The sequence below is a fragment of the Schistocerca piceifrons genome, chromosome 9, assembly GCF_021461385.2.
Source record: "Schistocerca piceifrons isolate TAMUIC-IGC-003096 chromosome 9, iqSchPice1.1, whole genome shotgun sequence".
Taxonomy (NCBI): domain Eukaryota; kingdom Metazoa; phylum Arthropoda; class Insecta; order Orthoptera; family Acrididae; genus Schistocerca; species Schistocerca piceifrons.
This window is the reverse complement of record NC_060146.1, coordinates 182246715-182318803: the sequence shown is the minus strand read 5'-3', so window position 1 is coordinate 182318803 and position 72089 is coordinate 182246715. Positions and strand designations below refer to the sequence as shown.

At 41.6% G+C, this 72089-nt stretch overlaps 1 protein-coding gene across 2 annotated transcripts; it reads right to left on the bottom strand.

Annotated features, from left to right (window-relative positions):
• Window positions 1-40331: 40331 nt before the first annotated feature.
• Window positions 40332-69990, bottom strand: LOC124717340. 2 transcript variants are annotated; one of them, XM_047244170.1, is made up of 7 exons: window positions 69877-69990; window positions 69583-69788; window positions 59387-59500; window positions 57715-57802; window positions 51473-51558; window positions 48705-48867; window positions 40332-40735 (listed from the first exon to the last, which is right to left on the bottom strand). In XM_047244170.1, the coding sequence occupies exons 1-7, from the start codon at window positions 69905-69907 to the stop codon at window positions 40635-40637; spliced, it is 789 nt and encodes a 262-aa protein (XP_047100126.1). In that variant the 5' UTR covers window positions 69908-69990; the 3' UTR covers window positions 40332-40634. The 2 variants fall into 2 exon arrangements, with proteins under 2 accessions (XP_047100126.1, XP_047100127.1); XM_047244171.1 differs by having other exon boundaries at window positions 69583-69773; window positions 69877-69989.
• Between the last annotated feature and the right edge of the window lie 2099 nt (window positions 69991-72089).

Here is a 72089-nt window from a genome sequence, read left to right as displayed (position 1 = left end):
GACGGACTGTCACCCCTGACAGTGTACGACTTTCTACACTGTTCCACAGTTAGGCGAAAGCCGAGGGGAACCCATACTGGTCCTGCGGTCCTTCAATGCCATTCGGTTGAGGTGTCGATCTTCTCTACGGAGGGGGAGGGGGGGGGGGGGTAGATATGGTGGGTGTTGTGACCTGATCCGTCTCGTTGTCTAATACGGCATTCTGTCAATCATCGTGCACACACCCTTTGCACTGCCAAAACACTTCATCTCGTAAGAGCAGCAATTTATCCTGATGGATGCATCATATTCCCTCGTGCCACTAATACTCCCTCTTTAAAACTGACTGATTTGACGTTGCAGTCCGCGTATTTGCCAGCGAGGCATCCTGCACTTCTGTTCAACTCACACTGATCCATTACGTTCGGATTATAGTGACAAAACGAGCGGCAGGCACATTTTGCAACTAGGTGGTGTTGCTCCGCAATATCGATGTTGACCTTGGACCCGTTGGCCGACATGCCTGAAATGCTAATCGTGTCTGCAGAACGTACTAGGGTACATGTCCTGTGAATATGGACATCCTGTCTCTAGTCGTTCCAGGTGTTGCGTTTCTTTTCTGAACACGAATATATGTTGTTTTTCTTGTGGTCTTCAGTCCAGAGACTGGTTTGATGCAGCTCTCCATGCTACTCTGTCCTGTGCAAGCTTTTTCATCCCCCAGTACCTACTGCAACCTGCATCCTTCTGAATCTGTTTATTCATCTCTTGGTCTCCCTCTACGAGTTTTACCCTCCACGCTGCCCTCCAATGCTAAATTTGTGATCCCTTGATGTCTCAGAACATGCCCTACCAACCGGTCCCTCCTTCATGTCAAGTTGTGCCACAAACTCCTCTTCTCCCCAATTCTCTTCAATACCTCCTCATTAGTTATGTGATCTACCCATCTAATCTTCAGCATTCTTCTGTGCCACCACATTTCGAAAGCTTCTATTCTCTTCTTGTCCAAACTATTTATCGTCCACGTTTCACTTCCATACATGGCTACGCTCCATACAAATACTTTCAGAAACTACTTCCTGACACTTAAATTTATACTTGATGCTAACGAATTTCTCTTCTTCAGAAACGCTTTCCTTGCCATTACCAGTCTACATTTTATATCCTCTCTACTTCGACCATCATCAGTTATTTTGCTCCCCAAATAGCAAAACTCATTTTATACTTTAAGCGTCTCATTTCCTAATCTAATTCCCTCAGCATCACCCAATTTAATTCGACTACCTTCCATTATCCTCGTTTCACTTTTGTTGATGTCCATCTTATATCGTCCTTTCAAGACATTGTCCATTCCGTTCTGCTGCTCTTCCAGGTCCTTTGCTGTGTCTGACAGAATTACAATGTCATCGGCGAACCTTAAAGTTTTTATTTCTTCTCCACCGATTTTAATACCTACTCCGAATTTTTTGTTTTGTTTTGTTTCAGTTACAGCTTAACATCGGGGAGAGGCTACAACCCTGTCTCACTCCCTTCGCAACCACTGCTTCCATTTCAAGCTCCTCGACTCTTATAACTGTATGACATTGTAATATAGCAAGCATAACCAGGAACCAGTTGAATGGAGATGTATCTTTTTTTTTTTTTTTTTTTTTGCAGGTTTGGTGCCTTTTTCAATTAGCAATAACAGCGTACAGTTTGCACAACTTCCTTCAGTACTTCAGCGATGATGTAAACAGGGAAACATCAGGTAAGAATGAATGCTTAGCACATTTTTTGCTGTGAAAAAAACAATTTTTCCTAAAGACCATGGAAACTAGTCAATGTTTACTTCATCTAGCAGTTTAAATTTATCTAGGTTTTGAAAACATAAATCTAACTAAAATTACTGGTTATTACAATATTTTTAAAAGCTTACATTCGCGCAGTGTTAGTCACGAAAGGAAGGAAGAAAGAAGATTGGGTTTAACTTCCCGCCAACATCGAGGTCGTTAGGGACGGAGCACAAGCAGAGATTATGTCGAGGATGGGACGTGCCGTGCAGTTTCAGGGAAACCATCCTGGAGTTTGCCTGAAGCGATTTAGGGAAATCACGGAAAACCTAAATCTGGATGGCCACACACGGGTTTCAACGCCGTTCTCCCGAATGCGAATACAATGTGCTAACCACTGCACCACCTCGACCGCTGCACTCAGTCTTACTCACCTTGTGGGGTAAGGCTGAGTAGGATGGCGGTTAAGACTGCACAACTTCCAATCTTTAGCAGTGATCACTATTAGAAGACACAGAGCCGGCACAATGACAACGCGTCACCTGCCATTGTCCAAACTGCACCCAACAATGCTCAAAGCTCTCACAGCAACCAGCGCGATAGCGTTCTTTTTCTCTTTGTTTATACATCTCGTTGTTGGTGTACCGATTTCACCTGATACCTTTTGAGCTCTTCTTGTCTTTTTCTACTTTGAGCTTTCTTTTCACAGATTTTCTCTTAATCGCCTTATGGTATCTTTTTCTCCTGAACAAACAACTGTATTGTAACACCAGAAGCTGAAAGTGTGTATGTGCAGTGAATGTCAGCTACAGGGTCTTACAGCAATATTCTAATACCTGACACTGATACAGTGACAAGAAAATTAGAAAAGGTTTGAAGTTGTGTTTAAAGTTTCTCCAAAGTCGCTAAGTGCTATCAGTACCAAACAGTGGATGCTCCGCTCCGTTTTAAGCAAAAGCTAGTTTTTGCCGCATCTGAATGTTTGTAATGTCATAGCGTCTGAAGCATGTGTCATACAATGACATAATTTTGCGAGCTCTTTCAGTGGTGTAGGAGGTGCGACAATAAAGTAAAGAGACTGATTTTCTTTGCAAGATGTGGCAACCCTGCAGGCTTGTGTAAGCACAACATCTTTGACCTTGGTCTATAAGCTGCTTCTAGTCCGAGCGGCACATCGATGCAACTGCTCAGTCGTGAGTTGTGTTGTAATAAGTTAACACGTGTTTGTGTCTTTCGTCACAGAAATGGAACCGCGTAAACTTGTGCAACGATATGCCATTTCTTTTTGCGTTAAATTGGGTTAAAACTTGGCAAGTTACGGTAAGCTTCAGAAGGCTTTTGGAGAGGAAGTTATATCAAGAGCTCAAGTTATTCGTTGGCATAAAATGTTTAATGGATACGGAACGAATGTTGAAGATGAAGACCGCAGTGGACGACCATCAACCTGCTTGTGTGCTTCTTTGATTCCAAGGGAATTGTTCATAAAGAGCGTGTGCCTCCTGGGCAAACAGTTAACCAATATTACTACAAAGACATTTTAGAAAGACTTCATAAAAGAGTTCTTCATGTCTGTGCCAACATTGCTGATAATTGGATTCTGCATCACAATAATGCACTGTCCCATACTGCTCTGTCAGTACTGCAATTTTTAACCTCAAAACAAATTTCAGTACTACCACAGCCACCTTATTCATCAGATATCGCTCCATGCGACTTTTTTCTATTTCCAAGAGTAAAAATGGCGGTCAAGGGACATCATTTTCAAACAACACAAGATATCCAAAAAAGCTGTGACAAGGGTCTTGGAGGATATTACAGAAGATGAATTCCGGAAATGTTACCGTCAATGGCAGAAGCGCTGAAAAAATGTGTACAATCAGAAGGGAACTACTTTGAAGGAGACTACACTAAACTTGAATAAAACGGTAAGCAACATTTTTTTTTCAGATCAGTCTCATTATTTTCGCACCTCGTAAGTGCATACTGTCTGCAAAATGTGTTGCGAATAGAGTTAGAAGCGAAGGAATAATAAATTAAGCATAATGCCTGATCCACCAGTTTTACTGCCTGAACAGCGGAAATATAGTAAGCGGCAAAGCTTTATTCTATCATTTTGTGATGGTTGTCAGAAGCTCGGTAAAAGTCGGATATTATGTATGAGGTTTGTGGAAAGTGGATAAATGCTCTCATTTTCAAATAATGGACGAATATTATGGTGGGTATTTGCGCACGACTAGTTACGCTGTCTTAAGATATACACACTGTTTCTAACTGTAATACTTTGTCTTAGTGTGTTAAGCGTTTGACGTAAGAGCAAGCCTTTAGATAGACAATCTGCAACGTGGAACCACGAACCGGTTTAATCACTTAATAATATAGATTTGTCACAGCAATTGTGTGTCTACCGAGATACTCCGTATGATAGTATCTTGTTTAGTGGTTCATGGTACGGTACAGTGTCCACTGCCTTGAGGAAATATAGCAAGACAGAATCTACCTTATCACCTTCGCGCACCATGAAGAAGCTCTTTCAGGCAATTACTAAACGAGATACCATCATATGGAGTACCTTCGCTGATATGCGATTGACTAATATATCACAGTAAACGAAAACACCGTCGATAGTCCTTAGCGGGTCCTACAGTACCGACCGACCGCCGTGTCATCCTCTGCCAATAGCGTCATTGGCTGTGGTATGGACGCTGTTGTGAGTTTTCGTGACGCGGAGCCGCAATCGGCATCATGAGGCAGAGTGTGCACCGATCCAGTTCTTCCAAGAAAAAAATCCCTGGAAGTAACGGAATCGAGCACAGGTCTTCCACATGACAGTCAGACGTGCTGACAGCTACAGAAATGGATAATAGATCGCAATATTTGCTTTTATTTAATATACAGTCACATTCTTTGACATTGTCATAAACTGTTTAGACCCACAGGGACTACCTTCAGGCTATTGCAGACCGAAAGCGGTTATTATTGTGTCATAAAATGACTGTGTCTGAATTAAAATGAAGTTCGAAATATGTCAGTCACAGATCTCCTTCGACAGCATATCTTTTTTCACATCTCAGTACGTTATGGAAGAGCCTCATGGGCTACTGAATGTGCTGTACTGCAGCTCTGTAGATATTTGCAACCTTACACAGTGGCTAGCACGCTTTACTACTGTAAGCACCCTCCTCCCTAGAAGGAAGTTGCAAGCAGTCAAATTCACGAAGCGTGTTGACTGATTCACGTTACCGGTTTCCCTGGGAACAAGCTACGCAACATTCTCTCCCTCTTTTTTTTTTTTTTTTTTGCGAATTAACCACTTACGATCTTGCTACAACTTCATTTCGTCCTCCTTTTGTGGCGTTTTCTCTGTTTAGAATACTTCGTCATATAGTTGATATGCTGTTGCTTTTCTTTTTCCATGGTCATCTGGCCTTTCTAGTTCCCCTTTCGTCTTGAATCCCTCCCTAACTCTGTATTCCTTTCCGAAATATCGCGATCTAACACCTGGTCTTCCGTTGTGCCCGATCTCTCAAGGTTTTTCCGACAGTGTTTAGTAAAAATCATGGTAGTCTTGTATTTCCAGATCAAATATTTATCTGGACAGTCTATTTATCTTCATTCTGTACAGGTGTCTAAGAAATATCAACCTCTTTTTTTCATTATTTTGCAGATGCTTTCCACACACTGCTAAATTTCTTTGTGGTTCCAAAGTTTCCAGCCGCCCTTGGTCAGGACTGTACCTGTGACTTTACGTAGCATTCTACTTTCCAGGATCTCCAATTTCTCTAGCCTACAGTTCATTATCAGGAAAAAGAAAACTGGCGTTCTACGGATCGGAGCTTTGACTGTCAGATCCCTTAATCGGGCAGGTAGGTTACAAAATTAAAAAAGGGATAGGTTAAAGTTAGATATAGTGGGACTTAGTGAAGTTCGGTGGCAGGAGGAACAAGACTTTGGTCAGGTGAATACAGGGTTATAAATACAAAATCAAATAGGGATAATGCAGAAGTAGGTTTAATAATGAATAAGAAAATGAGAATGCGGGTAAGCTACTAGGAACAGCATAGTGAACGCATTATTGTGGCCAAGGTAGACACGAAGCCCACGCCTGCTACAGTAATACGAGTTTATATTCCAACTAGCTCTGCAGATGATGAAGAAATTGATGAAATGTATGATAAGATAAAAGAAATTACTCAGGTAGTGAAGGGAGACGAAAATTTAATAGTCATGGGTGACTGGAATTCGACAGTAGGAAAAGGGAGAGAAGGAAACATACTAGGTGAATATGGATAGGGGCTAAGAAATGAAAGAGGAAGCCGCCTGCTATAGTTTTGCACAGAGCATAACTGAATCATAGCTAAGACTTGGTTCAAGAATCATGAAAGAAGGTTGTATACATGCAAGAATCCTGGAGATACTAGAAGGTATCAGATAGATTATATAATGGTAAGACAGAGATTTAGGAACCAGGTTTTAAATTGTAAGACGTTTCCAGGGGCAGACGTGGACTCTGACCACAATCTATTGGTTATGAACTGTAGATTAAGACTGAAGAAACAGCAAAAAGGTGGGAATTTAAGAAGATGGGACCTGGATAAACTGACTAAACCAGAGGTTGTATAGAGTTTCAGGGAGAGCATAAGGAAACGATTCACAAGAACTGGGGAAAGGAATACAGTAGAAGAAGAATGGGTAGCTTTGAGGGATGAAGTAGTGAAGGCAGCAGAGGATCAAGTAGGTAAAAATACAAGGGATAGTAGAAATCGTTGGGTAACAGAAGAAATATTGAATTTAATTGATGAAAGGAGAAAATGTAAAAATGCAGAAAATGAAGCAGGCAAAAAGGAATACAAATGTCTCAAAAAATGAGATAGACAGGAAGTGCAAAATAGCTAAGTAGGGATGGCTAGAGGACAAATGTAAGGATGTAGAGGCTTATCTCACTAGGGATAAGATAGATACTGCCTACAGGAAAACTAAAGAGACCTTTGGAGAAAAGAGAACCACTTGTGTGAATATCAAGACCTCAGATGGAAACCCAGTTCAAAGCAAAGAAGGGAAAGCAGAAAGGTGGAAGGAGTATATAGAGGGTCTTCACAATGGCGATGTACTTGAGGACAATATTATGGAAATGGAAGAGGATGTAGATGAAGATGAAATGGGAGTGAAGAGTTTGACAGAGCACTGAAAGACCTAAGTCGAAACAAGGCCCCGGGAGTAGACAACATTCCATTAGAGCTACTGACGGCCTTGGGAGAGCCAGTCCTGACAAAAATCTACAATCTGGTGAGCAAGATTTATGAGACAGGCGAAATACCCTCAGACGTCAAGAAGAATATAATAATTCCAATCCCAAAGAAAGCAGGTGTTGACAGATGTGAAAATTAACGAATGGAAAAAATGGTAGAAGCCGACCTCGAGGAAGATCAGTTTGGATTCTGTAGAAATATTGGAACACGTGAGGCAATACTGACCTTACGACTTATCTTAGAAGAAAGATTAAGGAAAGTCAAACCTACGTTTCTAGCATTTGTAGACTTAGAGAAAGCTTTTGACAATGTTGACTGGAATACTCTCTTTCAAATTCTAAAGGTGGCAGGAGTAAAATACAGGGAGCGAAAGGCTATTTACAGTTTGTACAGAAACCAGATGGCAGTTATAAGAGTCGAGGGGCATGAAAGGGAAGCAGTGGTTGGGAAAGGAGTGAGACAGGGTTGTAGCCTCTCCCCGGTGTTATTCAATCTGTATATTGAGCAAGAAGTAAAGGAAACTAAAGAAAAATCAGGAGTGGGTATTAAAATCCATGGAGAAGGAATAAAAACTTTGAGGTTCGCCGATGACATTGTAATTCTGTCAGAGACAACAAATGACTTGAAAGAGCAGTTGAACGGAATGGACATTGTCTTGAAACGAGGATATAAGATGAACATCAACAAAAGCAAAACGAGGATCATGGAATGTAGACGAATTAAGTCGGGTGATGCTGAGAGAATTAGATTAGAAAATAAGACACTTAAAGTAATAAAGGAGTTTTGCTATTTGGGGAGCAAAATAACTGATGATGGTCGAAGTGGAGAGGATATAAAATGTAGACTGGCAATGTCAAGGAAAGCGTTTCTGAAGGAAAGTAATTTGTTAACATCGAGTATAGATTTAAGTGTCAGGAAGTCGTTTCTGAAAGTATTTGTATGGAGTGTAGCCACGTATGGAAGTGAAATGTGGACGATAAATATTTTGGACAAGAAGAGAATAGAAGCTTTCGAAATGTGGTGGTACAGAAGAATGCTGAAGATTAGATGTGTAGATCACATAACTAATGAGGAGGTATTGAATAGAATTGTGGAGAAGAGGAGTTTGTAGCACAACTGGACTACAAGAAGGGACCGGTTAGTAGGATATGTTCTGGGGCATCAAGGAATCACAAATTTTGCATTAGAGGGCAGCGTGGAGGGTAAAAATCGTAGAGGGAGACCAAGAGATGAATACACTAAGCAAATTCAGAAGGTTGCAGTAAGTACTGGGAGATGAAGAAGCTTGCACAGGATAGGGTAGCATGGAGAGCTGCATCAAACCAGTCTCTGGACTGAAGACCACAACAACAACAACATAGTTCATGGAGATGCATTCACTGACGTACAGGCAGCCTGTTGAGACCACACTATTATAGTGTCTTAGTGTGGCATTCTATCATACGCACTTTTGTTGTGAAAGTCTTTACATCCATACGCTTTCTCCATTTTTGTGAGACAGTACTTGATGACAGGTTTTTCTACTCTATTTCCTTGTGCGTTGTCACTGAGGCACTTGTACTTCTTAACCCTCATATCCTGGTCTGTATCAGTTTTAAGGAATTTCTGTCCATTCTGTCATTCAACATGAATTTTATCTTTTCTATTGGGATTATCAGCTCTGATCTGCTGGTGGTTCCTACTAAGTTGTTGACCTGAATGATCGCTTCCTTTGAGCATTCTGAGAGGGCCACAAACCCATCAGCAAAGAAACAGACGGTTGACTTTCAATTCGTTCCGATCTTTTCCATAAGCACATCGGGTTAAGTGAGGGTGACGCCAAGTTAGGGAATAGAATGGGGAGGAAAAAATGTGACAGCCCCTAAAACGCGTCCGCAGACAGTACACTTAACTTTGTGATCGCCTCTGGTCTTGTGTGTGCGCGGCTTAACTCAATATTCTCGCTGCAGAAATGATGAGACACTTAGGTTTTCCATACTTGTCTTCAAACTACGATTCAGTTTTTGTTCAGTTAATGAATTTAGTGGTAAAATAAACAAAACGTAGCTCAGTTTCTTACAAGATCATAATTTTATGAATCCATTAACATACGATGTGTAATTGCGTAAAATTAATTACAATAAAACACTATAAAAATACTGTTCTTTTGTGAATATTTTAGCCGTTTAGTAAATTCTCAGCGGTAAAATTATATTTCTGAAACTCATATGTATGTATACAGAGCTGAAAGTCGTTCACTGAGGATAGTTGCAATATGCGATATAGGTACCATAAACTGTGGTTCAGAGGTATTGACAGATTTGTTTCGTCCACTCTCATTCTGCCATAACTTCAGTCCCCTCCCCCCCCCCTTCCCTGAGTATTGGACATATAATTTATGAACAAGGCTCTCTCAGGCATGTAAAAGCAGAAATAAGCAGAGTCTTACATCTTCTAAAGCTTGAGATAAAGGCGTCTTTGAGGTATTGCTCTGCAAATCTGTCTCCTGACTTTTTTAATAAGGCTACTAACTATACATTAAATGAAGCGCTACTAGTTGTAGTGCAACTTCACAAGAAATGTTGTTTCTATACACCAGCAACTTAATGAATCGGTGACACTGAGGTAAAAGTTTCAATCATTAAAATGTTTCGTTAATATGTGTTACGGAGTTCTCTTGTATTAACTGTTAAGTTTTCCATGGTGCCTCTTACAAGTCTTTCTATTTTCCAAGCTGTCACCTGATCATGTCCATAGCTGAAAAACGGCCAAACCTCACTATGAAGGGCCCCATTTGTCTTTAATGTGATTAGGCGCACCTCGTCTCAGTTTTCATTGTGTATCTTCTGAAATTTACGCATCATTGGTATTACCAAACTGTCCAACAGAACAGAAAGCAAATTTTATAAACAAATTATTTTCAACAGTTGAGGCTCAGGATAAAATGCAGCAATTACTTGTGGAGCCAAGTTAAATACAGTGTCCGTCAAATCTTTTGGACAGAGCTACAATTTGTAAGTAAAGTAGTCACACTACTATAAGGTCAGTTGACTCTTTATTTATTCCCGTAGTGGAGATGAGTGATTCACCAAAGTGTGTGTGTCAAACTTTCTCGTAGTTTGTTACACATATTTACAACTAATCAAAATGTCAAAAGGATTCAACACAAGATTATATGCATACACAAATGAAATATTTATAGATGCAGAACTTCATGTCTCTTATAGCGTGTAACAAAAAGAAACACAGGTGTGGACTATGTACAGTTTTTCTGTCAGTGTTGGTTAAATAATTGTCTAACTACTACGACTAATAATAGTATAGGAACATAACTATTTACTGGATTAGACTTGTGAAAAGATCAGCCTGCCAAGAAGTGACCAATGGTTTCTTACAGGGAAATGACAAAATATATGCTCTTCTGTTCACGTAACTGTCTCTTCACAGTTATGCTGACAAAGCATACAAGTAATCACATTTCTTTTTTCATATTTCTGTTTTATAGTGCTTATAGTGTATTACAGTTGCCTTTGCAAGTACAACATGCCGTCAGTAAGTATCCTCACTGAAGGGGGTGGACAGAGTAGAAATTTTTTTAACCTGGTTTTATTGGCTTAAAATGTTACTTAGTGTCCATTTTTAAGATTCATCTATACAGTGTGCCATGAATATTAAAATATCTTAAAACCGCCCTTTACTGTATTGAGTACATCCGAGCACTCGAATGCAATCGATGTAATACGTAATAGTTACCGACGGAATAGCGGTTCTGTTATTTTAGGATAGTGTCACGGAGGACATTAGTATCTATATTCTCAAAAATATTTCTCTTCTCCATGATTCAGTCATGGTACATATTATGAAAGCACGTGCTTCTCTCTCGTCTGCTTAATTTGTCATTTTACTTGCTTTTTATGCGAAGTAAAATGTGTTTACAAATGACAAACATTGGTATTTATACGGACAGAAAAGTTTCGAAAAGTTTTTGTATGTCCACATTCTGATTGAAGGTTTGAGGGACTTCGGCCGTTCACTTATATAATAAAATGGACCTTAAATGACTCTGACGGAGTTAACTTCAATCTTATACACGATTTCATCAGTGGCCAACCTCTATGAACTGGTTTTCGTAGACTGCATATAACCACCGACTACCAATTTGGTGCTGGCATTGACAGTTAGAGGTTTATTCAATTTCAGTATAAAAAAACACAAGTAGAACATTTAAACACTTTTCCTCTTTTTCAAAACAAAGGTGCTGAGAGCCGTAACTCATGAAATGTACATACAATTACATTATATCTTTTTGTAAGTTGTGAGAATGCATTTTCTCTACTGTAGTACTTACGATACTTTAATTTCTACTTTTGGTGCTCGTTTCTCTTAGAATTTTGCTGAAAACATTGACTTTTATTTCAGAGTTCCGCCATTTTTTAATAACCACTTTTAAAAATATCCCTAGATAGTACATTAGACAGTATCATCTGTTTCAAACCAGTTTTTGAAATTTTTTCCTAGGATGAAAATTGTGGCGTTGAGCACTCTCACCATTCACGCTCGCATTCCGCGAATGGCCTTTTGTCGATGTCATGTAGTTTCATGTGAGTGCAAATTTTTTGCTTAAAAATACATTATACGATTTTAAGGGTGTACAATAAAGGTCTAAAATCGCTTTTGTAATTTGTTTGTTATTTTATTGAAAAAATCAATGCCGGTTTCAAAATCGAGAGTCACCCTCGTCTACCTCCTGAAGTTCAATAGTACATAAAGTATCTCTTTTACACAGTAGTGCACAACATCTCACTTCAAGTACTTTCTTAGTAATCACATTCAGTGTATTGTTGTGTGTTGATCATAATGCAACGTCCCTCTTTTCTATGTGAGTTAGGAAATTTAGTTAAGAAGATAAAATGTTGCCGAAGGAAGGTTGCGTTACGTTTCCGACAAGAAGAGACTTAAACATTTATCCAGAAGTAAAAGAAGCTGTGAATTCCTTTTCTGTTTTATTGTTACATCAGCAGTTCTGCCAAGTACCTTTACTTTTATCCAGGCTCAGATGTCGTGGTTGCAGAGCAGTGATCTCGGTGACATAATACCATGTTATTGTTGAGTTTCAATGCAAAGAAGTGATTTTTGCATTATAAAAATGGTAATGACATAACGTATGTTGCGCGACCGCTGCGTCTTCAGACCGACTACTTTTAAGTATTTAAAAGGCTGTAAAATGTGCAGAAGTATTTATCATTAGTGGAGAATCGGAGTGTGCATAATGTTGCCAAATGAGTTCTTGAAATTCGTTAAAAATGTAATTATTTCACAACATCGAATAGATGACATAGTACAACCCTTTACTAGCTAGGTTCGAAGAAGAAGTAGGCAAAATACGACTAAAGTGTGTCGTATTTTTTAACGGAACAACATCGAAATCAGTGCTGATAATAATTATGACTTTGGAACAAAAAGTTCATATTCTTAGATATATCCTTCACTCTGATATCGCTAGAACATGAATATTTGCTTCATCATGAATATGAATTGACTAGATATACTTTTCTATATCAATAATATTTGTCAAGTAGCGGTTTGAAGTATTTCTGTAAGTATAGCTTTGGCGACGGAATTAAGCCTGAATAACATAGAAACTACACTCCAAACAGTAACAGGTCTAAGACAAAGTCTATCATGATCATCACCTTACGCAAGGGTGCATCTGTCACTAATGAGACACAAATCCAGATGATAAGAAAAGGTAAGAGGAAGGGCAATTCAGTATTTGACAAAGAACGAACATCTTTCCATATCAGCACTGAGATGTGAGAGCAATAGATTACAAATCTCACTCTCTAAAAATACAAGGGTTCGTGTCCATGACATCCACGCTACATAAATAGCTGTTAATATGTTGTTGATTAAAATTATGTTTTATATATATCAGTAACGTAAAGTGCAACTCCTAGTTGGAAAAGTCAGTGATACTGGCGACAACATGTGAAGGTCTCCCATCAGAGAGGCATATCTGTGTGTAGCATAATATGTGTAAATTGCATAATGAAGTGAATTTGACTTCAAATAATCATGTTCAAGTACTGTATATATAATATTATATAACGCATCACACACACACACACACAGATGGTGCGCACTTGGGCTAATATTGGTGTATAATAAATACCTTCACTCATACATATATATCCATAATTTTAAAGTCACTTTCTACTTAAGTGTAAGGAGTGTAGGTAGTATAACAGTCACACTTCATCAGATTTAAGTGCCTTAATTCATACTGTAATGTCATTGTGTAATTAACATTTGAAGAGCAATACTCAATTCATAGATGCTTACACTTCAATAAACTACAGACTCCTACTAGGTTTTTTAAACTCACACTGCTGATACGTAAATGCAGCAGCAAGATGTGATAATATACTGGTAAGTCACTGAGCTGGTCCCCAATGTGAATAAAATATTAGTCCATAATTCAATAACATTATAACATATTTGATATTTGTTTCAATCTGTAACCCCTAATATTGGAGCATAGAAAGAAAATAACATGATTATAATTGTCTTAACTCATTTGATGTCTGACATCATGAAAATTCGTATTGTAGAATAGTTCTGTTCTAGATGTGATGTTGTGATTGCAGAACAGTGTACAATGTGGTAACACATGACTTCTATAGTTCACAGTTACTGAACAAGTGCCCATGTTTTCAAATATATTGCTTAGGTTGAGGTAAAATCAGAAATAGAGCTGCCAGGTTGCTCTTTATTTCAGATATGCAGTATACTCTAATTAATCAATAGCTCCTATCACTCTGCAACGTAGGACTGAAATACTATTCATTCTATTAAATACTATATGACATTAATACCTAAATATAGCTCCACAAATAATATCTTACACAGATGTAGTTCAACATGTTTCCGTTTCAGTGACTAAATACATTGAACTAAATTGCTTTGACTCAAAGTGAAACAATGATAATAAGGAAATCATTTACTTAAAATCAATTTAATAAAAATATTTACCAGATGCTGAGCAATGTGATGCTAATAGATTGTATTTAGTATCTCACTGGTTGAACAAAGTGCACTATGCTGCTTTTGAATGACATCTCATGTGCTGCCATGAGTTTACACAGGAAATATTAAGTTGAAATTTTTGATAAGTATAAATGTAGACAATATAAGAGTATTAGGTGTGCTTTCATACCGGTACATATTAGACTGTAAATGTATTTTACATACAATATATTACATTTCGAAATACAAATATTGGCACCCTGTTTTTACATGAACAATAAAGTATGGTGATAGATTTTATACACTGAAAAACCAATGAAACAGGTACACCTGCCTGATATCTTGTAGAGCTCCCGCGAGCACGCAGAAGTGCCGTAACACGACGTGGCATGGACTCGACTAATGTCTGAAGTGGTGCTGGAGGAAACTGACACCATGAATCCTGCAGTGCTGACCGTAAATCCGTAAGAGCACGAGGGGTGGAGATCTCTTGCGAACAGCATGTTGCAAAGCATCCCAAATATACTTGATAATGTTCATGTCTGGGGTGTTTGGTGGCCAGCGGAAGTGTTTAAACTCAAGAGTTCCTGGAGCCACTCTGCAGCAATTCTGGACGTGTGGGGCGTCGCATTGTTCTGTTTGAGTTGGCCAAGTGGGTCGGAATGCACAATGGACATGAATGGATGCAGGTGATCAGACAGGATGCTTACGTACGTGTCACCTGTCAATCATACCCCCTGTCAGGGGTCCCATATTACTCCAACTGCACACGCCCCACACCAGTACAGAGCCTACAACAGCTTGAACGGACTTCTTCTGACGTACAGGATCCACACATTCATGTGGTTGTGTCCATACCGGTACACGTCCATCCCCTAGATACAATCTGAAAAGAGACTCATTCGACCAGGCAACATGTTTCCACTCATCAATTCGTCCACTGATGGTGTCTACGGGCCCAGGCGAGACGCAAAGCTTTGTGTCGTGCAGTCATCAAGGGTACACAAGTGGACCTTCGGTTCCGAAAGTCCATATGGATGATGTTTCGTTGAATAGATACTTGTTGATGGCCCAGCACTGAAAAATGCAGAAATTTTTGGAAGGGTTGCAGTTCTGCCACGCGGAACGGTTCTCTTCAGTCTTCGTTGGTCCTATTGTTACAGGATCTTTTTCCGGCCGCAGCGATGTCGGAGATTTGATGTTTCATCGGATTCCTGATATTCACGGTACACTCGTGAAATGGTCGTACGGGAAAATCCCACTTCATCGCTATCTCGGAGATGCTGTATCCCATAGCTCGTGCGCCGACTATAACACTACGTCCAAACTCACTTAAATCTTGATAATCTGCCGTTGTAGCAGCAGTAACCCATCTAACAACTGCGCCAGCCACTTGCCTTATATAGGCGTTGGCGACAGCTATGCTGTCTTCTGCCTGAATACGCATGCCTGTACCAGTTTCTTTTGAACTTCAGTGTATAATGCTTCCTATTTAGAAACCTGAAAATGGCCTAAGGCCGAAATTGTACAATCGTACATGAAATAAAGGGAATGGCAGCTGAAGGCGTCACGAAATCATTAAAAAAATAAAGAAGAGTCACTAAATTCTCTGGCTCCGGATCTTGCAATAGAATCGTCTGCCATTCCTCCACAAACAAGCAGACATCTCACTAAAAATGTTCCCATCTGAGCTAAAGTCATTATAAAGGGGAAGAGTGGACACAGCCCTTATTAATATCCATTAATAAGTGTGTGGATACTTTTAGTCAAGTAGCGTATGGGATCGACGTGCAAGAAGTGAACGATGTGCTCAGTTTCCCACTTCATATTTAACTTTTCTTACACTCTGCCAACATTCCTAACCTCAAACCACTCACAACTACTAGCTATTTGTCATCAAAGTACGGACAAGTTTAGTTTGGCAGCGGATCGCGTAACCACGCGCTGCGCGTGCACAGTGGTAGGTAGAGCAGCTTTGAAATTTGGTTTCGCAACCTAGTGTCGTCGTGTGAACTAGCCTTTAGTGGTGGGCACCTGAACCCCGCTCTTTTTGGCACGTGTTCATCCTTCACTAGGCTAAGTACGATCCATTACTGAACTTACGCTATTGCTAGCATGACCTGTTTCAAAAGTTGAGAGTAAGGAGTTGGGAATAGAAGCTGCCAGACCCAGGTATAATTTATTCCAAAGAAATTGTTTCATTATTTTGAATACAGTGCTGCAACAAAACAACGTAAACTGCACAGTTTTATTGCCCCGACACCTAACAATAAATACAACGAATTAATCAGGTGCTAAGATGACACTTATGGAATTTATAGCAATACACATTACTGTAGTAAATTTACAGTGAAACTTCCCCTTTGTATGTAAAGAATGACAGTGCTGGAAAAACTCTTACGTTATTCGATTTTCAAACAGGTGAGCAAAATTGACCGTACTCAGACAGTTCTCTCTTGGCTTATTCTGATCATCACTAAACTGACACAATATTTTTAGCGCAATACAATCTGACTTTCAATAATCCCCACAAAAGAATGGCTCTGACTAACAATAACCTACACCCTTCATGAATCACTTACCTTAAAAAAATCTTCGTTACTCGGACTACTGCAATACAGCGAGCGCCAATACTGCCGATTCTAACTACTGAAGGCACTAACTACTGATAAACATAGTTAGCAAATGAAAGATTTTGATAGAGAACAAACAATGTATTTACCTTAATATATATCAGTTCACGACATCCAGTCTTACAAATTTCATTTTTCTGACGGACACACGTCCAGGTCGTCCGCTCATAGTAACCTCTCAAAACTCTGGCATCTCTCTCCCCACTTCCACCTCTGCTGGCGGCTCACCTGCAATTGCCCAACGCTACGCGCTGTTCCCATCCAACTGCCCAACACTACACAAGCGAATATTCCGACAATGAGTCCAACCAGCCACAGACTGGACACAGCGCAGTCACCGATTCTAATACAGAGCGCTACGTGGCGTTACCAACATAAAAATCTAAACAGCCTACTTACAACAGTCAAGAGCCAGTCGCTACCATCAGGACTGGTTGTGCACTCCGGCTGGAAAACTTGATAATTTCATGAAGTAAACAGGTCATAAATGGTAACAAAAATTTTCGAACGGCAATTGCCATTGAACTTAGGAATGAATAAGGGATATGCAATAATGAACTCACACAACTTCATATTACCCACTGCACATGCACATGCGCTCTGAAAAATTCTTTACGAAAATCTGAAAGTATTAACTGAAATAATTCTTAACATTTCAGAGCCATAGGACAGGCAATAATAAAGGCAGATAACAAGGCATGCTTAAAATAACTCATCAGCTATTGTGGACATATATATATATATATATATATATATATATATATATATATATATATATATATACACTCCTGGAAATTGAAATAAGAACACCGTGAATTCATTGTCCCAGGAAGGGGAAACTTTATTGACACATTCCTGGGGTCAGATACATCACATGATCACATTGACAGAACCACAGGCACATAGACACAGGCAACAGAGCATGCACAATGTCGGCACTAGTACAGTGTATATCCACCTTTCGCAGCAATGCAGGCTGCTATTCTCCCATGGAGACGATCGTAGAGATGCTGGATGTAGTCCTGTGGAACGGCTTGCCATGCCATTTCCACCTGGCGCCTCAGTTGGACCAGCGTTCGTGCTGGACGTGCAGACCGCATGAGGCGACGCTTCATCCAGTCCCAAACATGCTCAATGGGGGACAGATCCGGAGATCTTGCTGGCCAGGGTAGTTGACTTACACCTTCTAGAGCACGTTGGGTGGCACGGGATACATGCGGACGTGCATTGTCCTGTTGGAACAGCAAGTTCCCTTGCCGGTCTAGGAATGGTGGAACGATGGGTTCGATGACGGTTTGGATGTACCGTGCACTATTCAGTGTCCCCTCGACGATCACCAGTGGTGTACGGCCAGTGTAGGAGATCGCTCCCCACACCAAGATGCCAGGTGTTGGCCCTGTGTGCCTCGGTCGTATGCAGTCCTGATTGTGGCGCTCACCTGCACGGCGCCAAACACGCATACGACCATCATTGGCACCAAGGCAGAAGCGACTCTCATCGCTGAAGACGACACGTCTCCATTCGTCCCTCCATTCACGCCTGTCGCGACACCACTGGAGGCGGGCTGCACGATGTTGGGGCGTGAGCGGAAGACGGCCTAACGGTGTGCGGGACCGTAGCCCAGCTTCGTGAAGACGGTTGCGAATGGTCCTCGCCGATACCCCAGGAGCAACAGTGTCCCTAATTTGCTGGGAAGTGGCGGTGCGGTCCCCTACGGCACTGCGTAGGATCCTACGGTCTTGGCGTGCATCCGTGCGTCGCTGCGGTCCGGTCCCAGGTCGACGGGCACGTGCACCTTCCGCCGACCACTGGCGACAACATCGATGTACTGTGGAGACCTCACGCCCCACGTGTTGAGCAATTCGGCGGTACGTCCACCCGGCCTCCCGCATGCCCACTATACGCCCTCGCTCAAAGTCCGTCAACTGCACATACGGTTCACGTCCACGCTGTCGCGGCATGCTACCAGTGTTAAAGACTGCGATGGAGCTCCGTATGCCACGGCAAACTGGCTGACACTGACGGCGGCGGTGCACAAATGCTGCGCAGCTAGCGGCGTTCGACGGCCAACACCGCGGTTCCTGGTGTGTCCGCTGTGCCGTGCGTGTGATCATTGCTTGTACAGCCCTCTCGCAGTGTCCGGAGCAAGTATGGTGGGTCTGACACACCGGTGTCAATGTGTTCTTTTTCCCATTTCCAGGAGTGTATATATATATATATATATATATATATATATATATATATATATATATATATATATATCGAAGCAAATGTTAGTGGTCTGGAAGTCTACAGATTACAGTGAAAACACAGCTAGGGCTGTAGTTGAATCAGCATAATAAGCTGTAGTGGACACAGCGAGGTAGCTTCGTGGGCCTACCTCAGTCAATAATGTAAACTGATGTTGTGAACGTCTATATGGCAACGCCTCCGTGTTATCAGACCTCTTTCGCTGGCTACTGATTCTGCCTGCAATCATCGACGCTTCGCAGTTGAAAGCTGGCAACAGCGCTAGCAGCTGTCACGGATCTATAGGCTACACAGCCAGCATCTTGAAGAAACCAATGAAGCTTGGGAATTTACATAATTTTAGCAAAGGTTCGTTTCATGCACACACAGTCAAGCCACTCACTGTGGAACATCCATCAGCACAGACATGTGTTTTAGGAAGCTCCTCAAAGTAATTGTCTTGGATGGTCCACTGAGAATGCAGAGGACAAAGTCGCCAAGAGGTAGATCCTTCAAGCACTGCTGACATCCCACGTTGGTCAGGATCCCGAAAAAGTTTCCATAAATTAAAAAAAATGGTCAGAGTTATGAAGTTTCATCTAGTACGTTGGCTACAGTAATGTTTGAGACTACAGAATCCCAGGCTGAGAAATAGCTAGTGTTTTTCCGAAGGTATATTTCATTTGGAAGAAATATTTTTGTTTATCAAAATCAGAGCGAATTTTTTTTTAAATCGGGTCTATTCTGTGAGGTATGTTCTTAAACACGAACACTTATTTTATTATTTAATCATTAATTAATAATTAGTTTTTGTTGATTAACTTCTTACCAGAATGGAAGAAAAAAATTGTAAAACACGAGCGAGAAAGATGTGTTTTACATTACACGACATTCCGGCTTCTTTTTCATTCAGTCCTAAAGTACAGACTGCTATCTTCACGAATCAAGCTTAAAAACCAGCTACTAGCAGCAACTCCAGCTTCGAGCCGTATTTAAGCGACATTTTCAAAATGTCGTTATTTACTATGAGAAAATAGAATTTAAAATTTGACTTAAAGACGAATACGACACATAAACACATATAATCATACAACTGTTATTTTTATAACATTGCTAATAGGCTATTACAAAATAATAATATATTTACTAAATATGAAAATATATTTTAAACATATTTAAATATAAAAAGTATTCTTTATGAAATAAGTATTTTTTATATCCATAAGATTTGCTTGATAAATTTTGTTTTGTTAAGTTATATTTCATTATTACATATTTCTATCGTTTGAAAACCAGTTTCGAAGGAAATGGAAACTTTGTTGACTGAAGAGGATCCTTACTTCGAACCTGCTATAGTCGATTACAAGGAATTATATGCTGAGGATGATGAAGAGGATGTCTTTGAGGATGAAGATGAAGAAGGAAATTAAGTTGACAAAAAGGAACACAAGAAGATGAAGATGAAGAAGACTTAATAAAACTTCCATTCTCTGTTATTAATACATATTTTCTGTGATAAAGACAGTAATAGAGGCAGTTCTGTGTTAAAATTTAAGATTGAAATAATAAATATTCATGGAAAACATTTTTTCTCCATTTCATTAATTTTATCCGAATTCTTTTCGGCTTATTGGATGCGCCATTTAGAATCTTTTAGCTGGTGTAAAAATCGTTATCAGAAGTGTCAGAAATACCATTAGACCCAATTTTGGCCATATTGGAGCAGATTTTGGAATTTTGGCCATGTTTTCAGGATTATGGCCCAGTACGTTTCGGTCTGCCGTGGTGGCAGCACAAAAATTCCAAGGCAGTCGAGAAGGAACAAGGCTCGTGGGCCACGCTCTTAAACTGCGCAGGTGGAGGCATCGTGCTTGCTGTAGCGACACAGTATAGTTAGTATTCGTTGCTAAGTAACAACGTCAACGATATATTAAGACCGCAGTCGATATGAACCGATGCATGATACATTGTTAACTTCTGTATGGGCATCTCTACAACTTTTTCCGTCTTGTCGACAATACTCGTGAAGTTAACAACGTTAACAGCATGCTGATGTGTCTGCCCCTGAAGACAGCGTGCTCTATTTCGAACTGCAACATGGCTGTACCCGCCCAAGTGACCAGTTTAGTTCCCACTGTGGCTCGGTCTATAGTTAGCCTTATACATATGCCCTGGATCGTAGTGTTGCAGAGTACTAGACCATCAGGATTAAATGGGAGGGGCGATTAAGTGAAGTTGGGTCACAAATTTTACACTAACCAACCCACTTCTACATGTCAAAGCCAACTTGCATGAACTGACAGCTCAAAGAAATATGAATTTAAGAACGAGCCAAAATTACTTGAAAGACTTAAGCCTTCACTTATATGAATTACTTAAGAAAACTGTTCAGCAAATAACCTGTCTTCAAGAAAACTTTAACCAAAATGTGTTTCAGTTTTTTATACAGTATTACTAGTAACAGTGAATTCAGAAAACGATTACAATATTTTCAAAAAAGGGGGAAAAAGAGCGAGAAGAAAGAATTAATGTCCTTCAGTAAAATATACTTTAGATCAGACATACCCGTAAGAGCAGCTTAATTGTAAAAGATTAAACCAGGTAACACACACATAAAACAATAACTCTCTTCAGCACAGTATTAGGCAAACACAGGGAATGAAATTGCTTAGAGACTGTTACAGCAATCAGAAGGAAAACTATCGTTCAACAGGTCCATAAACTTTAGAAAATACTGTTACATAGAATAAGCTTTCTTTACTTTACGTCTATGGTCACAAACTTTTTGTTAACATATTACCGGTTTCGGTCCATAATGACCATCATTAGATCTGTTTTATAAAAACGAAGTCCTAATGTACTGCAGCCATAGTGGCATCGTCAGATGTTAAATGCAAAATCAGCACCAGCTTCGTCAAATATATATAAATAACACGCTACTGACAACATGACTCGTGCATATGATGATGGTCATTATAGACTGAAACTGGTAATCTGTTAACAAAAAGTTTGTGACCATAGACGTAAATTAAAGGAAACTGCTTGTATACACGGATCACTGTTTTATTCGCGACAATATCGCAGCTTGTGAAACTGTTATATAGGTACAGTACACTAATGATAATGTAAAGCATAAACAATATCAGCTTCCCTTGTCCACTGCATGCTGCGATGGCGCCACTCTCCTTCCCACGTCTGGCAGGCATTTAGCGTATCGATTCTTTCAAGGGAATCGAACCTCAGACATACCATAATAAATAGCCAGCAATCATTGTTCATAACATCAAGGCAGTTCAACACTTCTTCCTTTCACTACAATTCCTGTCCAGCGTAAATATAATCGCAGGAAAGGAACTTGGATTCGGAAAATAGCAAGCAAAAATGTCAGTGCCCAAATAAACACATTGTGTACTTTAATACAGAAACGGAGTGTGACGTAGGACTCAAATATAGCTCACTGCCATCCAAGACGAAACTCAGCAAGTACGAGGTGCATTCAAGTTCTAAGGCCTCCAATTTTTTTTTCTCCGGACTGGAAAGAGATAGAAATATGCGCATTGTTTTAAAATGAGGCCACGTTCATTGTCAATACGTCCCAGAGATGGCAGCACCGTACGGCAGATGGCATTTTACCGCCAGCGGCGAGAATGAGAACTGTTTTAAATACTTAAAATGGCGACGTTTTCCTTACTTGAACAGCCTGCAATCATTCGTTTTCTGAATTTGCGTTGTGTGAAACGAAATGAAATTCATGGACAGTTGAAGGAGACATGTGGTGATGAAGTTATGGATGTGTCAAAAGTGCAACAGTTTAGTGAAGGCAGAACATCGTGCGACAACAAACCGAAACAACCTCGGGCTCGCACAAGCCGGTCTGACGACATGATTGAGAAAGCGGAGAGAACTGTTTTGGGGGATCGCCAAATGACTGTTGAACAGATCGCCTCCAGAGTTGGCATTTCTGTGGGTTCTGTGCACACAATCCTGCATGACGACCTGAAAATGCGAAAAGTGTCATACAGGTGGGTGCCACCAATGCTGACGGACGACCACATGGCTGCCCATGTGGCATGTTGCCAAGCAATGTTGACGCACAACGACAGCATGAATGGGACTTTCTTTTCATCGATTGTGACAATGGATGAGACGTGAATGCCATTTTTCAATCCAGGAACAAAGCGCCAGTCAGCTCAATGGAAGCACACAGATTCACCGCCACCAAAAAAATTTCGGGTAACCGCCAGCGCTGAAAAAATTATGGTGTCCATGTTCTGGGACAGCGAGGGCGTAATCCTTACCCATTGCGTTCCAAAGGGCACTACGGTAACAGGTGCATCCTACGAAAATGTTTTGAAGAACAAATTCCTTCCTGCACTGCAACAAAAACGTAGGGGAAGGGCTGCGCGTGAGCTGTTTCACCAAGACAACGCACCCGCACATCGAGCTAAGGTTACGCAACAGTTTCTTCGTGATAACAACTTTAAAGTGATTCCTCATGCTCCCTACTCATCTGACCTGGCTCATAGTGACTTTTCGCTTTTTCCAACAACGAAAGACACTCTCCGTGGCCGCACATTCACCAGCCGTGCTGCTATAGCCTCAGCGATTTTCCAATGGTCAAAACAGACTCCTAAAGAAGCCTTCGCCGCTGCCATGGAATCATGTGTACGTCTGCAGGGCGATTACGTCGAGAAGTAACGCCAGTTTCATCGATTTCGGGTGAGTAGTTAATTAGAAAAAAAATTGGAGGCCTTAGAACTTGAATGCACCTCGAAAGACAGTGCCTTTTAGAACGAAGAGCAAACACAGCCCAGCCTATCTACTGAAAGTCAACTAAACTCCGCCATGAAGGCCCAACGGCACCGACCGGCAACCGTGTCATCCTCAGCCAACTGGCGTCACTGGATGCGGATATCAACAGGCATGTGGTCAGCACACCGCTCTCCCGGCCGTATATCAGTTTTCGAAACCGGAGCCGCTACTTCTCAATCAAGTAGCTCCTCAGTTTGCGTCACGAGTTCTGAGTCCACCCCACTTGAAAACAACGCTCGGCAGACCAGATGATCACCCATCCAAATCCTAGTCCAGCTCTACAGCGTTTTACTTTGGTGATATGACGGGAACCGCTATTACCACTGCGACAAGGCCGTTGGTCCAGGCTGACTACACATACCACAAATGCACACTCTTCCATCGTACAGGCTGTGGTGTATATGGTTTAAAAAGTTGTGTTAAGATGTTTGATAACACAAATGCAAAGTTGGTGCTGTATGCGTTGTTCATATTAACGTCACCTGCAAGTGGTGAACATTTACACTAATGTCAGCTAAAACTTTCGCAGAATTTGATAGCATCTAATTTAAAAAACAATTACATAAACTGTACTGTTGCACTTGATATACGTGGGTTATGGGTTATAAATATACATATATGTAGATATATATGTACACACACACACACACACACACACATATATATATATATATATATATATATATATATATATATATAATTTTCGATTATTCCCTTTTGAGAAAGCGATAAAACTTGAGTAGTCATGATTTCTTCTTCTTTCTTCGTTCTTCCCTAATTCTCTTCATACGTTCACTGTGTTCTCTCTTGCGTTCTTCCGACCATCTTTTTCCCGTCCTGTTCTCCATGTGTTCTTGTTTAAGTGTGTGTTGCTGTATGATGTTTCTAAACTCTTCTCTATTGTTTATGTTGTCTTGCGTGATCCCCAGTTCTTTAATGTCTTCTTCTGCTCCAGTGATGCACTTTGTCTAGTTTTGCTCTTGTTTACTATCCCAAAGATTTGTCTTGTGAGCCTGCTTTTATTCACCCTGCTGAAATGTCCATAAGACTTCATGACTTCTCTTTCTAATGGTGTCTGTTATTGTTTCTATGTCTTTGTAAATCTCTCTCGTTGGCCTCTTCATCCAAATACCTTCCCGAAACACTGGTCCAGATATTTTCCTCAGAATTTTTCTTTCCTGCTTTTCAATCTCTCTGGTCTTAGTATGACCATGAATCACTGTAGTTTCTGCAGCATAAAGTGCTATTGAGTTCAGTCCTCATGGTTGATTATCTCTCCCAGATATATGAAGTGGGCAACTTGTGCCACTTTCCCGTATTGAGTAGTAATGGGGAGATTACCTAGAGGTTTGTTTCCCATATACTGTGTTTTCTCGTTGGAGATTTGTAGCCCAGTTTTCTGTGAGATTTCGTGTGGTTCTTCCAATGCAAGTTTGGCTTCCTCTCTGTTGTTGGTTAGAATGGCAATATATATATATATATATATATATATATATATATATATATATATATATACTCCTGGAAATTGAAATAAGAACACCGTGAATTCATTGTCCCAGGAAGGGGAAACTTTATTGACACATTCCTGGGGTCAGATACATCACATGATCACACTGACAGAACCACAGGCACATAGACACAGGCAACAGAGCATGCACAATGTTGGCACTAGTACAGTGTATATCCACCTTTCGCAGCAATGCAGGCTGCTATTCTCCCATGGAGACGATCGTAGAGAGGCTGGATGTAGTCCTGTGGAACGGCTTGCCATGCCATTTCCACCTGGCGCCTCAGTTGGACCAGCGTTCGTGCTGGACGTGCAGACCGCGTGAGACGACGCTTCATCCAGTCCCAAACATGCTCAATGGGGGACAGATCCGGAGATCTTCCTGGCCAGGGTAGTTGACTTACACCTTCTAGAGCACGTTGGGTGGCACGCGATACATGCGGACGTGCATTGTCCTGTTGGAACAGCAAGTTCCCTTGCCGGTCTAGGAATGGTAGAACGATGGGTTCGATGACGGTTTGGATGTACCGTGCACTATTCAGTGTCCCCTCGACGATCACCAGTGGTGTACGGCCAGTGTAGGAGATCGCTCCCCACACCATGATGCCGGGTGTTGGCCCTGTCTGCCTCGGTCGTATGCAGTCCTGATTGTGGCGCTCACCTGCACGGCGCCAAACACGCATACGACCATCATTGGCACCAAGGCAGAAGCGACTCTCATCGCTGAAGACGACACGTCTCCATTCGTCCCTCCATTCACGCCTGTCGCGACACCACTGGAGGTGGGCTGCACGATGTTGGGGCGTGAGCGGAAGACGGCCTAACGGTGTGCGGGACCGTAGCCCAGCGTCATGGAGACGGTTACGAATGGTCCTCGCCGATACCCCAGGAGCAACAGTGTCCCTAATTTGCTGGGAAGTGGCGGTGCAGTCCCCTACGGCACTGCGTAGGATCCTACGGTCTTGGCGTGCATCCGTGCGTCGCTGCGGTCCGGTCCCAGGTCGACGGGCACGTGCACCTTCCGCCGACCACTGGCGACAACATCGATGTACTGTGGAGACCTCACGCCCCACGTGATGAGCAATTCGGCGGTACGTCCACCCGGCCTCCCGCATGCCCACTATACGCCCTCGCTCAAAGTCCGTCAACTGCACATACGGTTCACGTCCACGCTGTCGCGGCATGCTACCAGTGTTAAAGACTGCGACGGAGCTCCGTATGCCACGGCAAACTGGCTGACACTGACGGCGGCGGTGCACAAATGCTGCGCACCTAGCGCCATTCGACGGCCAACACCGCGGTTCCTGGTGTGTCCGCTGTGCCGTGCGTGTGATCATTGCTTGTACAGCCCTCTCGCAGTGTCCGGAGCAAGTATGGTGGGTCTGACACACCGGTGTCAATGTGTTCTTTTTTCCATTTCCAGGAGTGTATATATATGGAACATATAATTTTTTTCTGAAGAGAGGAAGAAATTGATACACCAGCCTAATGTCGCGTAGGGCCCCCGTGAGCACGCAGAAGTGCCGCAACATGACGTGGGATGGACTTGACTAATGTCTGAAGTAGTGCTGAATGGAATTGACACTACGAATCTGCAGGGTTGACCATAAATCCGTAAGAGTACGAGGGAGTAGAGATCTCTTCTAAACAGCATGTTGCAAGGAATCACAGATATGCTCAATAATGTTCATGTATGGGGTGTTTGGTTGGCAGCGGAAGGTTTTAAACTCAGAAAAGTGTTCCTGGAGCCACTCTATAGCAATTCTGGACGTGTGTTGTGTCACATTGTCCTGTTGGAATTCCCCAAGTCCGTCTGAATGCACAATGGACATGAACGGATCCAGGTGATCAGACAGGGTGCTTACGTACGCGTCACCTGTAAGAGTCGTATCTAGACGTATCAGCGTTCCCATATCACTCCAACTGCAGACGCCCCACACCATTACAGTGTCTCCACCAGCTTCAACAGTCCCCTGCTGTCATGCAGGGGCCATGGATTCATGAGGTTGTCTCCATACCCGTACACGCCCATCCGCTCGATATAACTTGAAACGAGACTTGTCCGACCAGACAATGTGTTTCCAGTCATCAACAGTCCAATGTCAGTGCTGACAGGCCCAGGCGAGGCGTAAAGCTCTGTGTCGTGCAGTCATCAAGGACACACGAGTGGGTCTTTGTCTCCGAAAGCCCATATCGATGATGTTTCGTTGAATGGTTCGGACGCTCCCACTTGTTGATGGCCCAGCATTGAAATCTGCAGCAGTTTGCGGAAGGGTTGCACTTCTGTCACGTTGAACGGTTGTCTTAAGTCGTCGTTGGTCCCATTCTTACAGGATCTTTTCCCGGCCGCAGCGATGTTAGAAGTTTGATGTTTTACCGCAGTCCTGATATTCACAGTACATTCGTGAAATAGTCGTACGGCAAGATCCTCACTTCATCGCTACCTCGGAGGTGCTGTGCCCCATCACTCGTGCGCCGATTAAAACACCACGTTCAAACTCTCTTCAATCTTGATAACCTGCCATTGTAGCAGCAGTTACGGATATAACAACTGCGCCAGGCACTTGTTCTCTTATATAGGCGTTGCCGACCGCAGCGCCGTATTCTGCCTGTTTTCATATCTGTGTATCTGATTATGCATGCCAATACCAGTTACTTCGGTGCTTCAGTATATAATGTTTCAGAGCATAAACTTAAGAGCACGCGCCAGATCGGCTGCGGACGCCTGTTTACGTGGAAGGCCGCCACAAGGATCCGCTTCTTCCTCCAGCTCCGTGCTGCCGCTGTCCACTTCCTCGTTGCTGGCCCACAGATAAACACTTTCGCGCAGTAATCTTGTAAATCGCATGTGTTGGAAGTATCGCCAAATTACGTCATACGTTGGAACAGTGCCAGCCATGGCACAGTTGTCCATCGGATTTTGCATTGTTCACCAAAGACAAATATTGCTGTTGCTAGAGAAAGAATGTGCAGTACTAACTGTCCTTTTCCAATATGGATCACCGAGAACAACTTGTCACCTCATTCTTGTTCGACGGAATCTTGAGTACCAATAACTCTCACCCTCACCCAAATTCCTTAAAGAATCGATTTCCCGCGCAAAAAGCAGCTTCAAATTATGTCTGTAGTTTGCCGGAAGTGTCTAAGTGCTCTCGTTACCAAATAGCAGATGAATATAGTGTGGCTAATTTGCACACCGTAAGTTACTTCAGCCCAAGACATAGAAACAGTTTCTAACTTTAATAATTGACATATTGTTGTAAATCTTTAACGTAAAATTATACCTATCTAAGGGTCGATTATCGCAGCATTCGAAAATTTTAAATTTCTTCAATAATTATGTGAAATACTCAAAATCAAAGGTTTGTTAACCCTGGTAGTCAGTAGATAGGCAACCTGGAGCTTTAACAGCCTGACCGTTTCACCCATTTAGTATCATAGAAGACTGCAGAGCCAAGAAATGCATGAATTATCGAACAATCAGCTTAACAGTTCATGCATCCAAGTTGCTAACAAGAATAATGAATATAAGAATGGAAAATAAAATTGAGGATGTGTTGGATGACGATCTCTTTGGCTATACGAAAGGTAAAGGCATCAGAGAGGCAGTTCCGACGTTACAGTTTGTAAGGGATTCGTGATCTGACGAACATAGCCATTAGTATCCGACACCCAGGTCGATAGCAGACAGGAATCGATTGTCGAGCGCTGCCGGAGGCAGTGAAATTAGTGTCGACTGAAAGCAGTACTGGGAAGACTCGCAAAAAAATAAAAAAAATGGCGGTCGAGCTGAGTAGGGTGTCAATGGCGCATGTGCCGAGTGAGGAGTAAATTGTAAATTCACCGGAGTGTGAGAACTGAGCGCGTGCCCCTTCTCGTCGTGGGGTTGACCCTCATCGATATCGATCCGCGAGTGATGTAAAACCAAAAGCGACAAGCGCCGAATTGCGTGTTTCGCGTCGACCGAGTTGGCCAGCAACAACCATGGATTGCAGTGAGGATTGTTGTGAATGTTAACCACCATCATTGCGTGTGACGAAGTACTTGAAATCAGCAACCAATTAAAGATATAACCGTAACTAACCGTGTAAGACGAAGGTAGAAACTGCCTCAGAATTTGTGTGTTAATAGAAAATACATGTCAGTGTGTTTACCGCAACATTTGTGGTCTTTAATAATAGAAAAACTTTCAATCATTAACTATTCCGTCTCAGAACAGCCGCACTCTGTTGAAATACCCCCGACCCGCAGCAGAAAAACCGATGACCTTTCATCCATTAAGCACAAGGTCATATGTTCATAATAATTAAACGTTTAGCGGCTTCGATAAATCACACAAAACCCAAGAAAGGATATAACGGAGGTGTTTCAGGTTGATAATGAAAACAAGATTAAAGAAAATCGGGGGACGTTCATAGAATTTGTGAACCTGGAGAAGGCTGTCGACACTGTAAAATGGTGCAAGATGTTCGAAATTATGAGAAAAATCTCGTAAATCACGTGTGTTGGAAGTATTGTCAACTTAGTTCATACTTTCGAACAATGCCAACCGTGGCACAGTTGTCCACGGGATTTTACATTGGTCACCAAGACCAGGGAGAGACCGGTAATAGACAACACGTGCGAGGGACAAGAGGGAATAATAATAGTGGACGACCGAGACCGAAGTTCTCGGATTGAAAAGGGTATAAGGCTGGAATGTAGTTCAAAATGGTTCAAATGGCTCTGAGCACAATGCGACTTAGCTTCCGAGGTCATCAGTCGCCTAGAACTTACAACTAATTAAACCTAACTAACCTAAGGACATCACACACATCCATGCCCGAGGCAGGATTCGAACCTGCGACTGTGGAATGTAGTCTTTTGCCTCTAATGTTCAATCTATACATCGAAGAAGCAATGATGAAAATAAAAGAAAGGTTCAAGAGTGGAATTAAAATGCAAGATACCGATGATAAGATTCGCTGATGACAATGGGGAATGAATAATCTAATGGTTACAGAACACGGAATGAAAAGAAATCGAAGAAAGACACCAGTAACGAGAAGCAGCGGATATGAATACAGCGAGAAACCAAACACCAGAGTTGGTAACCAAGAACTAGACGAAATTAAGGAACTCTGCTACCTAGACAGAAAAATAACCCATGACAAATGGAGCGAAGAGGACAGAAACAGCAGACTAGCACTGGTAAAAACAGAATTCCTGTCCAAGAGAAGTCTACTAGTATCAAACGAAGACCTTAATTTGAGGCAGAAATTTGTGGGAATGTGTTTTCGGAGTACAGCATTCTATGGTTGTGAAATGTCGACTGTGGGAAAACCGGAACAGAAGAGAATCGAAGCAGTTCAGGTGTGCTGCTACAGAAGAATGTTGAAAATTAGGTGGACTGATAAGGTAAGGAATGAGGAGTTTGTCTGGAGAATTGGCGAGGAAAGGGATATATCGGAAACACTGAAAAGAAGAAGGGAGGATGGTAGGACATCTGTCAAGACATCACGGAATACCTTAAATGTCCCTAGAGCGAGCTGTAGAGAGTAAAACCCGTAGAGGATGATACGATTGGAAAACATCCAGCAAACAATTGAGGATATAGGCTGCAAGTGGTACTCTCACAGGGGAGGGATTCGTGGCGGTTTGCATCAAACTAGTCAGAAGGGTGATGACTCAAAACAAAAACAAAAAAAATTGTTGGTCAACATAAGACTGTTCTTTTTGTTTTTGTTGTGCCTCTGTCCTGCCGCATTGGCGCAGAGTTAGCGAAGTTGGTATGGTTAGTTTCAGAAGTGCATGGATGTCCTTGCTGTTGCCATCCTATTATCCTCAGGATAGTATATGTGTACCCCATCTGTCTGAGTGGCCTATTATTCAAGTGAATGTGAGTGAAAGCTGTCGAAATGTTAGCCAATCGTGTAACTGAGGTGGGACTTGGGTATCAGTCCAGTATTCACCTAGTGAGGTGTGGAAAAGCGCCTAACAACCACATGTGGGCTGGTCAGCACACCAACACTCATCGTTAAGCCGTCGGCCAAATTTGATCTGGAGCCAGCGCATTTCCACGTCCCGGAAGCATCGCTTTAACACACACATCTATGCGGGTGGGTGAGTTCATCAGTATAAGACTCTTGCCAGAAACAGTTAACCTTCTTACTGCTACGTGGCAGAGTTTACAGCTATGTCTGATTTGTTACGTTGTCATGCATCTCGTAATGCACTGGTTGCTGAACATTTCCGATGCCCTCCTATTTTTCAGCTTTATTGTTATTGTTTCAAGTGTTGGACAGGCACTGGCAGAGTTAATGGTTTTTATTTACATTTTTTAGAGTACTGCATGCATGCTACAACAAAGGTACAGTCTCACAGAAAAACATTTCAGTCATCTGTAGGATTTACAGAAAACCACAAAGTGTCTTGAAATTCTGCAGAAAGTACTTACATCAAATACATGTAGTAGAGACTGAGAGATACTATCTGTATGGTGCGTTCTGTCCGTATTCTATTGTTGAGTTTAATTACAAAAGGCAGTTTGTCAAATTCACAGTTCCTGCGGATATACTTATCTGTGGTAGTTGGTTGTCTAGAGGTCGAAGTCCACAGTTCCGTTATATATTTGATGTGACCTTAACTTTATAGATGACAAACGAAAACTTAAAGTAATATTTGTGTATTACTGTACTTTCGGTACAAAAGCAGTAACACAAGTATCTCGTTACCTCATTCTTGCCACCTTCATCACATTCAAAGACAATATTCCGCCACCTTGAAAACATGCACATCTGTAGCTTTCAAAACATCTACTTGCTGCACTCATCGATTTCATGCCAAAACTCGCAACACAGCTGCCCAACTGACCAAATGCACCTGAGGCAACTGCAACTATTCTGGTAGCTTCTAACGTCATTCCCAAGACCCCAAACTTACGACATGTCTCAGTTATGGCTGATCAGATGAAAGAAACGAAATTTCATAAGCTTTAATTTATGCCAAGGGCCATCTATATAGATAATTCGAGTGCAAGGGGCTAAAAAAATCACTAAAAAATTCCAAAATAAAACTTATTCTGAGTGTTGCTGTCTTGCAAATCAAACGATTCCCCATGATCAGAAGATTCAAAAATTGAAAGTCAGTATAGACAAATGTTACGTGCTAGTTTATCTACAAACTGTAACACAACCTATTTTATATTATAATAAACACACCCCAATTGCCAGTGTAATCGATCCTTTCTTTGCATGATAACTGCAGACAATGTTCACTAGTGCCAATGATTGTGCAGCTAATTACTTCTTTCTCTCCTTTTCTTTTATTATGATGAGAAGGGGCCTGTTATTGTCTGCAACTCAAATGGTTCAAATGGCTCTGAGCACTATGCGACTTAACTTCTGAGGTCATCAGTCGCCTAGAACTTAAAACTAATTAAACCTAACTAACCTAAGGACAACACACACATCCATGCCCGAGGCAGGATTCGAACCTGCGACCGTAGCGGTCGCTCGGCTCCAGACTGTAGCTCCCAGAACCGCACAGCCACTCCGGCCGTTGTCTGCAGCCTCGGGAGTTTCTTAAGCCAGCTCTGGACATCGGAAGTTAACTTAAAAGTACCAGAGGATCATAAACTTGTTTGGCAATCTAAGCAGCTCCCTCAGCAGGTATTGGGCACAGAATTCACTGTGTCCCATTTCCACGCAGCAGGCACGTTGGGGACCACCGGAGTTCCATAAAACTACACAAGGAGGAATCTTTTTGGAAGAATAAATTCTGAAATCCATGCATAGCACTTAGAATGGAAAATCTTGCAATCGGTCACTGTCCGAGAACGTGGCACAAAATAATGTTCGTTTAAATTTCAGTAGCAGGACCTGTGATGGACTCACAACATTCATTCCTGGAGAAGGTGTATTTTCCCACACAATTCTACGTGAAAATAAGCCTGTTGTTTGGTCAGGGTTTGAAATTGGTCAATAGTAGGAGAGATTTTCTGCCTTCAATCCCATGCTATACCACTATTGGTTAAAAACGACAAGATTCACGGAAGTAGCAATTTGCTAAACTTGTTCACAAAATTATTATTGGTCAGAACTTGCAGAGTCTGCTTCAAATGACCATGATACTACTTCACTGGTGGAACCAGCTGTGTTTCGGGGAGTAAAGTCAGAACACATTTGAGATCGATCAGTACGCTTGCTTCAGTGGCATCATCGAGAATGCCCTTCACTTTAGTCAGTCACAAAAAGTGCACGACTGGTGCCATAAGAGGATCACTTCGAAGATGAAATGCGATGGCGTGCCATGGTCCTCCGTAATGAAAAAAGATTCTGCTTCCACGCAAGTCATCGTCCTTTGCGTCTGCGACGTGTAGGACATGGACTTGGCGAGTGTTGCCTCGTATAGCGGCATCATTCAAGACATACTGGCTCGCCGACCGGAGTGGCCGTGCGATTCTAGGCGCTACACGCTGGAGCCGAGCGACCGCTACGGTCGCAGGTTCGGATCCTGCCTCGGGCATGGATGTGTGTGATGTCCTTAGGTTAGTTAGGTTTAATTAGTTCTAAGTTCTAGGCGACTGATGGCGTCAGGAGTTAAGTCGCATAGTGCTCAGAGCGATTTGAACCATCTGAACATACTGGCTCGAACGCAGGCCTTGTGGTCTGGAGTGCAATAAGCTATAGCTCTCGTTCACCTTCTGAGTTTCTGGAGGAGACCCTAAACAATGCTTGGCACGTGTAGAGTGTTGTTAGACCCATTCTTTTGCTTTCTTGCAACAGGAAAGTGCTTTATTGTTCTAACAGGATAATGCCCACCCACACACTGCATGTGGAACTCAACGTGCTCTAGCCAGTACAGTCTCCGAACTTTTCTCCAATTCATCATGTGTGCGATATGATTGGACGAGAAGTGAATTGTTTGTGTGACGCGTCAGCCAACAACTCTTACAGAAGCGCGTGAACAGGTCGAGCTGGCGTAGCATAACATATCCCACGACAGTATTCGCCATCTGCACAGTCGACTGGATACCAAATCAGCACTGCTTCTACGCCCTTGGAGTCTACACCACACACTAACATGATAGTTTCAGCATGAGTCGATACTTGGTACCTTAGAACCGCTTGTGCTATTGATCTGTAAATGTAATGATTTCATGTACTCCACAAGCACTATTGAAACTGTGGGATCTTGCCCACTCTATGCTAATAGGGTGCCTATGGGATGCAGTGTTCTTGGAGTGCAATAGAACAATTTCAAAGAAATAATATCAGTAGTTTTATTTCCAGAAAATTAACTGACTGTTGTATATTGTGTATTAAACCAGGGACCTAGAAACGACAGAGAGGCTTGGTCCCGCCGAAGCCCCAGTGGTCCACAACCCCACAATAGGCCACAGCAGTCCACCCACCTCACCGCTGCCCCACACCGAACCCAGGGTTATTGTGCATTTCGGCCCCCAGTGGACTGCCTCCGCTTCCCCCACCACCCCCCGGGAACGTCTCACACCAGACGAATGTAACACCAAATGTTTGTGTTATGGCGTAGCAAGACGGCCACGCCACGGAAGTAGCCGAAAGGCACGCGTTTAGCAGGCAAGTTATAGGTCTGTAACAGGATACGTAATGAATGTTATAAAGAAAAGTACGTAGCATCTGGAATACTTAACTTTATTCCATCCTTGGTACATCGCTATTGACGATATAAGTGAGACTCCATAGATACATGCAATGTTGCTAATGGCGCCTTGCTAGGTCGTAGCCATTGACTTAGCTGAAGGCTATTCTAACTATCGGCTCGGCAAAGGAGCGAGGCTTCGTCAGTATAGTCGCTAGCTACGTCGTAGCCATTGACTTAGCTGAAGGCTATTCTAACTATCGGCTCGGCAAAGGAGCGAGGCTTCGTCAGTATAGTCGCTAGCTACGTCGTCCGTACAACTGGGGCGAGTCTAGTCCGTATCTCGAGACCTGCCTTGTGGTGGCGCTCGGTCTGCGATCACACAGTGGCGACACGCGGGTCCGACATGTACTAATGGACCGCGGCCGATTTAAAGCTACCAGCTAGCAAGTGTGGTGTCTGGCGGTGACACCACAGTTTGCTTGGTAGAGTAATTATGGTGTACACATACATGGAGACAGTGTTTGCGCAGCAGTTGCCAACATAATGTAACAATTTGTACAGAAACCAGATGGCAGTTATAAGAGTCGAGGGGCATGAAAGGGAAGCAGTGGTTGGGGAGTGAGACAGGGTTGTAGCCTCTCTCCGATGTTATTCAATCTGTATATTGAGCAAGCAGTAAAGGAAACAAAAGAAAAATTTGGAGTAGGTATTAAAATCCAGGGAGAAGAAATAAAAACTTTGAGGTTCGCCGATGACATTGTAATTCTGTCAGAGACAGCAAAGGACTTGGAAGAGCAGTTGAACGGAATGGACAGTGTCTTGAAAGGAGGATATAAGATGAACATCAACAAAAGCAAAACGAGGGTAATGGAATGTAGTCGAATTAAGTTGGGTGATGCTAAGGGAATTAGATTAGGAAATGAGACGCTTAAAGTATTAAAGGAGTTTTGCTATGTGGGGAGCAAAATAACTGATGATGGTCGAAGTAGAGAGGATATAAAATGTAGACTGGCAATGGCAAGGAAAGCGTTTCTGAAGAAGAGAAATTTGTTAACATCGAGTATAGATTTTAAGTGTCAGGAAGTCGTTTATGAAAGTATTTGTATGGAGCGTAACCATGCATGGAAGTGAAACATGGACGATAAATAGTTTGTACAAGAAGAGAATTGAAGCTTTTGAAATGTGGTGCTACAGAAGAATGTTGAAGATTAGGTGGGTACATCACATAACTAATGAGGAGGTGTTGAATAGGATTGGAGAGAAGAGAAATTTGTGGCACAACTTGACTAGAAAATGGGATCGGCTGGTAGGACATGTCCTGAGGCATCAAGGGATCACAAATTTAGCATTGGAGGGCAGCGTGGAGGGTAAAAATCGTAGAGGGAGACCAAGAGATGAATACACTAAACAGATTCAGAAGGATGTAGGTTGCAGTAGGTACTGGGAGATGAAGGAACTTGCACAGAATAGTTAGCATGGAGAGCTGCATCAAACCATTCTCAGGACTGAAGACCACAAGAACAACAATGTAACTGAGGGGGAGTAATGGGAACCAGCCAGCATTCGTCGAGGCAGGTGGAAAACCGCCTAAGAACCATTCACAGGCTGGCCGGCACACCGGACCTAGACCCTAATCCTCCGTGCGGATTCGTGCCGGGGACCGGCATACCTACCCTCTCGGGAAGCAGCGCGTTAGACCGCGCGGATAGCGACAATACTTAACTTTCTTTACGGCAAATGTCGTCAGCAGAGGCGACGTGGAAACAGTACTGTTGTTGCTATACACAGAGTGCAAGGAAAACACTTGATACGGATCACAACAGTCTGACAGCGTAGTACCAATCGCGTTGCAGATTTTGGTCGATCTCTGTGGTCGAGGCTAGCAGGATCGTCGTTTATATGCACTTGTTGCAGGGGGCGCGCTTGAAGCGGCGCGGTCCAATTCCGCTCACCATTGGCCGCCGTTTCCTCGCAGCCTTCTCTGCTCTTCCGCTTTGCCTCTTCGTTACGGTGCTTGAGGTAACGCCAGAGCAGCAACAATAAATCTTGAGTGAATTGGAGACCTCTAAAAGGGTATACTACATTTTTCTGGCAGCGTATTAATAAACTGAATGTACTGAGCATTGTTGCACTTCATTTGTAGTTTAAGTAAAAATCTAAAATAAAAAAAATGTTTATGGAAAAGGATTCGATCACACGACCGTCGGATTACTATCTGATTACAATCGCGGAAACCTACACGAACATTAATGATTTAGTTTTTCTAAGCGGTTGCCCATGTAGAGCTCCCACACCTATTACTTTCCTTCTGGTCAAGTCCAGCCTGTATCACAGATTGAACGAAATTTGTGAAAACCGCACTTTACAGTTTCGTGATAGTGGAGCCAGCCCCCCACGCCCCCCTCTCCCAGTTGTCATTCATACTGCTGAATACAATTTCAAGCCGATGGTTACATTTTCACAGTGTGCGCAAGACGGGTGTCATGGCATCTGATACAGACGAACCCAGGAGCAAACGCCTGGCCACTGGGCCGATGTTCCTCCAGAAGCCTTAAGAGTAAGGCGACGAGTTTCTCGCACCTATTGCCATGTTCACCGAGGTTAAAAGATAAAAAAAATAAATATTAAAAAGACGTCCTTGTCATGTTCTACACAAGAAACAATTTCGAACTCCTAATTATGAAATTATTTTTAAAGCTCCTTGGAAGACGCTAAGTGCTCCCGTTATCAAACCGGAATAAGAAATAAGAGATGAGATGGAAAGAAACAACCGCTAAGAAACCGTGTAAAACTCGTGAAGCGTTTATTAATGAATTTTTCGACAGCCGCAGTACGTATTTTGGTGACTAGTTTCGAAGCAGCCGGTTTATTTTCAGGCCTGGCCTCCCGATCCTGCACAGAAAGTACCTGATCTCAATAACAGACACGGAAATGGCTGTGCAAGCATTATGAAATGTTTACAGAATGATTGTCACAGTCTGCCTATGCCTCCTAGCAAGACTTTGATTTTGACTTGCTAAGGCTCACAGATTGAACGATTGTTTCCACTTTGTTTTCGACACCTGTCGGATATCTCAATTCTTTTTTATGCACACGATCGAGTATGTAATGATGTGTTGTCTTATACTTGATTTGTGAAAGATAAACGTATAACTTGGAACATGTCAAGTCACTAGCGGAATGGACAGTGTCTTGAAAGGAGGATATAAGATGAACATCAACAAAAGCAAAACGAGGATAATGGAATGTAGTCGAATTAAGTCGGGTGATGCTAAGTGGGATATGGTAGACGCCAATAGTCATTTTCTCCTGAACGTATTGAGCAATGTATATGTAAATTTCTTTATTCAGCAACACTGCCATTACGAAAAGCGTACTATTCAGGTACAGTCTTGTTAACTGGTAAACAAAATGGTTTTTTTTTTAACATCATAATTTTTGGCAAGTTCGTTCTGCTATACACTGTCCAACAGCAACCGCTAATTATCTATAACAATCAATATTGTTTTTAGGCGGTTTTCCACATCCCACTAGGTGAATACTGGGCTGCTCCCCACGTTCCGCCTCTGTTACACGACCCGCAGACATTTGAAAACGTTGGCACTATTTCAAGATTTACACTAGACGCAGACAGCTGGGGTACACTAATTCCGTCCCGGGGAGTTTTGGGGTGGCGGCAGGAAGGGTATCTGGCCACCCTCTGCAGCTAACATCTCCAAAACCATAGTAACGATGCCGATCCTGCGTTGAAGCGGGACAAAGGCCCAAAGAAAATGATGATGATCTTCAACAATCAGTAGTTTCGTGAAGTAAATTTAATTATAGAAGGAAATTAGGAAGGTAGTAGAAACAGGAATTTGTCATTTATTAATTTCACTAATAATACATTCAGACATTAATCTTTAATCAGCAACATCAAACAGTCGAAACATCTGACACTTTGTGCTACAAATTATATGCAACATAAGATGAAGACGATCATAATTCACTTACAAAAATGCAAATGCAATGCCACAAGTGTACATAATGATAGTAAATAGAATATGTTGTCAGAGCACAGTGAAGAGCACATAGTGAACTATGCTTCGCTAGGTGCAACACTTGAGGCTTATACACTCCTGGAAATTGAAATAAGAACACCGTGAATTCATTGTCCCAGGAAGGGGAAACTTTATTGACACATTCCTGGGGTCAGATTCATCACATGATCACACTGACAGAACCACAGGCACATAGACACAGGCAACAGAGCATGCACAATGTCGGCACTAGTACAGTGTATATCCACCTTTCGCAGCAATGCAGGCTGCTATTCTCCCATGGAGACGATCGTAGAGATGCTGGATGTAGTCCTGTGGAACGGCTTGCCATGCCATTTCCACCTGGCGCCTCAGTTGGACCAGCGTTCGTGCTGGACGTGCAGACCGCGTGAGACGACGCTTCATCCAGTCCCAAACATGCTCAATGGGGGACAGATCCGGAGATCTTCCTGGCCAGGGTAGTTGACTTACACCTTCTAGAGCACGTTGGGTGGCACGCGATACATGCGGACGTGCATTGTCCTGTTGGAACAGCAAGTTCCCTTGCCGGTCTAGGAATGGTAGAACGATGGGTTCGATGACGGTTTGGATGTACCGTGCACTATTCAGTGTCCCCTCGACGTTCACCAGTGGTGTACGGCCAGTGTAGGAGATCGCTCCCCACACTATGATGCCAGGTGTTGGCCCTGTGTGCCTCGGTCGTATGCAGTCCTGATTGTGGCGCTCACCTGCACGGCGCCAAACACGCATACGACCATCATTGGCACCAAGGCAGAAGCGACTCTCATCGCTGAAGACGACACGTCTCCATTCGTCCCTCCATTCACGCCTGTCGCGACACCACTGGACGCGGGCTGCACGATGTTGGGGCGTGAGCGGAAGACGGCCTAACGGTGTGCGGGACCGTAGCCCAGCTTCATGGAGACGGTTGCGAATGGTCCTCGCCGATACCCCAGGAGCAACAGTGTCCCTAATTTGCTGGGAAGTGGCGGTGCGGTCCCCTACGGCACTGCGTAGGATCCTACGGTCTTGGCGTGCATCCGTGCGTCGCTGCGGTCCGGTCCCAGGTCGACGGGCACGTGCACCTTCCGCCGACCACTGACGACAACATCGATGTACTGTGGAGACCTCACGCCCCACGTGTTGAGCAATTCGGCGGTACGTCCACCCGGCCTCCCGCATGCACACTATACGCCCTCGCTCAAAGTCCGTCAACTGCACATACGGTTCACGTCCACGCTGTCGCGGCATGCTACCAGTGTTAAAGACTGCGATGGAGCTCCGTATGCCATGGCAAACTGGCTGACACTGACGGCGGCGGTGCACAAATGCTGCGCAGCTAGCGCCATTCGACGGCCAACACCGCGGTTCCTGGTGTGTCCGCTGTGCCGTGCGTGTGATCATTGCTTGTACAGCCCTCTCGCAGTGTCCGGAGCAAGTATGGTGGGTCTGACACACCGGTGTCAATGTGTTCTTTTTTCCATTTCCAGGAGTGTATATACAAAGTTTTATGGGAAACAGTCCGAAATGAATTCTTGTGCGCTTCAATGATCTCTGGAAACATTTATGAAATTCTCTGTTTCTGAAAATGGAAACGGCAAGTTGAGCCAGAGGTATGTGACTACTAAAGTGAAGACAATATTCGTGGTAAACGTTGAACCTGGATTCTATCTTCATTGTCAGAGCCAATAACGATGCCTTATAACTTTGGTCCCTTCAGTATGCACAGATGTATTCATAAGAAAAAGCCTGAGTCAAGAGCAGTTTCACCAGCTACACGGTTCACGTAAGTCATGGAGACTGTAATGACCTCAGTTCACACCTCTGTACGCTATCAGCTTGACAGTATCTGGTTTCTCACGGAGAGTCCGGTAGTAGCTGCACACGACTACCAGAGAGTACAGGTTGAACACTGGAAGATACACAGAGGATGTAAGTAGAAGTTAAGCATATCAAAATATAACTATTACTGAGAAATAAATCATTAGGGCTAGACATGAGAAAGCTTTAGTTTACATTGAAAGACACACATCAACAAAAGTTTTACTTCACCACATGTCGTGCAGGTGTATTGTATCGTGACTATTCCTTCACCGATCGGAAGGTCATCCCTGGCGCTTGTAAGCATACACACAGCTACCACGAATGTTACCTAGAGGTAGAACACCGTGCTCGAATGGACTGCACCATTTCAGTTGAAAATACAGCAAGAGTAGGGACGAGTTAGAGACATCTCTAGGACAGTAATGTGAACATCCATCATGTCGCGAACAACAATCGAGACCAATGATCGGGTCTGCGTCAATACGTTACGCGCAGCGGGCTTGTTAACCAGGAGAGTTGCTCGACGTCTGAACCGAAAGCAATGCGATGCAGTGCGGACATGGAATCGGTTCCAACTGGCATATAGTATTGATGACTTACTTTTCACAGGCCACCCACATTTGATAGGCGCATTGAGGAGTGTTGCAACGAGGAGAGGTATCGATGTCGGTCGGTGAGGCCTGGCACGAAGTCGGCGTCCCAAAACATCCTAAAGGTGTTGTATAGGATTCAGGTCAGGACTCTGTGCAGGCCAGTCCATTACATGGATGTTATTGTCGTGTAACCATTTCATCACAGGCCATGCGTTATGAACAGGTGCCCGATCGTGTTGAAAGATGCAGTCGCCATCCCCGAATTACTCTTCAACAGTGGGAACCAAGAAGATGCTTAAATATCAATATAGGCCTGTGCTGTGATAGTGCCACGCAAAACAATAAGGGGTGCAAGCCCCATCCATGAAAAACACGACCACACCACAACACCACCGAATTTTACTCTTGGCACTACACACGCTGCTAGATGACGTTCACAGGGCATTCGCCACACCCACACCCTGCCATCGTATCACCACATTATGTACCGTGATTCGTCACTCCACACAACGTTTTTGCACTGTTCAATCGACCAATGATTATGCTCCACATCAAGCGAGGCGTCGTTTGGCATTTACCGGCGTGATGTGTGGCTTATGAGCAGCCGCTCGACCATGAAATCCAAGTTTTTTCACCTACCGCCTAACTGTCATAGCACTTACAGTCGATCCTGATGCAGTATGGAACTCCTGTGTGATTATCTGGATAGGCGTCTGCCTATTACGCATTACGACCCTCTTCAACTGTCGGCAGTCTCTGTCAGTCAACAGACGAGGTCGGCCTGTACGCTTTTGTGCTGTACCTGTCCCTTCACGTTTCCACTTCACTATCACATCGGAAACAGTGGACCTAGGGATGTTTAGTAGTGTGGTAATTTCCCTTACAGACGTATGACACAAGTGACACCCAATTATCTGACCACGTTCGAAGTCCGCGAGTTCCGCGGAGCGCCCCATTCTGCTCTCTCACGATGTCTAATGACGACTGAGGTCGCTGGTATGGAGTACCTGGCAGTAGGTGGCAGCACAATACACCTAATATAAAAAACGCTTGTTTTAGGGGGTGTCCGGATATTTTTGATCACATAGTGTGTGAGCAAGAAATCATGCGGAATGGACCCGCCATGATTGGTGTCTGGTGATGTTTATGCCCTGTTAATTGCAGACATCGTGTCTGGAGATAATCAGGTAATACTGAACGCCTCCATCACTGTGTCCCACTTGTGTAACAAAGGTCTTGGTGGAGTGATGTCCTGAGATGGCATTACGTTGGGCCACCGTACACCTCTCGTGTTGTTGAGGGCAATATCCGTGCACTGCGGCCCAGACACGAGATTCTGCAACCGGTAGTGGGTCTGTATCAGCAACATTTTGGTAACGGTTTTATCTTGATGAACGGTAACTCGTGTTCTCAGCTTGCTGTTCTCGTCGACAGGTTCCATCACCACTCTGGATTCACAACAATGATATGGCCTGCCCGCTCACTGGACATCAACACAATCGGTCATGTGTGATATCGACTGATGCGAGCTGTTTCTTCTGGATGTCGACAACGAGCACATACTCTGCGTGACTCACCATTGAAGAGCAGAACAGTTTGGACCAGGTGACGATTAGAGCCTGTATCCGAGCAAATAGGATGTTCCACCACTTGGTGACATCGATCAGAATTGCTGTGAATCACCCATCATGTGAAACAGACGACTTTGTCGTCACATAAACGTTGATTGTTATTGTTATTTGGTAATCTAACACATTGCAAATGAATATATACACATTCCTCACAGCCAGTTTTTGTTTTATGTATCCTGAATTTCGAAGTAAAGAGGTGATGCAAATCACTTGTTGATGTGTGTACGTTTCACCTTTCTATAGAATTATAAACCATTCATTCAATATTATGAGAAGGAAAGTGACTACTCACCACATAGCGGAGATGCTAAGTCGCAGATAGGCACAACAGAAAGACTCTCACAAGTAGTACTTTCGGCCATTAAGATCTTAGTCAACAATAGACACACATACCCACACACACAAGCGCGCTCACACACACACAGACACACACTGACGCAAATGCAACTTACACACACGACTGCAGTCTCAGGCAACTTAAACTATGGCTTTAGTTAACTGAGACTGCAGTCTTGTATGTGAGTTGCATTTGCGTAAGAGTGTGTGTGTCTGTGTGTGAGAGAGAAATATATTGGTACAAAAGTCATTCTACTGACTAGACCTGTTTATGTGCTACTAAGTAACAGAGTTAATTTTAACATCATTATCCATTATCAAAACTGGGTATCTCCTCTCCCATTCTGCAGCTACACATATCCTCAGTCCATCACCAGCAGGTACTTCCTGAAACTCTTCTTCCCTGAGATTGACATTGCAGCTCTTTATGTGGAAACCTGTCTATCCTCTGGTATCTTAAGAACTTCTTGTTGAAAATTAAATCGGTATGTTTCAGAATGATGTATTATCTATTCTAACATGCCGCTCTTCCCACTACTCCTCTGCCCCTCAAAGTTATGCCACTTAGAGAATGGACGGATCTCATCTGTGCGCTGTTTATTCTGCTTCCATCATTTTGTCAAAGAGCACTGCCTTCACAGTCATATCAAGGAGCCAATTTTGATATAACATTACTAAATCTGAATTACATTTCTTTTCTCATTTGATTACCAAATCTTCTTTATAATATACCATTTAATTTATTATGCTTTCTGAGACTGTTCTCTAAGGCTGAGAGAAGTGGTTATTTAATGTTGTCTTATCTGTACTGCTGGTAGTCAGAAATATTTTGACCAAGGACGCCTTATAAAAGAGGAGTGTTTAACAAACTTATGATTCCTAGATAGGGGTGGCAGATGAAAGGAGGGTGTGTACACTTGTCACGTCTCTGTTCATGAACATTGGTAATTACCATGAACTCCTGGCCACGTCACAATCCTTACCTACAATGTTTGACCCATGAAATGAATTTATGTTATTGAATATGGACATTAAAGAAGATTGCTAATGAAACTTCCTGGTCGGCCGGAGTGGCCGAGCGGTTCTAGGCGCTACAGTCTGGAGCCGCGCGACCGCTACGGTCGCAGGTTCGAATCCTGCTTCAGGCATAGATGTGTGTGATGCCCTTAGGTTAGTTAGGTTTAAGTAGTTCTAAGTTCTAGGGGACTCATGACCTCAGAAGTGAAGTCCCGTAGTGCTTAGAGCCATTTGAACCAACTTTTGAAACTTCCTGGCAGATTAAAACTGTGTGTTGGACCGAGACTCGTACTCCGGACCTTTGCCTTTCGCGGGCAAGTGCTCTACCAACTGAGCTACCCAAGCACGACTAATGCCCCGTCCTCACAGCTTTACTTCTGCCAGTACCTCGTCTCTTACCTCCTAAAATTTACAGAAGCTCTTCTGCGAACCTTGCAGAACTAGCACTCCTGGAAGAAAGGATATTGTGAAGACATGGCTTAGCGACAGCCTTGGGGATGTCCCCAGAATGAGATTTTCACTCTGTAGTGGAAGTTTCATATCAGCGCACACTCCGCTGCAGCCTGAAAATCTCATTCAAGATTGGTAACACAACGGATAACTTGGATGTCTTTAAGCTAGCGTGTAGGGGTAGTTGACGTTACGGAAGTAGCATCTACATTTATTTCATTGCATATTCCGAATGTGATTCTGATTTTCTTGTGAGGGAACACACAAGTCCTGTTTACATTGTTCCTTTTTTGGTAGCTACGTGGGAGTGGGTGGAAATTGGAATGCATGATATAAAAATCACCTAAGGAGAACAAAAGATCCTTATATCACAAGTGGTGACAATTTCTTTTAATGATGCATGTAATTGCCACCGAGATACACTTTAAAATTCATTCACAGTGTAGAGTGTTCATGGCACGAAAACGGGCAAATAATTGAATGTTCGATTCCCACTTCTTGAATACTCGTCAACTAGAGGGTTCCTTAACATATATCAAAATGGGATGCAGAGGAAACATTGATTCTTTTGCAAGTGGATTCAGCCCCGTGTTTCTGACATTATTTGTTTCATATAAATAAAAACAACAGCATAATCCTTCCTAAGTCCATGATTAGTTTCTGCCTATTGTTCAATCATCTTTTCGTGGCACATTATATAAAATCTTGGCTTCATAACTCACAGTGGAATGTACCTTACACTGATAAGCCAAAACATTATGACTACAGCGCCATTGGATCGCGCACGGTGGCGCTGCGGGCACATGAACCTATGACAAATGTATATAATCGGATCAGACACGAACGATGAATCAACCTGTAAGTAGCCTGTTTAGGTTTTTATGTTGGTAAGGCCACGTAGCGCTCTGTAAGAGAAATGCCAGAGGGCGTGCGTGTGTCCGTCAGAAAAAGGAAATTTGTCAAACTGGATGGCACGAACTGATATATATATATAACTTTTGAACACTGTTAAGGTAAATACATTGTGATGTGTTGGCAAATGTGCCAACACCTTGTAGATAGAGGAGGCCGAAATGCACGCTATCTAACGCAGACGGGAAGCGTGAATTCTGGAACAGGATAAGTAGTGAATGCTAATAAGAAAAGTATGCAGCTCCTCGAATACTTAACTTTATATAGTTCATGTGAATACAGCATTCTTGGTGAGAAATTTCATACGATAACTATCAAACTATGTAAGGCTAATGGCGCCTTGCTAGGTCGTAGCCATTGACTCAGCGGAAGGCTATTCTAACTGTCTCTCGGCAAATGAGAGCAAAGGCTTCGTCCGTATAGTCGCTAGCAATGTCGTCCGTACAACTGGGGCGAGTGCTCGTCCGTATCTCGAGACCTGCCTTGTGGTGGCGCTCGGTCTGCGATCCCACAGTGGCGACACGCGGGTCCGACATGTACTAAATGGACCGCGGCCGATTTAAGCTACCACCTAGCAAGTGTGGTGTCTGGCGGTGACACCACACATTGTTTGTTCTCTATCCAAATTTTTCATTTGCTAACTAAGTCTATCAGTAGTTAGTGCCTTCAGTAGTTAGAATCTTTTATTCAGCTGGCAGTGTTGGTGTTCGCTGTATTGCAGTAGTTCGAGTAAGAAGATTTTTATGATGTAAGTGATTCATGAAAGGTACAGGTTATTGTTAGTCAGGGCCATTCTTTTGTAGGGATTATTGAACGTCAGATTGCGTGGCGCTAAAAAATATTGTGTGTCAGTTTGGTGATGATCAGAATAAGTAAAGAGAAAACTGAGTACGGAGTTTTTGCTCAGCTGTTTGAAAATCAAATAACGTAAGAGTTTTTCCAACACAGTCATTCATAATTTTTCGAAGGGGACGTTTCAAAGCTAGCGAAGATATGGGCTGCAAATAGGGAAATCCATTGAGATAAGCGACTTTCACAAAGGGAAGATTATTATCATGCAGAGACTGTGAACGAGTATCTCGAAAACGGCGAAGCTGGTCGAATGTTCACGTGCTACTGTCGTCAGCGTCTATGGAAAGAGGTGGAAGGACAGTGAAACTGCCACTAGGCTCTAAGTGGTTCGAACCACGACTCTTCCCAAACGTGGGGTTCGGGCGCTTTTCTGCTCTGTAACGTAGGACAGATGGTGATCTGCGGCATCTCTACCGAAAGAGCACAATGCTGGTGCACGCACAAGTGTTTCGCAGCACACCGTTCATCGTACATTGTTGAACATGGAGCTCCGCAGCACACAACCGCTACGTGTTTACATGCAGACTCAAAGACATCGTCAATTAGCATTATAGTGGGCAAGGAACCACGGGAATTCAACCGTCTATCAATGGAAACGTGCAGCTCTTTGGGTGAATTACATTTTTGCTACACTAGGTCGTCATTACAAACACCGTCATCGAGGTGAACGGCGGCTCGAAACGCGCAGCGAGCCACGGGCCCAGTCTCATGGAAGCAATATTGTGCTATGTGAAACATTCTCCTGCACTTTCATGGGACCTGTAGTAGTAATCGGAGACACTGACAGCTGCGAATCACTGTATCCCTTCATGCTTGATGTCTTCCCCGACGGCGATGTCATCTTTCAGCAGTATAACTGTCCGTGTCTTGGCGCTGTAACCGTACTACAGTGGCTGTTTGAGGAGCATTATAGTGAGCTCACGTTGATGTTTCGGTGACAAAATTCGCCTGATGTAAATCCTATGGAACCCATCTGGATCGTTACCAGGCGCCATCGCTGCGTACGCAAATCAGCGGCCCATTATATACGCGAATTGCATGACCTATGCGTAGACTTTTAATGCCACGTAGCCCCGCAAATACAGCAGCAAGCTGTCGGATTCCTCATAAGCAGAATCAGTTATGTAATTCTTTCCAAAGACGGAAAGAAAAGTTACTAAGCAGATGGTCATAATGTTTTGGCTCGTCAGTGTATGTGGCAACTCTTGACAACACCCCAATCGCTAGGTCTCTCTGTCGCCGTATTGTTGACCTGTATTTAAGTGTTTCAATTATGGTAGACTAACTATACTAAATAATAAACTTTCCAAAAGATTTCAAATATCACTCTTTCAAAAATGCCTCCTGGGATTAGCCGAGCGGTCTAAGGTGCTGCAGTCATGGATTGTGCGGCTGGTCCCGGCGGAGGTTGGAGTCCTCCTTCGGGCATGGGTGTGTGTGTTTGTTCTTAGGATAATTTAGGTTAAGTAGTGTGTAAGCTTAGGGACTGATGACCTTAGCGGTTAAGTCCCATAAGATTTAACACACATTTGAACATTTCTCTTTCAAAAATGAAGTAACGCTCTTTAGGTGGATACACTGGTTACAAACTGTGCCATAGGACATGTCGTAAAAGAAAGGCCAAAAACGTGTAAACTTTATGAAGCCTTATTAGAGAGAGAGAAAGAGAGAGAGAGATATGGAGAAGTATTGAAAAAAATGAATTGATCATATCAGTCCCCACTGGAGTAAGTTCGGCCACCACATGGAAGTTCTCTAGTTGCCACCACACTGAGTGACTTGCGTATCAATGATGATAAAACGATGATGACAACACAACATACAGTCCTCGAATGGAGAAAATCTCCAACCCATCCGAGACTCGAACCTGAGCCTACTACATGACAGTCAGACATGCTGACCCCTCATTTAAGAGGGAGAAATATTAATATGACGAGTAGAACAAAGGAATGTACTACTACTACACTATAAACCAAGCCCAAGCTATCAGTGAAGAAGATGTTTGAACGTTAGTTTGAATATTACGGATTCGTAAACAGTAATGCAGAATTAAGCTTAGTCAGTGCGTCACAAAAGTCATTTCAAACTTGTAGCACTGGGAAATCAAATGCGTTCAGTAGCAAGATTGAATCAGTTTTATAAGTTTTGTGAAAGTGACTTAACGGGAAATTTCTAGTACCTTAAGAAATAATGAAAAAGGAACTGCATAATCGTAGTGGCTGTTGAGCGGATTTTGTCCCAGTCTGTGTCAAAATTGTATACTTACACACATAGATGATGATACAAACAAATACTCGTACTTTAAGGTCAACAACAGCGATTGCACTATCCGAAAAACCACCAGTGTATACGATAACGCCTATTACAGCCATTACTATGGTCACCAGGATTTCCGTAGCGATCCACGGAAGAACCATGCCAGACTTTTCCTGGAATATAAAAGAAGAAACTGACGTTACTGGGACAGATTTGCCTCTTTAATACATGTATACATGCTATGTTTGAAGCACTATTTTTTTGTTATCCTGAAAAGAAACTTTTCCAACATACACTGATACAAAAAGAATCGTTTCAACAAAACTGATAAAATATATTTCTTAGCAAAATCAGAACTGTAAGTATGGGGCCTATGCCGATGCTGGCTGAGTGATTTTAGGCGTGTAATCCTTACCCCCACTTACCAACGAGTTATAACCCTTTTATCTCTATTCCCCTCTCCTCTGGTGGACTATTATCCTATTGGTTGTGGTTTAGATCTTCATCTTCAACACGCACTTAATTAGGATAATTTATCACACAATTAGGATAATTTATTACCTTGAATAATTTATGACCAAATAAGGCACTCCAAGATGGTTGCCACTGTTGCCTGTCATTATTATCCTTATCACTGAGACAGTTGTGAAAATTTATTACCAATATGGCGGACACAAGATGGCTGCCACTACGATGTAGCCGTCCAAGATAGCCAATTTATTGTAAACATAAAATGATGGGAAATGCAAAAAAAAACAAAGTGTTTTCTTAAAACAACTGCTGTAACATTTTATAAAATTACCTGAACATTATAAAGTTAAACGTTGTTAAAAAGGAATCATAACTTTTTATTTACATCAAAACTTAACTGACAGCGACTGTAAGAAGCTCACCAACCACATGTGCATGCACTGGATGTGTGTGTGTGTTATTGAGAGTCAGTATTCCCACCTGGCTTTCGCAAATGTAACAATAATAGATTATATGATATAGGTAGCAGAACTACTCTCCACCACACACCATAAGGTACCATGTTGGAGCTACACACCCGATTTTCGATATAGTTTTCGTATAGACAATAGCATTAACTGGGAAAAGCCTTATGGAGCACAAAACATTAATTATAGTAAACATTAGAGGGGGCACAAGCACAGATTGTGTAAGGATGGGAAGGAAAATCGGTTGTGTCATTCTCTAACAAATCATCAATCTCATCTCGTAAGGATTCCTTACCACACAACAGTACTCTAAAAGTAACTGCATTGCAGCACCTGTAACGACCAGATCACTGCAATGCTGACCTGTGCATTTCCTCGCAAGGCCAGTGACGAATTCCACGATCAACCCACCTTCTACTGTACATTTTCTTAAATAAAACATCTCTCCTTCAGTGATGATTAACTATAACTCTAAAATACTGCTATACACATGTCTGTGGGCTACTGTAATTGTCAAACATAGAATCAGGGGGTCTATGAGTGTACTTTGTTTAAAAAATGAGCCTTGTAGACACATAGTGTAATTGTTACATAGCAAGATAGCATTTTGTTTGTTACATAGAAAGAGCGTATATTGCTTAAAAAATGAACCCATCGCCTACACTGTGAAATTGTTATGACTTACGAATGTACTTTATTTTAAAAAATGAATCCATAACATATACAGTGTAATTGTAATGCAACAAGAGTATGTTGTGTTTAAAAAATGAACCCACCATCTACAAACTGAGAGTGTTACGTAGTAAGAGCGTCAGTTGAAAACTGAACAAATACAGCTGGTTTAAACATTAAATAAAGAATCCCTGCACCTCTCCTTCATTTACATGAAAACATAGCTGACATCTGCTGTAAGAGATAAAAAACACACACACACACACACACGCGCGCGCGCACCTTCCCCCCCGCCTCCCCCCGCCATGTAAATGAAGGATATATATATATATATATATATATATATATATATATATATATATATATATATATATCCTTCATTTACATGAAAACATAGCTGACATCTGCTGTAAGAGATAAAAAACACACACACACACACACACGCGCGCGCGCACCTTCCCCCCCGCCATATATATATATATATATATATATATATATATATGGCGGGGGGAGGCGGGGGGGAAGGTGCGCGCGTGTGTGTGTGTGTTTTTTATCTCTTACAGCAGATGTCAGTTATGTTTTCATGTAAATGAAGGAGAGGTGCAGGGATTCTTTATTTAATGTTTAAACCAGCTGTATTTGTTCAGTTTATATATATATATATATATATATATATATATATATATATATATATACTTTTTTTAATTTTCTACCATTTTATACCTAGTATAAGAGGAATATCTTGGACTCTGACGTCATAGTGCTAGTCATCTTGGGCCCACAATACAGGGTAATAAATACTCTTCATTATTTCAACGATAAAGAAGAGAGTCATAAATCAAGCCTCTTATCGTTCTCCCATCCTATAGGATAACAGCCCGTCATTTGTACGTATGGCACTTGGCCTAGGAAGATGGGGAGATGGTGAGGGGCAGCCAAAGGAAGTCATAAGTAACTGGTAACTGGAAATAAGAATCACAAATCATAGATCATTGGGCCGGAAATAGTATAGCCGTATACGAATGTACATAGAGCAGTGACAATGATATAGAGATATACAGCCTCAGAATTTCATTAATATCAGCAGGACTAGAAAACTAGTTCTAAAAAGCTAAATTTTGTTCAGTTCCTGGTGATTATAGTGTAATTCTTTAGTTACACACTTTACCTTAATTGCTCCATAAAGGAGAAGTACACTACAGATAGCCTGCATAGCGGAATACACAAGGACTTCTGTCAGGAGTGTCTTAATAACTGAAACAGAAATAAGAAAAAGTATTAGTTGGCTTTTTGATAACTAATAAGTAACAAAAAAGACAATAAGGAATCACATGAAAATATATAATTGTATCAGATGTGAGACTGACAACACTGTGAGCGATCTGGCAACACTGTGTTTCTCTGCTTGTGTAGATCGGCGTGCCCATCCGTTCCAGATGCTCCGTTCAGCTCCGTACTGCCACCATGTGATTTTTCAGAGCATTATCAGTGAAGATGCTTTTTTGGTGCGTGCTACGAAAATGGAACAGCGGAATATAGAGCAACCTTATGTCATCAAATTGTGTGTAAAACTTGTGGAACCCGCGAGCGTGACCTTTGAAAAGTTGAAACAGGCGTATGGCGAACATTCCTTACCAAGAGCAAAAGATTTTCGGTGGTACAAATTATTTTTGGGAGGCCGAGAATACGTTGAAGATGAACCTCACTCAGGGAGACCTTCAACTTCCAAAAACCGACGAAAACGTCGAACTTGTGCGTGCTCTTCCTCAAGGACAAACTGTCAAGTAAGTTTTTACAAAGACGAACTTGAAAGGCTCACGGGAAGGATGAATCGAATGAGACCGGACACTGCAGATAAGTGGATGTTGCATCATGACAACGCCCCATGTCATATGACCACATTCATGACGGAATTTTTGACCTCCTGTTGATCCACAGCCCCTTATTCAGATGATCTGAGTCCTTATGACTTTTTCTTTCACAGAAATTGAGAAATGTCTTAAAAGCAAATTCAAATGGTTCAAATGGCTCTGAGCACTATGGGACTTAACATCTGAGGTCATCAGTCCCCTAGAACTTAGAACTACTTAAACCTAACTAAGGACATCACACACATCCATGCCCGAGGCAGGATTCGAACCTGCGACCGTAGCGGTCGCGCGGCTCCCGACTGTAGCGCCTAGAACCGCTCGGCCACTCCGGCCGGCCCCGAGGCAGGATTCGAACCTGCGACCGTAGCGGTCGCGTGGTTCCAGACTGAAGTGCTTAGAACCGCTCGGACACACCGGCCGGCAAATGTCTTAAAACAATGTCATTTTGGAACTCTGGAGAACATTTAAAAGAATGTGACTGACATGTTAAAGGCCCTATCAGTTGAAACGCTGCTACCAAGTGTGGCAACAATGACTCCACCGGTTTATAGTTGTCGAAGGGAACTTATTCGAAGGAGGCAAAATTGTTCCCAGTAGTTTCACAATATTGTTGTTTCAAAAAAATAAAAAGCTTTGGTAGATAAAAAAATCAGAGTCATTAATTATCTTACACACCTCGCAGTATCCGCTCGTTCTACTAAAATGCTGAAGACTTTCGGTTTAAACTGTGCCAGTAAAATCATGATTCTTTAACCCTCGCCCCGCACAGTTGATCTGAATTACGTTACACCTCACACTGGGGTCCACTGGACCCCAATACAATGTTATCATATATGATGTTTTCGAAGCTCATTAATATATACATTGGACTGTCTTATGTCTATGGAGCATAGTAAATAACTGTAGTGATTTTTTTTATTATTAGAACAATAAGTAACACATGGTATATATAAAATGTGCGTAGTATTATTAATAAATAATATTTTGTATTTCTTTATGTTTAACTTTCCCACATCTGAACGTGTATAATGCAACACAATGTCTTACTTGAGTTTATTTAGTTGTTACAACGAGTAATATACGGCATTTAAAAAATTTGGTATAAGTTACACTTCAACACTATACTGAAAATGAATTTTTATATATATTCTTTATTAATGTATAAAATCAACATGAGTCTGAGCTAGAATGTATAAAGTAATATAATGTAATATAAAATAGTGGCGTATTTGAATTTTGCCCGATATTTTAGGATAGGGTGTTTACAAAATTACTATTATATCATATTTGCGCAAAAACACACAAGAAAAATGAAACTAATGTATATCAGAATCGAGTCACCATTTGTATTGTCAGTGAGCACACTCAGTACAAATTAGGGTTTTATGTTCTTCACAGACAGCCCTTTTACAATCCTGTCCATTGACAACTGGTTTTCGTCAGTTCCTCTTTATCAGACAATAATTGAAAACTTTGGTTTGACAATGTTGGGAACTGTAAGAAAAAATAAACCTGAAATACCACAATCATTTTCACGTTCTCAGAATATCGCAAAAACAAGGTTTGCCTTTGATGTGAATAAGACGCTACTGTCATATGTCCCAAAGAAGAATAAAGTTGTACTCTTGCTGTCTACCATTAGCACCATGAACAGGTTCTGACAATAAGTGGGACAGATTCGTTTCTTTCTGTTACTACCTTGCCAATGTACGGAATTGCGTCTAGCATGTACTACGTCTTGCAATCATTAAACATCAAAATCTTAATTCCATATTTGTCCGGTTTTGAAGGCATGTATATTCTGAATGGGCATCTGCCATGGAAGCCCATTAGATGCTAGTCTGTTGTGCAGTAATCGAAAGGGGTGTATAGGGACTTGCAGTTATCAATAAATATAGTCCAGATGTACTGAATGGGTGAAAATTTGTCTTCTTGTTTCCTTTGCAAGCGGGTTGCTTCTTAGTCATCAAATTTTAGACAACTCAAAAACTGAAATCCCCTTTGTGACATTGTACCGCGAAACAGGAGAACTACAAATTTAGCGGACCAAAAATCTAAATTTTTGTGAGCAGCCTTCTTTACGTTGCAGAAATGCAAGAGTCCAATGGCAGCTCTACGATATTTGTAGTCTTATGGTAACTTTCCGCGATTCCGATTGAAGAACAGTTGCGAGTAATTTTGTCGCTCGTGTAAGTGACAAACATGTACAGCATTTCATCTGTCACTAATAACTGCCATGCATCAATTGGACTAAAAGTGGACCTTGTTTGACCCTTTGGTCCTGGGAGGAGAGGAACTAAATTTCTGGATTTAGTTCTTCCTCTCTTAGATGGTGTAGTTGAAGACCACTTATAGCCATTCTAGAAGGATGTTGGCGTTGGAAGAACTACCATGTGTAAGACCATCGTCTTCTCCACTCTCTTCCGTACTTGATGGTTCCTGTATTTCGAAAAAATTACGATCTTCATCAGAATCTAGGCCTCCAAATGTATCTTCTTCCTGCTCCAACAAGTCCATAAGTGCATTATACGCGTTTATATCTTCAACTGTTAAGAGTTGTTTGCCCATTGTCACTGATAAATAAAATAATATAGGGCTACACTGAGCGGAAACAGTTATAGGTCACACACAATACATATTTCAGTATTGTATACTTACCAGGTTATTATTTTCAACCTGCAAAATGAGCTACACGGAAAGCACACTAGGGTAATCAAGACCCCACGGACGTTCAACAAACTTTATAGCTTGTCACTACCGCAACAACAATGCAAATGTTTGACTTAATATCGCATACGTGTAGGCAGTGTTACCAGCCTAATACACACTAAGTTTCAATAAACTATTGCCAACATACTCTGTAATACACAACAAAAATTACGCTTGGGTCCCTAGGACTAGAGTCTGCGGTGCGAGTCGAACTCTCATATATAAAACAGCTTGAAACTTCTGATCAACTTGCAGATGAGTTAGTGCGTTAAATATTTTATTTTAAGCATGTAAGCGAGAAAATGTTTAGACAAGGTTTGAAATTATGCTTAAGATTTGTTGGAAGTTGCTGAGTGCTTTCCTTATGAAAGATTGTGTGACTATAATCAGAGCAATCTACTCTCCATTTTAAACAAAAGCAAATTTTTCACACATCTCAATGTTTATTATGTCGTATCTCCGGAAATTTGTGTTGTCTCTGATATGATATTGCAGTTACATTCAGCGATATGTATGCACAGGCTGCAAAGCGTACTGTGAATAGAGTTAATAGAAAAGAAATAATTGATTAAAACGTCATATCTGGTGCTGAAGTTTTATGTAGTAAATCATAAACATTTTTTGCTTTCATCATTTTGTGGGGGTATCAGAAAGAAAATATTTAGTAAAGTTTGAAAATATGTGTGAAGTTTGTTGAAAGCCGCTAAGTATGTCATTCTCAAATACTGGATAAATGAAATCAGGGTATTTTACGTTGCCTCTAGATAAACACAATTTCTAACTGTGGTACTTGTCTTATTGTGTTAAGCTTTTAACAACAGATTATACCTCTTAGTGAGTGGATTTTGATAGCATTTTAATTTTTTAAATTCAATACATAATTACGCTAAATATTGAAAATCAATTTGCTGTTGCCCCTGAAATCCGTTAGATAGGCAACCTGCAAATAGTGCTTCATAATATATTCCACTATACTAACGAACCTGGTTGCTAGTACTATCTCAGTTTAGAGAACCTGTTCCAACCTTAATCCTAAACGGCACATAAATAATATATTCTTCTAGTGCAAAGGACATGGGGATAATTGTGGACCATCACTTAGACTCGGCAGAACGCACAACTGCAATTTATAAAAAGATATCAGTGTCACTTTATTAAGTACAGAAACTTAAAAAAGTATTTCCTCTCGAGCTTAAAAAAAACTCATGGAGACATTAATATCGCCCATATTTGATTACGGTGACCATATACTACAAGCAACTGCATAGAGAACTCATCCTAGCCGGTACTGCAAATGAATGTTTGTGTACTATAAATACGTGACATCCTCTATTTTGACCACATCACTCCTGCCTATGAACAATTATTACCGCTAACTACCAATAAGTTAGAGATTATCTTAACCTATGTTTGTTCTATCGTCTTCTCAATCATTGCGCTTTCTCTCTATTCCTTATCTTCAACTCTCTCATGCTCATACATGAGCAGCGCAGGAGAAATGTTCGTTCTCAGCGAAGTCGTTACTGTACCACTGTGTAAGACTGCCACGTTCTCTAAATCATTTTCTGTTTCAGAAACTCATCTTTGAGAAAATCTTCCTTAAAATATCAAAAATATTTAATTCCTTTCGGACAAGGGAGCTTAAGGTCTATCTACGTATCACAGTAGGCATCTCCTTCATAAACTTGTCTGCAGCTCACTATCGGCAACCCTCCAGCACCATTCTGCTCTCCCCCTAGTTGACAACTTTGTTCTTTCTTAACGGGCATTATCACTTTCATTTCAATGTTCTCATCTTTCTTTGTCCCTTCCATTTCTGATAATACTAAACACAGCTTCAAATGTGCTAAACTAATCTACATCATTCGTAATGCCCTTTATTCTTGTTCTTAATTTTATTATTATTATTGCCATTTATTATTATTATTATTAATGCAAATTATTATTATAATTAATGTTATGTTTTTGTATCTGTTGTTCCTGGTTAAATGAAAGAAAGACGCTGATGGCCCTCACTTGGTCAAGGTAAATAAGTAAGCAAATAAAGAGAACAAGGTATATCCGGAAATGATATCAGCAAACACTTACATCGATCCAAATTCAGAAAGTGAAATATGTTTGTTCAGGTGTGTCTTCTGAGATTAAAGACAACAACAAAAAAGAAAATAATCTCTCTGTTTCTTGATAATCACCCCTTGCCGAAGTTCAGAGTTGAAAAAGATAATTCAGTTGCAAAGAATCTGAAATACTATCAAGTTCTCCATTTAAATTATTCTGGAAGAGAAAAAATCAAAAACGAACTATGAGAAAAGAAAAAAGGCAGAAAAGAAAGAGGCAATAAGAAGCTTAAAGCCAAGTTTATGAAAATAAAGCGTGAAATAGGAGACAAAACGAGCTCAAAATCTAGCAAATCAAAATAAAACAACGTCTACGACATGAAGAAAGAAAGAAAAGAGTAAGAAGCAACCTTTTCTGCCAATTGCAATGAGAGCTTTACAGATAATGGGGTGTAGTGTGGACACTGTCAGCGAAGGCGCCATGAGATGTGCCCTGATTATGCAGACTCAGAACGTTATGTTTGTGATCACTGTTAAAATTTAAAAGTTGTGCAGTCTTAACCACACCCTCTGTAGCCTTACCTGACAAGATCATTACGACTGCACAACTGTCATTTTTTCAATTGCTAGAACAAGTAATTTTTAGTTAGATTTAAGTTTTATATACTCGATATAGTTAGGTTGTTAGATAAGAAACACATTGAGTATATTTTCATTTGTTTTAGAATAAAATTTTTGTCCACGACAAAAATGTGTTAAATGCAGATACTCACCCAACTCTCCTCTATTCACGTCATCATAGATGTCCTGATAGGTGAGCAAATAGTACATTGATGTTCCTATCTGCACAAAGCTTAAACTCTGCAATGTAAAAATATTCTTTTGTATTCAATTGGTTCCAGGTTATGTTTGATATATTGTAATGATATATTTTATTAAAACATAGAGTCTGGCTTCTTAGTAATAACGATCTTGTTGTTTAATATCTTCAAAGTCTCATGCAGAAAAGTTAAGATGCTTTGTAAACGTATATGTGGATATGCACTCACCTCAGACATTCAGCACTTTGCCTATGAGCTTCTGCAGTAAAACAAATTAAGGAGGAGACAAGTAACTGGCCAATAATATGATTCCAGGCTTCTTGTATGTGACAAACTGTAGCACTCAGAAATGAGTACGAGCTGAAGTATATAACTCTTTATATCACAGAGCACTTGCCTGCAAAGGGCAATAGGTTCCGAGTTCGAATGTCGATCAGGCACACGGTTTTAATCTGCCAGGAACTTTCATATCAGCGCACACACCACTTAACAGTGAAACTTTCATTCTGGAATTCCTTATATAACTTACTAAGAAACACTATTGTGTCAAACCAGAAATATTTTCCAGCTGGTCTCAGACCATCATATTCAGAAACAATCACCTTAATGTGACTCTCCAGCAGGTCGAGACTTCATATGTACACTGCCATCTGATGAGACTGTTGACATTGTGCTGTAGATCTGCAGAAGTCTTAAAGAGAATTAAAGTCAACATTCCCTAGATCGCTCTTTCCCTTCATCATGAATGTTTCTACAATGTAGTTGGTCGCATTATAAAACCACAGAACTCGATTTAGTTCTTATATTTTGAAGCGAATTAAGAAATAAATGGCCGAGCAAAGCACAGGCATAAGTGTTGAGTACAATGCAGAATAGAGACTTTCTTAACCCCAAGTAGTGGATGACAGAGTGGTGGAAGAAGGGACAGACTTCTCCTAGACTAGCTGAATGAAGTAAGAAGAGCTTACTTCAATAAAAGAAACTTGTATGGAACTAAAAATATTTCCCAGGAGTTTATATCTGGAATAAAAGAATCAGATCTGGAACCAGAAACATTTTCCTTGAAGTGGATATCTTGAATATGGAATCACATAGAGGTAAAATGTGGACCATTATCAATTAAGAAGAACAAGAATGGGATACTGCAAGCTTCTGAAATAGAAAGCTATCCATGCTTGTCACAAATCTGGCTGGCACACAAAGTTCAAAATAAACAGGTACAAAAAAGAATAGGTTGAGAAACATGTCTAAGAATAGGGTGAGTAAAAAATTCTACAGAAAAACTAAACAGAAGAACCTAACACTTGCTACAGCATCCAGTTATAGTTAACATGGTGACGGGAGCAGCAGAGGGATAAATAGTAGGTATGTAAACAATGGATATACCATGCAAAATAGCTCATAGAGCAGGTTAGGTGTAGTAACTACGTAGGGATGAAAAGGTTAGTACAAGATAGGAAAAGATGGAACAGCATGAAACCAGTGGAAAGACTGATGGCTTGAAAACCAGAGAATATTAGGTGCAACTAGAGTACATTCATTATTGAGGTACAGCACCCAGGTGAAATCACTGCAAGGAAGCTGCAATACCTTAATTACTGTCATTTTTTCCTTGTGTACTCACCACAAACAAGATGGCAATGATAATCGTGCACATTCTGAGGGTGCACCCACAGCAGCATTGGTGCATAAGAACCATCTCAGCGACAGTGTTTGGTTTTATAACTGGGACGATGCTCTGTAACAATGGGACGATGGTCACATTACATATGGAAGTTTGAAGCATATTAAGAAACTAATGGTCAAACAGTTATGAGACTTGATTGGCAACATTGATTCCAGTCCATATGCTCAGTACCTTCAGCTAGATGACTGATCATGTAACTTCTGTATTGTTATCGATCTATTACTTGAATTTCTCTAGATGAGAGTTGCAACACGTGTGAATGCAAGTACTCTGACACTTTCATGTAGGCAGAACAATAGAAACAAGAACTACCTGCACCTCGATCTAGTTATCTTTGAAACAGAAACGAGTACAGTACACAGCTTGTTAATCTTCCCATTGAAATACAATGCCTGACAGATCGTTTGTTCAATGACAAATTTACTCATAATATGACTACATGGACCTTGGGTTAGTGAAAAAAATTTCTCGGTAAAGTAGTCATAATATTGCTGAAAGTTTTGGGAGGGTCACAGTGGGTTGTTTTAACAATGGTAAATTTGTCTACCGTTTGGCAAATGAATACACAGGTTTCAAGTAGCTCAGTGTTTTCTAAAAGTGGAGAAACTTACAGATTCACTGTTAATAAGAAAGTATCGTTCACTCTCTCTCTTTCATAGTGTTCATACAATTGTAGAGACAATACTGATTTTATGATTTGGCATATTATCTCATTTCATTGTAACTTTGTTACCACATGACAGGCCTGTTGTCAAAGTTGTCAGTTAAGATGAGAGAGGGGAGATCCTGCATGCCATCTATATGTGAATTGTAGAAATTTTGTTGTGTATGTTACCGTATGTAAACTGTTAATGTATCATATTTTCTGAGGCTTATATTGGTGACCAGCTCACCACTTACTAAACAAGCGAGAAAAAAAGCCTAGAGCCACTCACTATAGCCAGTGTTCCACATCAATGTTCATTAACCCAGCCTGTTTTTCCGATCTGGGCATGGGTCATACCCTACTCTCACAAGAACCTGCCCATCAGTATTGGATATTTATTCAGATACTGGTAAATGGTGACCTGCTTATAAATATATTTTGGCATTTGAAAATTGTCATCACAAGCAATTTTCCTCCTGGCCACAGGCATAATTTCACCCTGATATACACTCCTGTTATGTCAGCTCCATTTATTACTGCATTGGATACACAGTAATATTTTTTGCATCTCATGCACTTCTGGACCCAAAATTTTTGTTTACTATTTCTCTGTCACAGACGGGATGACACTTGGGAGGCAGTTGAATGGTATGGATAGTGGGTTGTGAAGAAGTTATAAAATGACTATTAAAATAAGTAAAACAAAGATACTGGAATGGATTCGGATTAGGAAATGGGGCACTAAAAGTAACAGATGAGCTCTTGCTAATTGGGCAGCAAAATAATCGATGATAACCAAAGTGCCAATAGCAAGAAAAAAAATATGTAAAAATTAAAATTTATTAACATCTAGTACTGTATGAAAGTAATTGTAAAAAATATGCGTCTAGAGTGTATTCTTTCACTGACAGAACTTGGATAATAAGCACATCACACAAAAAGAGAGTAGAAGAGTTCGAAATATGATCCTACAGGAGATTGCTGGAAATGGTTACATTAGATAAAAAATGAAGAGATAGTGAATGAGATTGGAGAAAAAGGAGTATATATTACAACTGGTCTAAAATGAGACGTTGGAAAATAGTAAACATTCTGAGGCATCACGAAATCGTCAGTTTGGTAATGGAGGGGAGAGAGGGCTATGAGAGCAAAAACTGCATAGGGAGACAAAAGGGAGTATAGAGTAAGAAGCTTCAAACGGATGTAGGCTGCAGTAATTACACAGAGATGACGAGACTCGCACAGGATAATCTAGTGTCGAGAGTAGCATCAAACTAGTCTTTGGACTAAAGGCCACAGAAAAAACTAACAGAAATTTCCTTTTATCTAATCTTTAATGGCAGCTCTGCTGCCATAGCCTCTACCATGGCAGAATTTACTGCAATATGATTTCCAGTTAGATTACATCATGGTCAGACAGAGATTCCGAAATCAGAAACTGGACTGTAAGGTGTACCCAAGAGCTGATACGTTTAGATAACAATTTGGTAACGATCAAGTGCAGACTGAGGTTTAAGAGTCTAGCGAGAAGGAAACATCGTGCACAAAAGGTGGGACATGGAAGTGCTACAGAATGATGAGATACGCTGAAGCAGTAGATACTTCGATACCAAATAGCTCATTAAGTAGTTCACTTGAAGACGAATGGACAACTTTAAAAAGGGCAGTCACAGAAGTAGAAAAAAAAGACATATGTGCAAAGAAGGTAACTGCAAAGATACCATGAGTAACAGAAGAAAAACTTCAGTTGATCGACAAAAGAAGGAAGTACAATAACATTCAGAGAAATTCAGGAAACCGGAAATACAAGTTACTTAGAAACGAAATAAACGGGAAGTGCGGGAAAACTAAGGCGTAAGCTCTACATGAAAAATATGAACAAATCGAAAAAGAAATGATTATCTGAAGGACTGACTCAGCAACCAGAAAAATCAGAACAATCTCTGCTGAAATTAAAAACAATAGCCGGAGAAGAAAAAGCGCGATGTCAATAGCATTGCTTAATTCTGAGGGGAGAGAGAACTAGGTGGAAAGCCTCTATGAGGACGAGACTTGTCTCATGACATGATTCAACAAGATACAGGAATCGATAGGAAATAGAGAGGGGATCCAGTATTACAGTCAGAATTTAAAAGAGCTTTGGATGACTTAAGATTGAATGAGACAGAAGAAAAGATAAAATTCCATAATAATTTCCTAAATCATTGCAGCAAGTGGTAACTAAACGACTCTTCATGTTTAGGTATAGAATTTTTGAGACTGGGGATATACCAACAGACTTTCGAAAAAACGTCATCCACACAATTCCGATGATAGCAAGAACAGACAAGTGCAAGAATTATCGTACAGTCAGCTTAACAGCTCATGCATCCAAGTCGCTGAGAAGGATAACACACAGAGGAATGGAAAAGAATCTGAGAATCTATTAGGTGGCTTCAGAAAAGGTAAAGGCCAAGAGAGGCAGTTCTGAGGTTGCGGTTGATAATGGAAGCAAGACTGAAGAAAAACCAAGACACGTTCGTAGGATTTATCGATCTGGAAATAGCGTTCGACTATGTAAAATGGTACAAGATGTTCGAAATCTTAAGAAATATAGGAGTAAACTACAGGGAAAGAAGGGTCATATACAATATGTGCAAGAACAAAGAGGGAACAATAAGATTAAAAGATCAAGAACGAAGTGCTCCAATTAAAAAAGGTGTAAGACAGTGATGTAACCTTTCACCCCTACTCTTCAGTCTATATATGGAAGAAGCAATGATGGGAATAGAAAAAAGTTTCAAGAGTGGAATCAAAATTCAGGGTGAAAGGATATCAATGATGAGATTTACGTTGTTATTCTCAGTGAATGTGAAGAATGATTACATGATCTGCTGAATGGAATGAATAGTCTTATGAGTACAGAATACCAATTTATAGTAAATCGAAGAAAGACGAACGTAATGAGACGTAGCAGAAATGTGAACAGAGAGGAACTTAATATCATAACAGCTGATCACGAAGTAGATGAAGTCGACGATTTCTGCCAGCTAGGCACCAAAATAACACACGACGGATGGAGCGTGGAGGATATAAAAAGCAGACTGGCACTGGCAAAAAGGACGTCCTTTGCCAAGAGAAGTCTACAAATATCAAACACAGAAATTTCTGAAAAAGTACTTTTGGAGCACAGCGTTGTACGGTAGTGAGATACGGACTTTGGGAAAATCTGAACAGAAGAGAATCGAAGAATTTGAGATATGGTGCTACAGGCTAATGTTAAAAAAGTTACGTGTGTAGACGATGGATAGACCACGCAGAGTTGGTCACAGAGGTAACGAATGAGGAGGTTCTCTGCAGAGTCGCTAAGGCAAGGAATATATGGAAGACACTGAAACGATGAAGGGACAGGGTGATAGTACATCTGTTAAAATATCACGAAATAACTTCCATGGAACCAGAGGAAGCTGTAGATGGTAAAAACTGTAGAGGGAGACAGAAATTGGAATATGTCTGGCAAATAATCGAAGACGTAGGTTGCAAGTGACAATCTGAGATGAAAAGATTGGCACAGCACAGCAATTTGTGGCAGGCAGCATGAAACCAGAAGTATGATGACCCCAAAAAATACAAGTACTTGTAAGATCCATAATAAAGAGCGCGAAGCGCATGGAATATATAGCTGATGCATGAACAGTTCATCGCCTAAATATTGTCTGCTGCATACAATCCATGTTTTTCGTTACAAATCTTACAAGTGTTTACACAGGTAAGTTACAAACGTTCAGAATTACATGTATGGGGTAAGGAATCTGTATGGAGCTAGGAAAAATTATTTTATACCTCTTAGTCCGATTCGGAAACGCAATGAATAAAAAATTTAATTTCATTTAAATAATTTTCTGCTTAAAGATCACATAAACTATATGGGATTTGCAGATGACTTATTTTTACTAGCTATTAACATTGAGAAGCGAGAAATCAAGTAACAAGTCTAAAAAATATAGTACAGGAAAAGGACTCCAGAAACCACTCAAAAAGACTGAGATAAAGGTGGCAGTACCAATAATAATTACCCATAAGAGTAAATAATAGTAATGCGGAAATAGTAAAAACTAGGAGAAAATAAATCATACAATTTGGACGAGAAACGAGCATGGCAACCAGAACTAACAAAAAGAAAGCTCAAAAATTAACATGATCAACATACAGTCTATTAATCAAAGCTAAATTAAAACATTACAAGATGGTAGTTCAACCAGAGTTGATACATGGAAGTGAAACGCTTTTCAAAGTCATTCAGAAAAACAGCTTCGACAAAATCCTAAAAGCAAAGAGAAGAATAGCTAGAACATGGATAACTAAGGAATATCAAAAAGATAGACAATGACGGATAGTGCAAAATGAAGTGGTGTACAGTGAACTGAAACCCATTACAGACACTGTATGGTCACATTATGACGACATCAGAAACCAGATTACCAAGAAAAAATTTAGAGAAACTTTGGAAGATGAAGGAACAGGTAGAATGAGTAATGAAAATCTGGGAGCATATGAGAAAGTTAGTATTAATCCTGGACGATTTGCGAAACAATACAGAAAATTTTTAAGAAAAATGAAAACCATAAAAATTAGGTTTAAATAAAAAATAAACAAAAACGATAAGCAATGAAAGGATATTTACAGAGGAGAAACGACAAAAAAGGCCAGCACTAATGAAAAGATATTGGGCAATTCGAAAAGAAAATCTACTGAAGAAGATGACCAAGTAGTCCAATGAGGCGGTAAAAGCGGAAGAAGACAAATTCTGCTTCATTCCCTTTGGTAATATGGACAAAATTAAGAAAAGAGTTCAGTAAACAAGGGCTCTAATTTGTAAATCTTAGGTGCTATGAGCACTTGTTCGTTTTCGCTAATTCTAAATACTTATCTTCTAGAAAACAATTGCCCATAGCTCTTAAGTTCTGTATTTTAAAGTCTATATTTATCAGACTTTTCTTTCTTGTTCCCATCTGTACTACCAGAACTCTACAATCTTGGCAACAACAGGACTAGTACATGTGTTCAGTCGACAGAGGTATTATAACGATTATCGCTTATATCTTTCGAACCGTTCGTTTCCCGATTAGTGTCTCTTGCCTCAAATTGATACCCTTACGATCCTCCTTCAATACCGAAAGTTGCTAACACCATCGCAGAATCACCATGTATTAGAGTTGTAAAACTACTGCTCTCTACCGTAGACTGCCATAAGCAAGAGTAGAGCTTCGGTAAGGCAAGATTGTAACTGCATTTCCTGTATGTTAGGTGTGTTGCATATATATCAGGCGCTACCTCCTCCGATCGCTTTGTCTGTCTATGCAATCAGTGTCTTACTAAAATCTGGATGTGGTGAACCGTCCAGAAAGTGAGTGAGTACATATAAAGGGCTACGTAACCTATGAAACTTTTAAAAATAAACAATAATCATAGCAAAATTGAAACTGTCAGTGTTTGACTCAGGTTTTATTCGAAAATTATTGATCTGTAACCTAAAAAAGAGGGCTGTTGTAGTAAAGATGAAAAACAAACAAACAGATTTATTATACAGGGAGAGTCACTAACTATTTCCATTATTTCCACCAAGAATAACTCCGAAAGTATGATAGGAGCCGAAACGTTTGTGGGACAGAAGTTGCATGGGAGAACGGGGCCATAACATGACGTTGGGTTTTTGTCGCTAGTTGAGGTCACTGCAGAGATATGAAGGTCAATTTTTTTTAAATGGGATGCTATAGTTTGGTACTTATTTTTTGAGAGCGGCTATCGAGATGAATCCAATGACGTGTAACAGTAAGGTCAACGAAGGTCAGGGAAGGTCACATAGGTGGCATCGACGTCCATTTACAGAAGGTGTTCGAAGTGATGACCACTGGTATCAATGCAGTGTTGCAATCTTCTTATCACGGATTGAGTGGTATTCCTTATCACTTTGGCACTAATCGAAGCACATGCTCTGACAATTCTCTTCGGCATATCTTCGTCTGTAGTAGGAACGTCTTTATAAACGATGACTTTTACGAATCTCCACAAGAAAAAATCCAGAGGCTTCAACTCTGACGAATGAGCTGACCACGACACATCTCCTCCACGTCCAATCCGACGATTTGGGAATTGTCTCTGCAACTCATTGCTAGCCATCAGCGAAAAATTTGCCGGACACCCATCGTTTTGATAGCACATTCTGTTCCTTGTTCATAGAGGTATTTCTTCCAATAACAGACACAATGTTTCTTGCAGGAATGAGGTGTACTTCCTACCATTAAGATTTCCTTCTATTGAATGGGGGTCTATAATTCTGTCCTCCAGAATCCCACACAATAACACACAACGACCACGGTTTTTGGTGTGCAACTTGCCGCAGCCAACATGGATTTTCAGTTGCCCAATAATGCTTGTTACGCAAATTAACATTTCCACGGTTCGTGAATGTAGGTTCGTCAGTAAATTAATGAAATTAATAAATGTGCCATCCCTCTGAATCTGAAGTTGAGCCCATCGGCAGGACTCAGTGCGACGCATACAGTCCGTACCAGATAATTCCTGGTGGAGACTGATGTGGTAAGGATGATATTTATGGTGATGCAGAACACGGACAACACTACTCTGTCTCATGCCTTGCGATTTGATGCGAACTAACACAAGGATCTCGAAGTACAGTTGGAAGACTACCAATTTCCATTTCCTCGTTAGTAACTTTCCATTGCCGAATATGTTTCCGATGCGTCAAACATCCAGTTGCTCTGAGCTTATCGTACACATATTTAAATGTACGACGTGCAGGGTGAGTAAGTTGAGGATATCTTTCAGTGTATAAGTCTCTAGCTCTCACTGAATTTCGTTGGCATTTTCCGTAAATGAGAAGCATATCGACTTGTTCCTTCGAAGGCATACATAATTCACATTTGCTTGATACGACGATAATAGTCTTACTGTTCCTGTTACGGTTGTATTACGAAACCGTCGAATGGTGTTTATATGTCTATGGCACATTAGACTGATACGCCGTATTCGGCGAATATGTACTACACTCCTGGAAATTGAAATAATAACACCGTGAATTCATTGTCCCAGGAAGGGGAAACTTTATTGACACATTCCTGGGGTCAGATACATCACATGATCACACTGACAGAACCACAGGCACATAGACACAGGCAACAGAGCATGCACAATGTCGGCACTAGTACAGTGTATGTCCACCTTTCGCAGCAATGCAGGCTGCTATTCTCCCATGGAGACGATCGTAGAGATGCTGGATGTAGTCCTGTGGAACGGCTTGCCATGCCATTTCCACCTGGCGCCTCAGTTGGACCAGCGTTCGTGCTGGACGTGCAGACCGCGTGAGACGACGCTTCATCCAGTCCCAAACATGCTCAATGGGGGACAGATCCGGAGATCTTGCTGGCCAGGGTAGTTGACTTACACCTTCTAGAGCACGTTGGGTGGCACGGGATACATGCGGACGTGCATTGTCCTGTTGGAACAGCAAGTTCCCTTGCCGGTCTAAGAATGGTAGAACGATGGGTTCGATGACGGTTTGGATGTACCGTGCACTATTCAGTGTCCCCTCGACGATCACCAGTGGTGTACGGCCAGTGTAGGAGATCGCTCCCCTCACCATGATGCCGGGTGTTGGCCCTGTGTGCCTCGGTCGTATGCAGTCCTGATTGTGGCGCTCACCTGCACGGCGCCAAACACGCATACGACCATCATTGGCACCAAGGCAGAAGCGACTCTCATCGCTGAAGACGACACGTCTCCATTCGTCCCTCCATTCACGCCTGTCGCGACACCACTGGAGGCGGGCTGCACGATGTTGGGGCGTGAGCGGAAGACGGCCTAACGGTGTGCGGGACCTTAGCCCAGCTTCATGGCGACGGTTGCGAATGGTCCTCGCCGATACCCCAGGAGCAACAGTGTCCCTAATTTGCTGGGAAGTGGCGGTGCGGTCCCCTACGGCACTGCGTAGGATCCTACGGCCTTGGCGTGCATCCGTGCGTCGCTGCGGTCCGGTCCCAGGTCGACGGGCACGTGCACCTTCCGCCGACCACTGGCGACAACATCGATGTACTGTGGAGACCTCACGCCCCACGTGTTGAGCAATTCGGCGGTACGTCCACCCGGCCTCCCGCATGCCCACTATACGCCCTCGCTCAAAGTCCGTCAACTGCACATACGGTTCACGTCCACGCTGTCGCGGCATGCTACCAGTGTTAAAGACTGCGATGGAGCTCCGTATGCCACGGCAAACTAGCTGACACTGACGGCGGCGGTGCACAAATGCTGCGCAGCTAGCGCCATTCGACGGCCAACACCGCGGTTCCTGGTGTGTCCGCTGTGCCGTGCGTGTGATCATTGCTCGTACAGCCCTCTCGCAGTGTCCGGAGCAAGTACGGTGGGTCTGACACACCGGTGTCAATGTGTTCTTTTTTCCATTTCCAGGAGTGTATTTCAGGATATACGAGAGAGAATTGTCAGGGCATGTGCTTCGATAAGTACCGAAGTGATAAGGAATACCACTCAATACACGAGAAGATTGCAGCACTGCATTGATACCAATGGTCATCACTTCGAACACCTTCTGTAAATGGACGTTCATGCCACCTTTGTGACCTTCGTTGACCGTCAATGACCTTACTCTTACACATCATTGGATTCGTCTCGATAGCCACTATCAGAAAATAAATACCAAACTATAGTATCCCACTAAAAAAAATTAATTTGACATTCACATCTCTGACGCAACTCGACCTAGCAGCAAAAACCCAACGTCATACTATGGCCCCCGTTATCCGATGCAACTTTTGTCCCACAAGCTTTTCAGCTCCTATCATACTTTCGGAGTTATTCTTGGTGGCAATAGTTAGTGACTCACCCTGTACAACTCTAGAAAACGCAATTTCCTCAAAGAAAAGATAAATTTAGCAAAAGAACGCAAAATAAAATCATATAAAACGTTTCTTGACTACTTTGTCTGGATCATATGAAACATATTATTCATAAACAAGTTTCACACTTATCAGCAATAACAGGAAGCGATTGCCTTTGACTAAGATGAAGAAATTTCTATTGAATAAAAACAAGTATAATTATAAACATTTTTCTGTTTGTACATGTACACTGTCCTTGCATCAGATATAAATGCTTTGGTTACATAAAAGCGCAGAAGTTACGCGATCAACTAATTTTTAGTACTTTTAAAATGCAACTTGTATGTTGTAAGCATATAAAATACACAATGGACTAACACCGAACGATGTGCGGTTCTAATTATGTGTAGAACAAACAAAGAAAAAACAAAGATATGTCGCCGGTTCGCTGTTTCTCTCTGACACATTCATTTATGGCTTTTTTCCCTTACGATGCCAGCGCTAGTAATGGTAATCCTGACATTTACTACGCTATTTATGTAATGTATCAAAAGAATCGTACGGTAGTTTTGGTATAGCGCAATTGTGCCACTTACCGTATCTGCATGTGCTGCCGCCTCATTGTGATGCCTGGGAGTTACTGTACAATGGCGCCCGCTCCACCCCTCCGCATCCACTCGTAGCATTTTGTAGAACCTGCCGCTATGCTGCTCGTTGTCACTGCCGCCCATCAATCGCTTCTGTGAAATCTTCTCAGGGCTTTCCATCTTGACGTCTCCATCTTTTGCTGGAATATTATCGACTGTGTTCACAGTATTTGAAGTGTCCCCTGTCATAGCTCTTAGTTCCGCCGTTGGTACTTGAGTATTATCGCTGTCCATCTCACTTACCGTTCGGTTTGTCACCGTACACGCCGTTCATGGTGGCGGTTGGTCGTTTTAAACTTAGATTTGGACCCCTTGTAGATCCCAGCGGCGCCTCGCGGGATCCTCTGTCTCTTCTACACTGACTCTTCCACTTGTGCGAGGCCAGCCTTTAAAAACGACCCGAGTCAAGGAACGGGAAGGAAACTGCGGCTTCGCTCTGAATGCGTCAGTGCAGGCACGCATATTGTGCGCAGTCAAAACTACTACCGTGGCCCCTTAATAAATCTGGAAAACCGCCGTGTCTGTTTGCCTTTGAACACGCTGATCTCCAAAACTAGTAGAAGACTTTTCGTGGGGTTTTCGCAGGAAACGTGGTAATGGCTTGGGGTACCGTATATTTTTCAGTTTATCAAAATCTGATCACGAAAAAAACATAACGTTACTAAGATTGTAACAAAACTTCCTATTCCCCCTGACGTTGGGTAATTGTATGTATATTTATTGTCTCTGTGTGTAAACGTGACTCAATGCTCTGTGTTTAGTTTAATTGTAACGTGTTGTATGAAATTGTCTTTTAAACAGATAATAGTTAATTATTTTTCCACAGATCTTCTTGCAATCATTTAAACTGCGAAAATGTTAACAGAGACTTATTACACCCAACACTTCGGTGTGCTAAATAGCTGATTATAATTATTTCCTTTTATTGAAGTTGTAACCTCCACCCTCCTTCCTTCTTCCATCTATTGTCCACTTTAAACAATGCCCAGCACAAGAAATTAATAAACAAAGTCTTTTATGAAGATATGAGACGAGTGAAGATTTCCATAAACTTTCAAGTTTACTTAGCTTGTCATGTTGAGATGTCCCCAGTTCTCCTTGTCTAGGGGTCTGATTCTTGAAGCTGGAAATCCAACATCAGGTTCTCACGGTTGCTTTGAACTAAATAAATTGGAATATTGTTGTTGCAGGATTTTTTACGTAAACGTATTTTCCACTGATTTTCTCTCATTTTAGTATATCATACAGTATTTTTATTTTTCACATTAACAAAGCCGAAATTACATTGTTCGCACCTGTTATTTTCTTAACAAATGAATTCGTACTAGTTTTCCTTACAATATTAATTTCGATTATTATTTCATATATGAATCCAGAAATAAACATAGTAAATAGTACAGAATTGGGTAATAAATAAAAGAAATTTTAAGTGTGCAAATAATTCGTAATTTCAAATGTTTGTAAGAAAAATAATTTTAACTGTACATTCAGCAGTAGTAATTATCGATTATAGCATCGAAACTAAAATAATGTATAAAGTAATTCTTTTTCATAAATTTTAGCTTGAAATATAACATACTGTGTGTAAAGTTACATTAATGTTTTAAGAAAAGCACAGTATTGGATACTGGTCACCCCATGTTATATAATAACACTGAGATATTGGCATGTACGTCCTGCTATTGGGACAGTGTTATTAGGGAGGCAGTGGAGATTAAATTAGCGAGCAACCTCGTTAACAGGGATGGAGGTTTCTGTTTAAACTCTGTTTGGAATCCGGCTCTCTCCCTTGTCAAAAAACAGAGGGACAGAGTCAATGGTACCGGCGAATTCATAGTCTCACTATCGATAGCTCTGACTTTGGTCATCTTTGGCGGCACTAGTGTTCAGTGTGTGTGTTATCTTTCCTGCTTCAGTCCGAGAACTGAGGTTTTAAATTTGCATGTACGCCGCCTGTCCGTTGCAGTTTGCCTTGAAAATGGCGGGGTGTGCTCCCGCCGAAATGTCGACGGTCGCTGAAAGTGTTACCTGGCTGAATTCCCGGAAGTTATTTGAAAATGGATGTTGTAGTGTCGTCTTAATCATCATCATTCATCCCCATTACGGTCGCAGGAAGGCAATGACAAAACCACCTCCGCTAGGACCTTGCCTAGTAGGCTGTGCGGGTCTCCCGCATCGTCCCCCTACGCTCCTCGGAGTATGGGACCTCATCATCATGATCATCATCATCATCATCACAGTTATTACAGCCCTCTTAATATGGAGCGTAGGAAGAGTGCATCTTTCTAGGTCGACGGTACTACATAAAAAGATAAACGTCATCTCTTCTATCAGACAAATGAAAATTAACAGAGTCTATACCGTCTTTTTTAATCATTGACTACACCGATAATAAATCGTGCTTATTGCCTTTGTTATTTTCACTCGAAGTACTTCATATGAAAGAATGCCAATGT

Excerpts from the sequence above, each read along its gene's own strand:
- LOC124717340 (XM_047244170.1), bottom strand. The coding sequence starts at position 69,907 with ATGAACGGCGTGTACGGTGACAAACCGAACG. Across the intron at positions 69,789-69,876 it reads GTACGGTGACAAACCGAACG|TCGATAATATTCCAGCAAAA; the intron begins GTAAGTGAGATG and ends CTGTGAACACAG. Across the intron at positions 40,736-48,704 it reads TTGTATCATCATCTATGTGT|TGTTCAACCTGTACTCTCTG; the intron begins GTAAGTATACAA and ends TGTATCTTCCAG.